Genomic DNA, 60,948 nt, shown 5'->3' on the forward strand with positions numbered 1-60,948 from the left:
AGGAAGGGAATATTAGATTCCAATTTCCCTTGAGAAAGGATATGGAACACTTCCCTAGAAAGAAAATAAAATTACCATATGAATCTATCATGAGAGCCACTTATGGATTGCCCACCAAAGATGGCAAAACCTAGATCTATCCTTGCTTTTATGCCTAGCTAGGGGCGTTAAACGATATCGCTTGTTGGGAGGCAACCAAATTTTATTTTTTGTTCTTTGTTTTTGTTCCTGTTTAGTGTTAAATTTTGTTTCTAATTTCTGTTTAGATGTGTTTTTATCTTTTAATTAGTGTTTGTTCCAAGTAGAACCTATAGCATAAGCTATGATGATAGTTGATTTGATTCTGCTGAAAAATAGAAACTTTGCGCTCACAAGAAAAAATTCAATAAATCACAGAAATGTGATTTTGAATTGATTATTTTTTCTGCTGATCAATAAACAAATTTTCCAGTACTTCCTATTTTGGTAGAATTTTTAGAGTTCCAGAAGTGTGCGTTAGTTACAGATTGCTATAGACTGTTCTATTTTTGACAGATTCTGTTTTTCGTGTGTTGTTTGCTTATTTCAATGCATCTATGGCTAATAAATTAGTTTATAAACCATAAGGAAGTTGGAATACAGTAGTTTTAACACCAATATAAATAAATAATGAGTTCATTACAGTACCTTAAAGTAGTCTTTTGTTTTCTTTCACTAACGGAGCTCACGAGATTTCTATTGAGTTTTGTGTTGTGAAGTTTTCAAGTTTTGGGTGAATTCTTTTGCTGGATTATGGAACAAAGAGTGGAAAGAGCCTAAGCTTGGGGATGCCCATTGCACCCCCAAGATAATCCAAGGACACCAAAAAGTCAAAGCTTGGGGATGCCCCGGAAGGCATCCCCTCTTTCGTCTACTTCCATCGGTAATTTACTTGGAGCTATATTTTTATTCACCACATGTTATGTGTTTTGCTTGGAGCGTCTTGTATTATTTGCATCTTTGCTTGTTAGTTTACCAAAATCATCCTTGCTGTACACACCTTTTGAGAGAGCCATACATGATTTGGAATTTGCTAGAATGCTCATAGCGCTTCACTTATATCTTTTGAGCTTGATAGTTTTGCTCATAGTGCTTCACTTATATCTTTTGAGCGTGATAATTTTTGCTAGTGCTTCACTTAGATCTTTTAGAGCACGGTGTTGGATTTGTTTTAAAGAAACTATTGATCTCTCATGCTTCACTTAGATTATTTTGAGAGTTGTTAATAGCATGGTAATTTGCTTAAAGATAATATACTTGGTATTCAAGATATGTGAAACTTTCTTTCGAGTGCGTCGAATACTAAGATAAGTTTGATGCTTGATAATTGTTTTGAGATATGGAGGTGATAATATCAAAGCAATGCTAGTTGGGGTGATTATGAATTTAAAGAATGCTTGTGTTGAAGTTTGTGATTCCCGTAGCATGCACGTATGGTGAACCGCTTTGTGATGAAGTCGGAGCACAATTTTATTTATTGATTGTCTTCCTTATGAGTGGCAGTCGGGGAGGAGCGATGGTATTTTCCTACCAATCTATCCCCCCTAGGAGTATGCGTTTAGTGCTTTGGTTTTTGATGACTTCTAAATTTTTGCAACAAGTGCAAGAGTTCTTTTGACTAATGTTGAGTCCATGGATTATACGCACTCTCACCCTTCCGCCATTGCTAGCCTCTCTAATACCGCGCACTTTTTGCCGGTATCATACACCCACCATATAACTTCCTCAAAACAGCCACCATACCTACCTATCATGGCATTTCCATAGCCATTCCGAGATATATTGCCATGCAACTTTCCACCGTTCCATTCATATGACACACATTACTTTTGTCATATTGCTTTTTGCATGAACATGTAGTTGACATTGTATTTGTGGCAAGGCCACCTTCATAATTTTCATACATGTCGCTCTTGATTCATTGCATATCCCGGTATACCGCCGGAGGCATTCATATAGAGTCATATTTTGTTCTAAGTATCGAGTTGTAATTGTTGAGTTGTAAGAAAAAATAAAAGTGTGATGATCATCATTATTAGAGCATTGTCCCAATGAGGAAAGAATGATGGAGACTATGATTCCCCCATAAGTCGGGATGAGACTCCGGACTTTATGAAAAATAAAAGAGGCCAAAGAAGCCCAAATAAAAAAAGAGGCCAAAGAAGCCCACCAAAATAAAAATAAAAAATATTAAAAAAATGAGAGAAAAAGAGAGAAGGGACAATGCTACTATCCTTTTACCACACTTGTGCTTCAAAGTAGCACCATGATCTTCATGATAGAGTCTCATATGTTGTCACTTTCATATACTAGTGGGAATTTTTCATTATAGAACTTGGCTTGTATATTCCAATGATGGGCTTCCTCAAAAAGTGCCCTAGGTCTTAGTGAGCAAGCAAGTCAGATGCACACCCACTTAGTTTCTTTTGTTGAGCTTTCATATACTTATAGCTCTAGTGCATCCGTTGCATGGCAATCCCTACTCACTCACATTGATATCTATTAATGGGCATCTCCATAGCCCGTTGATACGCCTAGTTGATGTGAGACTATCTTCTCCTTTTTTGTCTTCTCCACAACCACCATTCTATTCCACCTATAATGCTATGTCCATGGCTCACACTCATGTATTGCGTGAAAGTTGAAAAAGTTTGAGATTACTAGAGTATGAAACAATTGCTTGGCTCGTCATCGGGGTTGTGCATGATTAAATACTTTGTGTGATGAAGATAGAGCATAGCCAGACTATATGATTTTGTAGGGATAACTTTCTTTTAGCCAAGTTATTTTGAGAAGACATGATTACTTTGATTTGTATGCTTCAAGTATTATTACTTTTATGTCAATATGAACTTTTGTCTTGAATATTTCGAATCTGAATATTCATATCACAATTAAGAAGATTTACATTAAAATTATGCCAAAGTATCACTCCGCATCAAAAATTCTTTTTTATCATTTACCTACTCGCGGACGAGCAGGAATTAAGCTTGGGGATGCTTGATACGTCTCCAACGTATCTATAATTTTTGATTGCTCCATGCTACCTTATCTACTGTTTTGGACTATATTGGGCTTTATTTACCACTTCTATATTATTTTTGGGACTAACCTATTAACCGGAGGCCCAGCCCAGAATTGCTGTTGTTTTGCCTATTTCAGTGTTTCGAAGAAACGGAATATCAAACGGATCCAAATGGAATGAAACCTTCGGGAACGTGATTTTCTCACCGAACGTGATCCAGGAGACTTGGACCCTACTCCAAGAAGTGCCAGAGGCGGTCACGAGGGTGGAGGGCGCCCCCCTGGGCGCGCCCCCTGCCTCGTGGGCCCCCTGTTGCTCCACCGACGTACTCATTCCTCCTATATATACCTACGTACCCCCGTCAGATCAAATACGGAGCCAAAACCTAATTCCACCTCCGCAACTTTCTGTATCCGCGAGATCCCATCTGGGGCTTATTCCGGAGCTCCGCCGGAGGGGGCATCTACCACGGAGGCTTCTACATCAACACCATAGCCTCTCCGATGAAGTGTGAGTAGTTTACTTCAGACCTTCGGGTCCATAGCTAGTAGCTAGATGGCTTCTTCTCTCTTTTTGGATCTCAATACAATGTTCTCCCCCTCTCTTGTGGAGATCTATTCGATGTAATCTTCTTTTTGCAGTGTGTTTGTTTAGACCGATGAATTGTGGGTTTATGATCCAGCATATCTATGAATAATATTTGAATCTTCTCTGAATTCTTTTATGTATGATTGAGTTATCTTTGCAAGTCTCTTCGAATTATCCGTTTGGTTTGGCCAACTAGATTGGTAGTTCTTGCAATGGGAGAAGTGTTTAGCTTTGGGTTCAATCTTGCGGTGTCCTTACCCAGTGACAGAAAGGGTTGCAAGGCATGTATTGTATTGTTGCCATCGAGGATAACAAGATGGGGTTTTTATCATATTACATGAATTTATCGCTCTACATCATGTCATCTTGCTTAAGGTGTTACTCTGTTTTTAACTTAATACTCTAGATGCATGCTGGATAGCGGTCGATGAGTGGAGTAATAGTAGTAGATGCAGAATCGTTTCGATCTACTTGTCTCGGACATGATGCCTATACACATGATCATACCTAGATAACATCATAATTATTCGCTTTTCTATCAATTGCTCAACAGAAATTTGTTCACCCAACGTAGAATACTTATGCTCTTGAGAGAAGCCACTAGTGAAACCTATGGCCCCCGGGTCTATTCTCATCATATCAATCTCCATTACTTTATTACTTGCTTTCTTTTTACTTTGCCTTTTACTTTTTACTTTGCATCTCTATATCAAAAATACCAAAAATATTATTTATCATCTCTATCAGATCTCACCCTCGTAAGTGACCGTGAAGGGATTGACAACCCCTAATCGCATTGGTTGCGAGTAGCTATCGTTTTGTGTAGGTACGAGGGACTCGTGCATGATCTCCTACTGGATTGATACCTTGGTTCTCAAAAACTGAGGGAAATACTTACGCTACTTTACTGCATCATCCTCTCCTCTTCGGGGAAATCCAACGCAGTGCTCAAGAGGTAGCAGGTACTTGGTATGCTTGACTTGGCGTAGATCTCCCCGGCAACGACGCCAGAAATCCTTCTTGCTACCTCTTGAGCATGCGTTGGTTTTTCCTTGAAGAGGAAAGGGTGATGCAGGAAAGTAGCGTAAGTATTTCCTTTAGTTTTGAGAACCAAGGTATCAATCCAGTAGGAGACGACACACAAGTCACCTGGTACCTGCACAAACAATCAAGAACCTTGCAACCAACGCGATAAAGGGGTTGTCAATCCCATCACAGTCACTTGCAAAAGTGAGATCTAATAAAGATACTCCCTCCATTAGGAATTAGTTGTCGCGAAAATGGATGTATCTAGAACTAAAATACATCTAGATACATCCATTTTTGCGACAAGTAATTCCGAACGGAGGGAGTAGTAAAGTAAATATTTTTGGTATTTTTGTTGTATAGATTGAAAAGTAAAGATTGCAAAATAGTAAACGAGATGCGATATAATGGAAAAGATATGTAATATAATAGAAAAGAGACCCGGAGGCCATAGGTTTCACTAGTGGCTTCTCTCGAGATAGCATGTATTACGGTGGGTGAACAAATTACTGCCGAGCAATTGATATAAAAGCGCATAATTATGAAGACATCTAAGGCAATGATCATGAACATAGGCATCACGTCCGTGTCAATTAGACCGAAACGATTCTGCATCTACTACTATTACTCCATACATCAACCGCTATCCAGCATGCATCTAGAGTATTAAGTTCATAAGTACGGAGTAAGGCATCAAGCAAGATGACAAGATGTAGAGGGATAAACTCAAGCAATATGATATAAACCCCATATTTTTATCCTCGATGGCAACAATACAATATGTGCCTTACTGCCCCTACTGTCACTGGGAAAGGACACCGCAAGATTGAACCCAAAGCTAAGCACTTCTCGCATTGCAAGAAAGATCAATCTAGTAGGCCAAACTAAACCGATAATTCGAAGAGACTTGCAAAGATATCAAATCATGCATATAAGAATTCAGAGAAGAACCAAATAATATTCATAGATAATCTTGTTCATAAATTCACAATTCATCAGATCTCGGCAAACACACAGCAAAAGAGTATTACATCGAACAGATCTCCAAGAACATCGAGGAGAACTTTGTATTGAGTATCGAAGAGAGAGAAGAAGCCATTTAGCTAATAATTATGGACCCAAAGGTCTGTGGTAAACTACTCATGCTTCATCAGAGAGGCAATGGTGTTGATGTAGAAGCCCTCCGTGATCGATTCCCCCTCCGACTGATCACCGAAAAAGGCCCCAAGATGGGATCTCACGGGTACAGAAGGTTGCGGCAGTGGAAAAGTGGTTTCGAGGCTTTCCCTGATGTTTCTAGGGTATAAGAGTATATATAGGCAAAAGAAGTACGTCGGTGGAGCTACGAGGGGCCCATGAGGGTGGGGGCGCGCCTACCCCCTTGGGTGCACCCTCCTGCCTTGTGGCCTCCTTGTGGCGTTTCAGACTTCAACTCCAAGTCTTATGGTTTGCTTTCGGTCCAAGAAAGATCATCGCGAAGGTTTCATTCCATTTGGTATTCCTTTTCTGCAAAACTATAAAATAGGAAAAAAACAGAAACTGGCACTGGGCCTCTGGTTAATAGGTTAGTCCAAAAAATAATATAAAAGAGCATATTAAAGCCCATGAAACATCCATAACAGATAATATAATGACATGGAACAATCAAAAATTATAGATACGTTGGAGACGTATCATCATCACATGGTCGTCTCGCCAACTATTGCTTCTACAACTATTGCTAACGCATAGCGAGAAAGTAAATCAATTACATTGTGATTAGTAAACTAAAGACAACCCTATGGCTCCTACCGGTTGCCGAACTCATCGACATGTGAGTCGAGAACCTATTACAAAACATGATCATCTCATACATCAACATATTTCACATCATGTTTTTGGCCATACCACATCACAACATGCCCTGCAAAAACAAGTTAGACGTCCTCTGCTTTGTTGTTGCAAATTTTATGTGGCTGCTATGGGCAACTAGCAAGAACCGTTCTTACCTACGCAAAGCCACAACGGTGATAATCGAGTTGCCTTTTAACCTTCTACAAGGACCACCTTCGTCAAATTAGATTCAACTAAAGTATGAGAGATAGACACCTGCTAGCCACCTTATGCAAAACAGTTTGCATGTCAGTCGATGGAATCAGTCTCATGTGCGAGGAGATGTAAAGTTGGTCCGAGTTGCTCCATCTCACAATACCGCCGAATCCAATTAAGACAAGTGAGGTAAGTGTCGTGGTCCTAAGACTGACAGTAGAAAGGGGGTAGGTATGGAGAGGCAAGATCTCAGCTATGGTGAAGATGTACACACGAGGTTTACGAGTTCAGGCCCTTCGAAGTGGAAGTAACAGCCCTATGTCTCGGTGCCCGGAGGTGGTCGATTGGATTATGTGTGTGATATTACAGGGGGTGCAAACCCTTGTCTCAGAGGAGGGGGGTGGCTTATATAGAGTGCGCCAGGACCCCCGCCTTCCTCCATTACAAGGGGCTTAATGTACATAAAGTAAGGGGCGTTACTGGTAACGCCAACCTTAAGTACTCTTAATGCTTATAAAGACTAAGGGGTGAACGTCCGGCCGTTGCGTGCCCTTCTGACTCCTGGTCTTTGATAAGTCGAGTGACTCCCATATGGTCGAGTGACGATAGGGGGAGGACCTCCGAGTGATGTGGCCATCGAGTGGATTGCACTTGACGCACTCGACCGGTGCTCTCCTGTTGACTCCTTCTCTTTTTATCTTCCAGGGTAGTGACCTTGGATAGGACGTATAGGTCAGGCCTATGACCCTACCCCAGGTCTGTATCCTCGTCAGTAGCCCCCGAATGGATTAAGGTGCGAGTGGAAAGTACGTCGAAGTTGAACCTGCTCCGAGCTTCGTGCCTTCGCGAGTGTTTTCTGCAAGACCGAACACCCGCGTTGGTACTTCGGTGTCGACTCTGTCGCCTTGATCCATTCAGTGATTTGTCGACTGAACTGGTGACCTCATGCGTCGAGTGCTGTGTCAGAGAGCGAGATCTTGGGCGCGATTGTCTGCGGTGTATCCCGGATTTCGCGGGATACGGAATTTCGGGGAAGCGCGCGGGCCGGAGAGCACCGAAACGGGCAGTCCGGATAAGTAGCGATGCCTCAATTACCGCACCGCCTTTGTCGCCACGTACAATGCGCGCAACTGTTGCGGGATTTGACGGGATTGCCTGGTCCCACGTGTCAGTCACTCAGAAGTGACCCTTTATAAGGTGACGGGGCCGAGGCGCTTGCACTGTGCACGCCTGCTCCCCCTTCTTTCTCCTCCACTTCTCCACCGCGCCCATCGCCTCCGCTCTCGATGCCGCTGCTCCCCCACCATGGTGAAGGACAAGACGGCGGCACTAGAGCGCGCTAAGAAAGCGACGGGAGCGGCAAAATGCAAGAAGCAGAACCGCGGATCGTCGTCCCGTGCGGGGCTGCCGCCGGGCTGGATCCAGGGCAATTGGATCCGGTCTTCGGTCCGGCAGGAGGATCTGGCCGAACTGGAGGAGTCTGGGCTGATTGCCAAGGGAGCGGCGAGGCTGCCGAAGGGGGAGACGGAACCACAACCTCGACCGGGTAAGTGTGTTCTGCTTGCCACTCACGTCGACCGGGGTTTCTCGCTCCCCCGCACCCTTTCTTCTGGGGATTTTTGAACTTCTTTGGCGCTCAGCTCCACCACTTTTCTCCCAACACCATCACGTATTTAGCTGCTTTTGTATCGATGTGCGAGAACTTCTTAGGGTGTCAACCACACTGGGGTCTCTTCAAACATATCTTCACCATTCGTTCCCAGTCAGTAAAAAAGGCGAAGTCGAGTGACTCGAAAACTCACGTCATCCAGATGTGCGGGGGTTTAGGTATCCAAAAGAGGAATAGGAGTGCCTTTCCCGCTGTGACTCTCCCTGAATCTGTTAGAGGTTGGTAGTCGTCCTGGTTCTACTGCCAGGACGTCACAGCTCCATGTCAGTCGACCGGTCTTCCCCACTTCTTGTTCGATCGTGTTAAGACTCCTGCTCCACTGAAAGTAACCGCTGATGAGACCGTGGAGATGAGGATTGAGGGAGTCCTGGATTAGGGGGTGTCTGGATGGCTGGACTATGACCTTTGGCCGGACTCTCAGACTATGAAGATACAAGATTGAAGACTTCGTCCCGTGTCCGGATAGGACTTCCCTTGGCGTGGAAGGCAAGCTTGGCAATACGATATGTAGATCTCCTCTCATTGTAACCGACTCTGTGTAACCCTAGCCCTCTCCGGTGCCTATATAAACCGGAGAGTTTTAGTCCGTAGGACGAACAACAATCATACCATAGGCTAGCTTCTAGGGTTTAGCCTCTCTGATCTCGTGGTAGATCAACTCTTGTACTACCCATATCATCAATATTAATCAAGCAAGAGTAGGATTTTACCTCCATCGAGAGGGACCGAACCTAGGTAAAAACATCGTGTCCCCTGTCTCCTGTTACCATCCGCCTAGACGCACAGTTTAGGACCCCCTACCCGAGATCCGCCGGTTTTGACACCGACATTGGTGCTTTCATTGAGAGTTCCACTGTGTCGTCACCTTTAGGCCCGACGGCTTCTTCGATCATCAACCACGACGCGGTCCAGGGTGAGACTTTTCTCCCCGGACAAATCTTCGTGTTCGGCGGCTTTACACTGCGGGCCAATTCGCTTGGCCAACTGGAGCAGGTCGAAAGCTACGCCCCTGGCCATCAGGTCAGGTTTGGAAATTTGAACTACACGGATGATATCTACGGGGACTTGATCTTCGACGGATTCGAGCCATGGCCGAGCGCGTCGCACCATCACGATGGGCATGATCTAGCTCTGCCGCCGTACAATGCTCAGAGCACCGCTCGGGTGTCCGCTCCGACCCCTAGTTCGGAGCTGACCGCGCCAATCGGGACGGACGGTTGGACGCCACCTCGGGGGCTGCAATCTCTACGGCGATCGGGCCAAATACCAGCCTTGTCCTTTGTGAAGCTTGCGACTCCAAGGTGCCGGACTCCTTTCCGAACTCCGAATCTTCCGCACCCTTTCCGATCGAACCCGATTGGGCTTCGATCATGGAGTTCACCGCCGCGGCATCTTTCAGCACTCGCCCTTTGGCGACATCCTGAATTCACTAAAGTCTCTCTCTTTATCAGGAGAGCCCTGGCCGGACTATGGTCAGCGAGGTTGGGATGCGGACGACAAAGAAATTCGAAACCCACCCACCACCCACTTCGTAGCCACTGTCGACGATTTAACCGACATGCTCGACTTCGACTCTGAAGACATCGACGGTATGGACGCCGATGAAGGAGATGACCAAGAACCAGTGCCTATAGGGCACTGGACAACCACCTCACCTCATGATGTATACATGGTGGACACAACTAAAAGAAACAAAGACGAGGATCAAAAGGGCGCAACGAGGGATCATTCCCTCGAAAAGCAATCAAAGCGGCGGCGGAAACGCCGCACCAAACCCCACCTCGACAGAGATCCAGCCATAGAGCAGGATGAACCGGCGGACGACGAACATACCATCGAGCAGTTGTCCGAACAGGGCAACTTGGATGAGCAAACCAAACATCCCGTCCCCAGCGAAAATAATAGTCCGGACGACCTCACGCGGGACAAATTACTGGAGAAGAATAACCTCCACCAAAGGCTCGTCGCCACGACACGTAGCTTGAAAAAGCAGAAGCGGAAGCTCAGAACAGCGGAAGAGGCACTCAGAATCAGATGGGACAGAGTACTCAGCACCGCACACAAGTACGGCGACACTCCCCACACAAAGAGCTATCCGCAACGAAAATTACTACCAGAATTTGATGAAGAGGCCTTAGAGCCCACACGGCCAAAAAACAAGGAAGCCACCAGGTCAGATAGACGACCCCATGACCGGCATCGAGCGGCCAAGGGCGCCGCATTTAATCCAGCATGCGATCCGCACAAGGATTCGAATCAAAAAGATGGCCCACCCAGATCTATCTATGGGCCAAGAAAGCAAGCTCTCTTCAGCAATGCAAACAAATATCCGAACATTGCGGCACACCGAAATACAGGGGCGCCGCGCATCCCCTATGTTTCACCGATGAGGTGCTGGACCATGAATTTCCAGCGGGATTCAAGCCCGTAAACATAGAGGCATACAACGGAACAACAGACCCTGGGGTCTGGATTGAGGATTATATCCTCCACATACACATGGCTAGAGGAGATGACCTCCACGCCATAAAATACTTACCCCTCAAGCTCAAAGGGCCAGCCCGGCACTGGCTTAAAAGCCTTCCCGAAAACACCATTGGAAGTTGGGAGGAGCTCGAGGATGCTTTTCGGGCAAATTTCCAAGGGACCTATGTCCGACCTCCGGATGCAGACGATCTAAGTCATATAACTCAACAACCCGGAGAGTCAGCCCGGAAACTCTGGAACAGATTCCTTACTAAAAAGAATCAAATAGTCGGCTGTCCGGACGCCGAAGCCCTAGCAGCTTTCAAGCATAGCGTTCGAGACGAATGGCTCGCCAGACACCTCGGCCAAGAAAAGCCAAGATCAATGGCCGCATTAACAAGCCTCATGACCCGCTTTTGTGCAGGAGAGGATAGCTGGTTGGCAAGAAGCAGCACCAGCAACCCAAGTACATCCGAAGTTAGAGATGGAAACGGGAAACCGCACCGTAACAAAGAACGGTGCCGGATCAAGGATAACAGCCCGAAGAGCACAGCAGTCAATGCCGGATTCAAAAGCTCTTGGCAGAATCAGAAAAGGCCGCCCCCAAGGATAATAGGGATGAGCTATCTAACCTCAAAAAAATCTTGGATAAAATATGCCAAATCCATAGTACTCCCGGGAGGCCTGCAAACCATACCCACCGAGATTGTTGGGTCTTCAAACAATCCGGCAAACTCAACGCCGAACACAAGGGGCTCGACATACCAAGCGAGGACAACGACGAACCCCACAAGCAGAACACCGGAGAACAAAAGAAGTTCCCACAAGAAGTCAAAACAGTAAATTCACTTCATGTGACAAAAGGGAAAAGTAGAGTGGCGCCTACGGAGATACGTGCCATAAGGCCTGTCCCAGAGGAGTCCCGCCACTGGTTGTTACAACCAATCACCTTCGGCCATCAGGATTACTCTAGAGGTATCCGGAACACAGGCTGGACTGCCTTGGTCTTAGATCCGATAATTGACAGACTCCACTTTACACAAGTCCTAATGGACGGCGGGAGTGACCTAAACCTGCTATATCAGGACACAATCCGCAAAATGGGGATAAACCCAGCAATAATCCGCCATGGCAACACTTCCTTTCAAGGGGTCACGCCAGGCCTAGATACCCATTGCACGGGTTCCCTCTCGTTAGAAGTTATGTTCGGCTCCCCCGACAACTTCCGAAGTGAAAAGCTAACCTTCCACATCGCCCCATTCATAAGCCGCTATGAAGCACTATTGGGACGTGAAGCTTTCGCCCGCTTTAACTCAATACCTCATTATGCATCTCTTACACTCAAAATGCCCGGTCCACGAGGCATCATCTCATTAATGGGAAACATCAAGTGTCACCCGAGCACGGACGATGGTGTGGCTGCCTTGACGGTCGCGCACTAACCCAGCATTACTAGGTAGAGCACCTAAACAGGTCGTTAAAGACCCCGGACACAGCTCGATGAGTTTGGCACAAATATACAAAGGCTTAATAGCAACATAACCCTGTACAAGGGGCTCCGCGCGTTTCCACCAGGAGACAATGAAGCTCAATTCTCCCCATTTTTTGTATTATACTTTGTTTATTTTAAACATCGATTTCTCGCACGATTGTTTTCCACTAAGTTCCTCCCTTTTGCAGACGAACACCATGCTACACCCGTCCAGGATACGGCACAACGGAGACACAGGCGCAGACGTGCAGTAGGGACCCGTTTCAAGGATTCTTTTCAGATTAACACCCTGCGTAAACCTTTTTTACTGTCTCTTGTTGATAACATCCCCCGGTTTTTGCTATAATCGAGGAGGAGGCTGGCGTCTTGGCATGTGGCCACGCCAGAATTTTGCGCATACCTGGACACCAGGGGCTTTTTTACCAAGGGCTTTTGTTCGGCCCGTCTTCATAAAGACCGAATACCTTAGGGAGTGTTCGCGTCGCGAGTTTGGCCTTATATGCATCAGCTCCGAATCATGTCTTTGGTCAAATGTTGGGTTTGCCCGGCTCCTGTGTTTTGCTGCCTTACGTTCCGCTCTATCGGCTAAGGCGGCACCAGGAGAACTACTGCGATTGTGCCCCGGTTCGGCCAGGCGAGCACCTCAGTAGAGAAAGCCGAAAACTGACTGTCATGATATAGCGAGAGACTGGTCAACCACTCGATGACTTGCCGGAATCTTTAGGATTCCTCTGCATTAACGAAGGGCCGTTTCCTGGTCAGGCACACACGCGCCCCGAATTCGGGCGAGCGCGGTGCCCCTAGGGGCTATTCAGTAGCCCCACTGTCAAACTCCTATGGCTAAGTGAAAGTGATAAAGCATTATAGTCCGGTTGCCTAGTTCGCTGTGCTATCACCTCCTTTATAGGACCAATACATTGGATCAAGTGTGAAAAGGCGCCTTTTGTGAACACCCCTGCATTATATGCGTGGGGGCTGAAGCCAACGACTGCCATCTTTCAGGTTATATCGACATATACATTAACGGCCGCACAGGAGGCATTCTAATTCTTGAAAGCACAAGTATAAAAAGCTTTTACATCCTATCAAAATATTCTTTTACAATAGCACATGTTATTCGAACACAACATCCTTCGAGCACTGCGTCTCTATTAAACGAGCGCGCTGAAGAACTTTCTCAAAGTAGTGCTTGGCAGGTACTCGGCTTTCGTCCAAATCCCGGGATGCAACAACACTGTCCTTCATATCCGCCCAGTATGTCTTGACACGGGCAAGAGCCATCTGTGCACCCTCTATGCACGTTGACCTCTTCATTGCATCAACATGCGGCACCGAACCAAGGAACTGCTGCACCAAGCTAAAATAACTCTTCGGCTCTGGCTCTTCCGGCCACAGACGACTCACGACGTACCTCATAGCGAGTCCGGACAACCTGTTCAGCTCCGCCCAAGCGGCCAAACGGTCGGACACCGAAAGTGGGCGCTCTGGATTATGGAACTGCGACCAAAACAATTCTTCCAATTTATGGTCATCCAGACCCCAGAAGTGTTCGGTCGCGTCCACGGCACTAGCCGCCAAATCCAGATAAGTGTTTGCCGCACTCCACTTCCGGTCCAACGGAGCATACTTAGGATCCCCGAACTTCATCCGCAGCATATAGGGCTTTCCAGCCGCGATATCTCCGGCCTGACGTAGCTCCTCCTTCATAGCTCTCATTGCAGAGCGAGTGTCCTTGGCCTTGACAGTGACCTTTTCTAGGTCCTTCTGTGCCACCCTATCTTCTTCTTCATGAAGCTTACAACGGTCGGCAGCATCCTTCAATTTTACAGCCATCTCGGCCATTTCTTTCTTGCTCTGGCAGTGAGCAGCCTGTTCGGCTTTTAGCTCTTCATCCGCTTTAACGGCAGCCGCATCACTCTTCCTCGCTTGCTCCTTGGCTCGGGCAAGTTCCACCAGAAGGTTCTCCATGGCAGCGGCACCATCTGTATTAAGCACATATGTTATAAGGCACGAGCATCGAGCTCCTCTTATGATGTCTTTGGAGACATTACATACCTTATGTCTCGTCTAGCCACTCATTTACAAGTGCGATGTCGGCATCTGCTACGTCAAGTTGCCGCTTTAGCTCGGCAGATTCATCAGTCCGGCTAGCCACCGAACACCTACATAGGAAAGGCGACATATTACACCTGGGATTATGATCCTCTGTGCGCCGTCATTTTTGACAACAGACAGAGTTTTAGGGGCTACTTATTTATACAGGGCGCATTTTATATATGCGGCTCTGTCAAAAGGTACATCTTTTCACGTACCTCAAAACCTGTCAGTAAACTCCTGGCGGCCTCGTACAATCCGCTTTCCGTGGATGAAATCCTTCTAATCACCATGTTCATCAACACACGGTGTTCTTCTGAGATAGACGCTCGCCCGAGCAGATCCTGCAGCCCCTCCGACCGTGCACCTAAAGGTGTCGGACTAGTCCGACGACCTTTTTCAAAGTCCGGATTTGGAGAAATCCTCCAAGACGACACCTCGGGGTTGCCAGCCTCGCAAGACGGTACAGCTGGGGGAGGCGTTTCGCTCTCCATCATCTCTGGACGGAGATCCCCTGAAGATGAGCTCTGTTGAGAAGGGTTGAGATCCGAACTACAAGGTGAAATTTTGGTTATCTTCCTCAGAAAAAAACAGGGATATCACTCATTTTAAAACCCCCCTCTTTACTTACGGCTCGTTGGAGAGTTGATCCCCTTGGGGGCACAATGCGGCCGGAGCACTCTTCGGCGCCGGACCCTCTGACGAAGATTTCTTCCCCCGCTTTGAGACGACCGCCTCCGGGTTTTCAAAGGCGTTCCTCTTCTTTCCCTGGATAGAGGAGTTCTCGATTCCTCCCTTCCTGGCAGCCTCCTTCGCGGTGGCGGTAGCTTCCTTGTTCCCCTCTTCGCCTTCTTCAAAAGGCGCAATCTCCCGCATCCTGGTCAACACGGGATCCGGCGTGGTCTCAGGGAGGGGGGCCGGACACCTGATAAGCCTTGCTTCCGCTATCCACTCATGTTTAAAGGATAGCTCTTTTAAGGGCAGTTTTATGATAAATGTACGGATGGCGTGTCCGGGTACGGGGCTACTTACTTGAGTATACGGGCGATTGCAGCTCAGACATGCGTCCTCGGACAAGTCCGAACACCTTGCTTGTGATCCGAAGAACAATTTGTACATCTCCACGGGCGTCGTGCCCAAAAAGTGTTGGAGAGCTCGTGGCCCTTCCGGATTAAATTCACACAGGCAGAGGGGGCGACGTTTGCAGGGAAGCATGCGGCGAATAAGCATAACCTGCACCACTACAGCCAAATTGATATCTCTCTCTAGGAGATCTTGAACGCGGCCCTGCAGCAAGGGCACGTCCTTGGGCGGCCCCCAGTTAAGCCCTTTATTGACCCATGACGCTATCCGTGGTGGGGGACCCGAGCAAAAAGCAGGTGGCGCCACCCATGTGGTGCCCCTGGGAGCTGTGATGTAGAACCACTCTCGTTGCCATAAGTCGAACTCCTCTTGAAAAGAGCCCTCGGGCCATGGAGCGTCGACAATCTTGCTTATAATGGCCCCCCCGCACTCTACGTGCTGCCCCTCAATCATCTTCGGTTCTACCTTGAAGGTTTTAAGCCACAACCCGAAGTGAGGAGTAATATGGAGGAAGGCCTCGCACACGACAATGAACGATGAGATTTGGAGGACGGACTCCGGAGCTAAGTCGTGAAATTCCAGCCCGTAATAAAACATGAGCCCCCTCACGAAGGGATCAATCGGGAAGCCTAGCCCCCGAAGGAAGTGAGATGTGAACACCACACTCTCACCGGGCTGGGGAGTGGGAATAGCCTGCCCTTGAGCAGGCAGCCTATGCGAGATTTCGCCGGTCAGATACCTGGCATTTCTCAGCTTTCGCACGTCTTCTTCCGTAATGGAGGAAGGCATCCACCGGCCTTGGAGGTCGGAGCCGGACATCATCGAAGGTCCGAAGCGCCTGAATCTGAAGCTTTGGGTGTTGGAACTCGAGGCAAGAGGTGGATTTGATTGGATTGAAAGAAAGGAGTTGAGCCTTGGTCCCTTTATAAAGGGGTTGAATACGAAAAGCCCTCCCCGTGACCGTTTGGGACTCACTTTCAATTTTGAAGCCATACCAATGGCACGGTTGGGTTACCCACGCCCGTATTGATGAGAATCCCGGAATAAGGGGACACGATCTCTGCTTTGACAAGACGTGCCAAGGAAACCGCCTCGCTAAACGAGCTGAGGTGGGACGGTAAAACGATTCAAATGAAGGCTTGGTTGTGGCATGATATCACGCTACGGAATACGTCAGCAGATTAGATTTGTGCAGATATTATTCTCTCTGCGGTGGTATGTGGAACTTATTTTGCAGAGCCGGACACTATCCTTGTGTTCAACATCTTCTATGAAGTATTCAGAGGAGGAACCTGCCTTGCAATGCCGAAGACAAATTTGTGCGCCGGACTCTCAGACTATGAAGATACAAGATTGAAGACTTTGTCCCGTGTCCGGATAGGACTTTCCTTGGCATGGAAGGCAAGCTTGGCGATACGATATGTAGATCTCCTCTCATTGTAACTGACTCTGTGTAACCCTAGCCCTCTCCGATGCCTATATAAACCGGAGAGTTTTAGTCCGTAGGACGAACAACAATCATACTATAGGCTAGCTTCTAGGGTTTAGCCTCTCTGATCTCGTGGTAGATCAACTCTTGTACTACCCATATCATCAATATTAATCAAGCAGGAGTAGGGTTTTACCTCCATCGAGAGGGCTCGAACCTGGGTAAAAACATTGTGTCCCCTGTCTCCTGTTACCATCCGCCTAGATGCACAGTTCGGGACCCCCTACCCAAGATCCGCCGGTTTTGACACCGACAAGGATGTTGGTGGACAGAGTGGTCCAGCTCATAATTGATGGCGTTACCAGCCTGGACTTGCTGCAAGTATTCCTCGGTCGATGCATCCAGCCTCTCCAGGCTCGCGATCACCCAATGTGGTTGTATTCTGGACCGGACGACACTGCTTGGGTCCATCCAGAAGAAGTGAAGTATCAAACCGTAGCTTTGTGGCTGAGGGGTATCACAGGCAACCAGGACAACCCTAGAGGATCCAGGCGAGTCGTCCCTTTCAGCGACAGCAACCCGCCCGACAAGGTATACTCTTTGTTCCGACTGCTTTCTGCTCGCGTTCCGACTGTACTTGATGTTGGCTGACTCTTACTCGATCGATTTGCTCTGCAGGTATTCACTGAGATGCATTTGATGCCCAACAGCGAACATGCTTTGGAGCAGGACCAGGAGGAGGAGCACAGTGCGGAGGAGAGTGGCGAGTGGGAGTCTCCGAGAGAAGAGGAGGAGGAGGAAAGCGAGGAGTCAGACAAGGAGGAAGAAGTCGACTCGCTGCCGCGCTCTGAACGTCGCTCCAAACAGCAGCATGATCCGTATGGCGGGCGCGGGAAAAGCGTGGCTCCGAGTGCCAATACTTAGAAGCGCACTCGGACATCGACTCCGGAGCCGACGGAGAAGGTGGCCAAGCAGCCTAAAGTTGCTCCTCCCAAGGCTCGGAAGACATTGCCACGGATCAAGATGGACGTCCCTTTTGCTTCGGGGTGAGTATCTCGCTTGCGTTTTCGTAGGTCGACTGAAGATTTTCTTGTTCTGACCAACCAATCCATGTGTCTTTCCAGTCCCACCTCTGCTGCCACTGACATGGACATTGACAAGGCACCAGGAGACGAAGAGGCCACCTCATGAGTCGGTAAGTCTGATCGACCAAGCTTCGTTAAGTTGAGTAGATCGCCAATCGACAGAGTTTCTGACATTTCTCTCTTTCTGTAGTTCTGCAAGAAGTTGTTGTGCTCCCTGATGACGAAGAAGAGGCACCTCTACAGGACAGGAGGAAGAGGAGTGGGAGCTCTGGCAGGAGGAGGCTTGAAGTTCAGGTCCCTCAGTCGATGCCGGCGCTCGAGGCAGTGGTCGAACGTTCCGGAGAGCCTGTTTGGACCAGCATCACATTCGCTAGCCCGCTGACGACTGATCGTCCGGCGGGCTCGACTGCTCCGACTCCTGCTGCTCCAGTGCAACTTCACGCCTCTGACTCAGCGACTGCTCAAGCTGCTCTACAACCATCACTTTTTGCTGCGTATCAGACTCTGGATGACTCACCGAGTGCAGCTAGGGAAGCTCTTCGCCAGGTGAACCTTGTCATGGAGCAGGTGAAGGTGGTGCACGAGGCTAGCCAGGTGGCCTACAACGCCAATACTGCCCTTCAGGCCAATGTTCAGGTCAGCAAGACTCCGACTGACTTTTCGAATGTTGTCTTATATCGGATCACCCACTGGGGTGTTTTGTTGCTTAGAGCCTGGAAAATTTTCCATGCCACTCGACTTGAGTTGAATCTTTGTAGACTTTCTGAACTAGTGGGGGCACGCGGAGTGCACCCACTGGGTGTAGTCCCGGAGACCACGGTCGACTGCTGGCAGTCGACTGAGGTCTTAGAATGTATCTTTTTTTTTTTGAACTCACGCTGGGCAGACCCTGCTGAGAATTGATCTAAACCAGTGGGGGCACGCTAAGTACACCCACTGGGTGTAGTCCCCGAGACTACTTGTTGAATATTTGATTCGGCAGTAGTCTTATAGTAACTTTTCTCCATCGATGCCCTTTATTTCTATCGACTGACATATCACTCTTGCTGACTGCAGAGGTCTTGTGATCTTGGAGCTCGTCTTTCCGAGTTAAAGAAGAAGCATATCAGCGTTGAACTTGACCTTGAACTCGCCAAGAAGAATCTCAAGACTACTCAACAAGAGACAGCCATCATGGGAGGTAACTACTCGACCGTTTTGTCTGCTTAGTAGTTCGTACTTTCCACTACTTCTCATTCAGTCTCTTTGAATCGAGTGACTTCACATAAGCAGATGTGCGTAGTGAAAACCGCCAACTTCAGGCTCGTCTGAAGAGTGTTGTTTCTTTAGAGAGAATGAAGGACGCGTTGGAGAAGAAGGACCTGGACCTTGCTTCTGCTCAAAAAGAAGCTCGTGAGAAGACGACGCTTGCGGACCAGAAGCTGGCTTCAGTCGGCAAGTTGGAGGATGAGAACGCAAAGTTGAAGACGGTCGTCTCGGACGCCAATCGGGAAGTCGAGCAACTGAGGAAGGACAAGGAGAACCTGACCATTGAAGTAGAGGGCCTCAGAGCCAAGACGGGCAAGCTAGAGTCCTATTTGGAACAACTTGCGACGAAGCTTGTCTTGAAGCTTGAAGGTATGGCTGTTCAGTTAGATAACTGTCGTCGACTGAAATTTGCAATACTGTCGACTCATTGTTTTTTGCGATGGAACAGGACTTTGCCAGGACTTTGAAGCTGAAACTGGATGGGTCGAGACAGGTCTCGACCCCATCAACTGTCCCATGAAAGATGAAGTTGCGATGAACTTGCTTTGATTGGAATCACGCTTGGACGGCGCAGTCGACTATCTGGCTCGGCTGAAGGCTGGGATGACCCGAGTGGACGCCGAACTCTGGCCTTAGGCAAAACTTTCTCAAAGTCTCAAGTCGCTGATGACTCGACTAACCAAATCCCTGACCGAGTGCAAGAGTATAAGAAGTCCTCTGCCCGCTGTGGCGCTGATGTCACCTTGTCATTGGTTCGCGTGCACTACAAGGAGGCTAAAGAAGAGAAGCTGGCGGCCCTCAAGGTAGCGAATACTAAGAAGCACTCTTTCCAGGACTTCATGGACACCTTCCTTGAGGTAGCTACCCACATTGCCGACAGCATCGATCTTGACAGCTTCTGGGATCCGTCTAGCCCTTCTCCCGTCGAGTGACGGAAAAAAAACATTATGCCTCACTTTTATTTGCCTCGGAATGCCGAGTGATTTTGTAATCGTTAAAACTCCTTCGGGCCTGACGCCCGAGCACTTTTAATCCGCGGTTAGGAACCTTTGGATTTATCTTTGAATATGTTGGTTTATCTTCGAGTGAAATCCGTTCTTCTCTTGGATCGTGCTCTCTTTGTTTGGCGCAGGTGCTGAAGAAGGATCAGTAGTCGAACAGTTGGACGAGCCTTGGGCAGCATTGATCAGCTCATCAGCAAGGCACTAAACAATGGTCTTGATGTTCCTGTCATCAGCAAGGGGCCAACCGTTGGATGGTGCACACAATCTCGTCCTTCTTCTTGACGGTGCAGTCTCCGGGGGGGTGGTGGTATCGTGGTCGACCTGCAACCCCGCTCACCACTCGGTAAGGTTTTTCAGACTTAGGTGAGTATCGGACTGCAGCTAAGTCTCCGAGTGGGAGGACTGCTCATCACTCGGTAGGAAATTTCAAACTTAGGCGAGTACTGGACTGCGGCTAAGCCTCCGAGTGGGGGGGGGGCTGCTCACCACTCGGTAGGATTTCTCAAACTTACGCGAGTATCGGACTGCAGCTAAGTCTCCGAGTGAGAGGACTGCTCATCACTTGGTAGGAAATTTCAAACTTACACGAGTACTGGACTGCGGCTAAGCCTCCGAGTGGGAGGGCTGCTCACCACTCGGTAGGATTTCTCAAACTTAGGCGAGTACTGGACTGCAGCTAAGCCCCCGAGTGGGAGGGCTGCTCACCACTCGGTAGGATTTCTCAAACTTAGGCGAGTACTGGACTGCAGCTAAGCCCCCGAGTGGGAGGCCTTCTCACCACTCGGTAGGATTTCTCAAACTTAGGCGAGTACTGGACTACAGCTAAGCCCCCGAGTGGGAGGGTTGCTCACCACTCGGTAGGATTTCTCAAACTTAGGCGAGTACTGGACTGTAGCTAAGCCCCTGAGTGAGTGGGTTGCTCACCACTCGGTAGGATTTCTCAAACTTAGGCGAGTACTAGACTGCAGCTAAGCCCCCGAGTGGGAGGGCCGCTCACCACTTGGTAGGATTTCTCAAACTTAGGCGAGTACTAGACTGCAACTAAGCCCCCCGAGTGGGAGGGCTGCTCACCACTCGGTAGGATTTCTCAAACTTAGGCGAGTGCTGCTCACCACAATCTCGTCCTTCTTCTTGACAGTGCAACCCCCCCCCGGGGGGGGGGGGGGGGGTGGGGGAAGGGTCGAGACCGACCCATATCGTTTGGTAGGACTTTTTATCACTTAGGCGAGTACTGGACTGCAGCTAAGCCTCCGAGTGAGAGGCAGACTCACCACTCGGTATGATTTTTATCACTTAGGCGAGTACTGGACTGCAGCTAAGCCCCCAAGTGAGAGGCAGACTCACCACTCGGTAGGATTTTTATCACTTAGGCGAGTACTGGACTGCAGCTAAGCCTCCGAGTGAGAGGCAGACTCACCACTTGGTAGGATTTTTATCACTTAGGCGAGTACTGGACTACAGCTAAGCCTCTGAGTGAGAGGAAGACTCACCACTCAGTAGGATTTTTATCACTTAGGCATGTACTGGACTGCGGCTAAGCCCCCGAGTGAGAGGCAGACTCACCACTCGGTAGGATTTTTATCACTTAGGCGAGTATTGGACTGCTGCTAAGCCCCCGAGTGAGAGGCAGACTCACCACTCGGTAGGATTTTTATCACTTAGGCGAGTACTGGACTGCAGCTAAGCCCCCGAGTGAGAGGCAGACTCACCACTCGGTAGGATTTTTATCACTTAGGCGAGTACTGGACTGCAGCTAAGCCTTCGAGTGAGAGGCAAACTCACCACTCGGTAGGATTTTTATCACTTCATCTTGGGCGAAACAGATTCGTAGCTAAGGCGACACGTATGAAAGAAACAAACAACAATCATTCGGAAGACTGTAAAATTATGTCTTTTGATAACCAAACTAAGAGGTGCTTCTTATTACATCTCATCAGTCTAAATACTTAAGAGTAAAAAGGGCGGAGCAGTTTCGCATTCCAGGAGCGCGGTTCATCTTTGTTGTGCTCGACGTTGAAGAGATGATATGCTCCATTGTGGAGCACCTTGGTGACGACGAAAGGGCCTTCCCAAGCAGGGGCGTTCTTGTGTGGCTTCTGCTGGTCCACTCGGAGAACCAAGTCCCCTTCTTGGAACGCTCGACCCCTTACGTTCCTGGCATGGAATTGACGCAAGTCTTGTTCATAAATGGTCGACCGGATCAAGGCCATCTCTCTTTCTTCCTCCAAGAGGTCAACTGCATCTTGTCGAGCTTGCTTTGCTTCCTCTTCTGAGAAGAGTTTGACTCGGGGAGCGTTGTGGAGCAAATCACTCGGCAATACGGCTTCGGCCCCGTAGACTAAGAAGAATGGAGTCCGCCCAATCGATCGATTGGGAGTTGTCCTCAGCCCCCAAAGCACTGATGGGAGTTCATCGACCCAAGCTCCTGCTGCGTGCTTGAGGTCACGCATCAACCGGGGCTTCAGTCCTTTGAGAATCAATCCATTTGCTCGCTCAGCCTCCCCATTCAACTGAGGATGGGCGACCGAATCGTAATTGACCCTCGTGCCTTGGGAAGCGCAAAAGGCTCTGAATTCATCAGAGTCGAAGTTCGATCCGTTGTTAGTGATGATGTTGTGTGGTACGCCATATCTGAATATCAATTCTCTGATGAAACTCACAGCAGTACTTGCTTCAAGGTTTTTAATGGGCTTGGCTTTGATCCACTTGGTAAACTTGTCGACTGCTACTAGCACATGGGTAAATCCGCTCCTGCCGGTCCTCAGAGGTCCAACCATGTCCAATCCCCAAATAGCAAAAGGCCAGACGAGTGGAATAGTCTTCAGAGCTGATGCAGGTTTATGGGACATGTTGGAGTAAAACTGACAACCCTCACGCTTGTCCACTATTTCTTTTGCCATCTCGTTGGCATGTGGCCAGTAAAACCCGGCTCGGTATGCTTTGGCCACGATGGTCCGAGAGGACGCATGGTGACCACAGGTCGCCGAGTGAATATCATTGAGGATCATTCAGCCTTCTTCTGGCATGATGCACTTCTAGCAGACCCCAGTTACACTTTCTCTGAACAACTGACTTTTTATCACGGTAAAGGCTTTAGACCGTCGAACGATTTGTCGAGCCTCTTCTTCATCTTCTGGAAGTTCCTTCCTAAGAATGTATGCAATGTACGGCACTGTCCAGTCGGGAGTGATGACCAAAACCTCCATGACTAAGTCGACCATGGCTGGGATTTCGACTTCAGTCGGATCTGTGGCACTCTCGGGCTGTGGTGATTCTTCGGTGAAAGGATCTTCCTGAACTGAAGGTGAATGAATATGTTCCAAAAACACATTTCGGGGAATGGCCTCTCTCTTTGAGCCTATCTTTGCCAACTCATCTGCAGCTTGATTTTTCAGTCGGGGTATATGGTGAAGCTCCAAACCTTCAAACTTCATTTCCAGCTTTCTTACTGCATTGCAATAACCAGTCATGGCTGGGCTCCTGACATCCCATTCCTTCATCATTTGATTAACCACCAAATCTGAGTCGCCGTAGACCATAAGGCGACGGACGCCGAGTGAAATGGCCATATGCAACCCATATAAAAGTGCTTCATATTCGGCTTCATTATTGGAGGAATCAAAATGAATCTGGAGAACATAACTAAGCTTGTCTCCACGGGGGGATACCAATACTACCCCAGCACCTAAACCATTCAACATCTTGGAGCCATCAAAGAACATAGTCCAATGCTCTAACTGAACTTGAGTCGGCAATTGCTGCTCAATCCACTCGGCAAGGAAATCTGCGATTGCTTGGGACTTGATAGCCTTCTTTGCCTCAAACTTGATATCCAATGGAAGGAGTTCAATCGCCCATTTTGCCACTCGACCAGTTGCATCTCTGTTATTCAAAATTTCAGATAGTGATGCGTCGCTGACGACTGTAATGGAGTGGTCAGAGAAATAATGCGCAACCTTCTTCATGGTCATGTATATTCCATAGACAAGCTTCTGATAATGTGGATATCGTTGCTTGGATGGAGTCAAAACTTCAGAGAGATAATAAACTGGGCGTTGAACCTTGTAAGCTTTTCCTTCCTCTTCTCGCTCGACCGTGAGTACTGTACTGACAACTTGTCCAGTGGCTGGAATGTAAAGCAGTAAAGGCTCTTTGCTGATTGGCGCAGCGAGCACCGGCTGGGTGGAAAGCAGGGCTTTGAGCTCTGCAAACGCTGCATCAGCTTCTTCAGTCCACTCAAACTTATCAGATTTCTTCATCAGTCGGTAAAGAGGCAGGGCCTTTTCACCGAGACGAGAAATGAATCGACTCAAGGCGGCCAAACAACCAGTCAACTTCTGAACGTCATGCACTCGCACGGGGCGTTTCATTCGGAGGATGGTATCAACTTTTTCTGGATTGGCGTCGATCCCTCGTTCGGAAACGAGAAAACCGAGTAACTTTTCTCCTGGAACTCCGAATGTGCACTTTGACGGATTAAGCTTGATATCGTACCTTCTTAGGTTGGCAAAGGTTTCTGCGAGGTCAGTCAATAAGTCGGAACCTTTGCGAGACTTGACCACAATGTCATCCATGTATGCTTCCACATTCCGACTGATTTGAGTGAGCAGGAACTTCTGAATCATTCTCATGAATGTGGCTCCAGTATTTTTAAGACCAAATGGCATGGTGACATAACAAAAGCACCCGAACGGGGTGATGAAGGCTGTTTTTATTTCATCGGGACCATACAGTCGGATCTGATGATACCCGAAATATGCATCTAAGAAAGACAAGCACTCACACCCTACAGTCGAGTCAACAGTCTGATCGATGCGAGGGAGAGGGAAGTGATCTTTGGGCAGGCCCGATTGATATGCTTGAAATCAATGCACATACGAAGTGAATCATCCTTCTTAGGGACCATGACTACATTGGCTAGCCACTCGGAGTGGTAGGTTTCACGGATGAACTCTGCTGCCAACAACCGAGCCACTTCTTCGCCGATTGCTTTTCTCTTCTGCGCGGCGGACCGCCGAAGGTGCTCTTTGACAGGTTTTACCTTGGGGTCGACACGCAAATGGTGCTCAGCCAGTCCCCTGGGTACACCTAGCATGTCAGAGGGTTTCCATGCAAAGATGTCCCAGTTCTCACGGAGGAACTGGATGAGCGCTTCTTCCTATTTGCTGTCGAGTGTTGTTGATATATGAGTCGGTGCAGCATTGGGATCGGTCGGGTGAATATGAATCGTCTTCGTTTCACCAGTCGACTGAAATGCAGAGTCTGTAGCAGGCTTCTTGGCTTGGAGCAAATCACTCGGATCTGCACTCTTCTGATACTCTTGGAATTCAACTGCTGCCATCTGTGCATCGGTGATTTTTGAACCTTTCTGGAAACATTCCTCTGCCTTCTGCCGATTGCCTGTAACTGTGATCACACCTTTGGGGCCAAACATCTTCAGCTTGAGATACACATAACATGGTCGAGCCATAAAACGTGCATAGGCTGGCCTACCCAGAATGGCATGATAGGCACTCTGGAAATCCACAACTTCAAATGTCAACTTCTCCTTACGGTAATGCTTGGAATCACTGAAAACCACGTCGAGGGCGATCTTGCCGAGTGATTCGGCTTTCTTTCCAGGGATAACATCATGAAAACTCATGTTGCTCTCGCTAAGTTTGGACATCGGAATGCCCATCCCCTTCAAGGTTTCAGCGTAAAGGATGTTCAAACCACTGCCACCGTCCATCAGTACTTTGGTCAGTCGAGTGCCCCCAACCACGGGGTCGACCACCAGTGCTTGCCTCCCAGGGGTGGCTACACGAGCAGGATGGTTAGACTGATCGAACGTGATGGCTGTCTGAGACCATCTCAGGTATGTGGTCGTCGCCGCCGGAGCGACCATATTCACTTCTCTGTTGATGACCTTCAATCGACTCTTGCTCTCAACATCAGCAAAAATCATCAGAGTGGAATTGACTTTGGGATAACCATCGTCTTCCTCTTCGTCCTCATCTTTGTCCGACTCTTTCTCCTTCTCATTGGGTTGTTTCTCTCAGAACTGCTGGATCAGGAGTCGACATTGTCGAGTAGTATGCTTCGGGTAAATTAGATTACCTTCATCATCTTTCTTCGTGTGGATGTGACATGGCAAATCCAGCACATCATTCCCTCCTTGATCCTTTACCTTCTTAGGGGGCCATGGCCCCTTAGGTTTTCCCTTAAACTTTCCTTGAGTCACTGCTGCAATCTCTCCAGGTGCCGCTGGCTCGGCCTTACACTTCTGTTTCCGACTGGAGTTACCCCCATCGGCCTCTTGGCCGATTGGTTTGCTCTTCCCGCTACTGAGTTGATCCTCTTCTTCTCCGTTAGCGTACCGGGTTGCTATCTCCATCATCCGAGTCAGAGTCATATCCCCAGTCTGACCGAATTTCAAGACCAACTCTCTGTATTTGACGCCTTCCTTGAAAGCGCACATCGCTTGATGCTCTGAAACATTCTCGGCGGTGTGATGCAAAGTGGACAACCTCTAGATAAAATCTCTCAAGGTCTCACTCGGCTTCTGCACACAATGCTGCAACTCGGTCAATCCCGCTGGTCATTTGCATGTGCCTTCGAAAGTTCTGACGAACACTCGAGCCAGTTCTTCCCAACTGTATATACTGCTCGGAGCTAGCTGAGTCAACCACGCTCGGGCTGACCCTTCCAACATCAAAGGGAGATGTTTCATCGCAACTTCATCGTTTCCACCGTTAATCTGCACAGCCACTCGGTAATCTTCAAGCCAAGTTTCAGGCTTGGATTCACCGGAGAACTTACTGACCCCGGACGCCAACCTAAAGTTGGGAGGAATCACCACTGCCTTGATGGCCCTGCTAAAACACTCGGGACCGGAAACATGCACTCTGCTGCCACTTGGACGATCTCTGCCAGGGTCTTCTCTGTGTGCTCTGTTCCGGTTGACCAGGCCTTGAACGAGGATAGACCTCGCGTCAAAGCCCGGTTCCCTTGGGTCGACTGAGGCTCTGCGCTCACCACTGTGACGGCGTGTGTCATCGTTCCGCCGAGGCATATACGACACACTCCTCGGAGGAGGCGTGGGTCCTCGACAATGATTGTCACGGTCGAATGGATGATCATACTGCCCACGGCCTTCACGCCGCGAAGGCGATCTTGGGGTGTGAGCCGACTGAACCATGTCCGCTGCAACGGATCTGCTGTGAATCCTATTCCGCGACTGAGATACTGCTATATTTTGCTCTCCTGCTGCCCGGAGCAAGGCCCGGATCTGCATCAACCCTCTCCCAGCTTCTGACTGGGAAGGTTGGATCGACTCTGCTATTCGGGCCGCAGCTGTGAGATTCTGAATCGGAGTGCGGTATACCTTAGGTGGAGGTGGAAAAAGCTGTCATCGACTGGACTCATGGATCCGCTCCTGAGCGCGCTCGTCGAGAGCACGTTGAAGGTTATCCAGTCGAGTGCGCTCAGCCAAATTAGCTAGGCGCACCTCCTCCAAGGCCCGAGCCTCGGGGGTTTCTCCAACGATGGGCGTGTGGAGCGCATCCATGTTGCGGCGACGAAGTTCTTCCCTCTGCTGCGAAGAGAGGGGTTCGGGTCGGTATTCCTCATGGACGCGTGATGGATCGCCGCCTCCGTCTCCGCCGCCTTCACGGCGGAAATCGGGCGGGCTGTGAGGTCCGTCGACCATCAAGACTTCAGCCGCAGGGTCGCTGCTATCGCACTCGGATGCGGTCTCCGCGGAGCCAGTCGATAGGTCGAACAGGCCGTGGAGAGTTTCGTCGGGCTCGATTACCGCGACTTGATGGGTGGTCGAACGTCGAGCCACCACGTGTTTCATCCATTGCTGAAGCCGCGACCGACCGGATCGCTTGCGGCGACGAACGGCGGGGAGTGAAAACACCGTCGGGGTCGACTGATACTGAGTCGACGGCTGTGGAAGGAGAACGCCGCGAACGCACGCTCGGAAGTGCGTTTCCCCTCGGACGAGGAGTGCCCCAACGTCCAGGGGAGCTTCTTGAAGCCACGCGGAGTCGTCGGCGACGAAAACAAGCGCACCGAGACGGATCTCGCGGCCCTCGGCCAATCCGCCACCGGAAACCATGACGATGGCGATCGGTAAAACTTGCAACTTCACCAGCAAGTCGCTAAGATACATGCCCCACGGTGGGCGCCAACTGTCGTGGTCCTAAGACTGATAGTAGAAAGGTGGGTAGGTATGGAGAGGCAAGATCTCAGCTATGGTGAAGATGTACACACGAGGTTTACGAGTTCAGGCCCTTCGCAGTGGAAGTAACAGCCCTACGTCTCAGTGCCCGGAGGCGGTTGACTGGATTATGTGTGTGATATTACAGGGGGTGCGAACCCTTGTCTCAGAGGAGGGGGGTGGCTTATATAGAGTGCGCCAGGACCCCCGCCCGCCTCCATTACAAGGGGCTTAATGTACATAAAGTAAGGGGCGTTACTAGTAACGCCAGCCTTAAGTACTCTTAATGCTTATAAAGACTAAGGGGTGAACGTCCGGCCGTTGCGTGCCCTTCCGACTCCTGGTCTTCGATAAGTCGAGTGACTCTCCATATGGTCGAGTGTCGGTAGGGGGAGGACCTCCGAGTGATGTGGCCGTCGAGTGGATTGCACTCGACGCACTCGACCGGTGCTCTCCTGTTGACTCTTGGTCTTTTTTATCTTCCAGGGTAGTGACCTTGGGTAGGACGTATAGGTCAGGCCTATGACCCTACCCCAGGTCTGTATCCTCGTCGGTAAGCAATTTGAACATCAAAGCCCAAAACTCTTTGTGTTCTACTCGTGCATATACATCTACGCATAGACCTAGCTCATAATGCCACTGTTGGGGAACGTTGCATGAAAAATCAAAAAATTCCTACGAACAGCCAAGATCTATCTAGGAGAAGCATAACAACGAGAGGGAAGAGTGTGTCTACGTACCCTCGTAGACCGTTAAGCGGAAGCGTATATCACACGGTTCAAGTAGTCATACTCGTCACGATCCAATCGCGATCCAAACCAATGAAGTACCGAACGGACAACACCTCCGCATTTTGCACACGTACGTCTCGATGACGTATTCCCCTCTTTGATCCAACAAGCGAGGGAGGATAAGTATATGGGATCGCCGGCAGCACGACGGCGTGACGGTGATGGTGGTGGAGTGATTCCGGCAGGGCTACGCCAAGCGCTACCAAAACAATGAATACGGAGGAGTTACAAAGTAACGAGAGAGAGGGGGGCAAGGGCTTGTGTGTCCTCTTGGGGGTGCCCCCTCCCGTCTATATATAGGTGGAGGGGCATGGTGGCCAGCCCTCCAAGCCCAAGGGGCGCAACAAGGGGAGGAGTTGGACTCCTAGTCTAATTCCCTCCTTTTCCGTACACAGGTGGACTTTCCACCTCTCCCAAGCCACATGGGCCTTGAGGGACTTTTGCGCCTGGACCAATAAGGCCAGGGCGGCTCCCCTTGGCCCATGCTAACCCTTGGAACGTGGTGGAACCTTCTTGAAGCTTCTCGGTACAATACCGAAATAACTAAAACTTATTTCGGAACCCTGAAAACGACTTTCATATAAATCTTTACCTCTGTACCATTCCGAAGCTGCTCGTGATGTCTCGGATCACATTCAGGACTCTGAACAACATTCGGTCACCAACATGGATATCCCAATATTACTCTAGCGTCACCGAACGTTAAGCGTGTGGACCCTACAGGTTCGAGAATCATGTAGACATGACCGAAACACCTCTCCAGTCAATAACCAACAGCGAAACCTGGATGCCCATATTGGTTCCTACATATTCCACAAAGATATTTTATCGGTTGAACCACAGTGTCAAGGATTCGTTTAATCCCGTATGCAATTCCCTTTGTCCGGCGATATGTTACTTGCACGAGATTCGGTTGTCTGTATCTTCATACCTAGTTCAATCTCGATACCGACAAGTCTATTTACTCATTGTATAATACAAGATCTCGTGACTAACTCATTAGCCACATTGCTCGGAAGCTCTTTACAATGTTGTATTACCGAGATGGCCCAAAGATATCTCTCCGTCATACGGAGTGACAAATCCCAGTCCTGTTCCATGCCAACTCAACAGACACCTTCGGAGACACCTGTAGAGCATCTTTATGATCACCCAGTAAGAAGTGACGTTTGATAGCATGCAAGTTACTCCTCTGGTATCCGGGAGTTGCATGATCTCATGGTCTTAGGAATGGATACATGACATGAAGAAAGCTATAGCAATAAACTCAAGTGAACGATCGAATGCTAAGCTTACGGTTGGGTCTTGTCCATCACATTATTCACCTAATAATGTGATCCTGTTATCAAATAACAACTCATGTCTATGGTTAGGAAACCTTAACCATCTTTGGCCAACGAGTTAGTCTAGTAGAGGCTCACTAGCGACATAGTATTTGTTTATGTATTCACACATGTATTTAAGTTTCCGGTCAATACAATTGTAGCATGAATAATAAACCTTTATCATGAACAAGGAAAGATAATAACCAATTTATTATTGCCTCCAGGGCATATTTCCAACATAGAGATCTTATGTCTCAAAAGGCAAGAATCCATTTTCTAAAATCGTAGGGGTTAACTTGTTCTCTATTTCTTTCCATAGCAGGACTAAAATAGGTTATGCACATCATTAACCCTTGTTTAGAGACTATGACACTAAGCCGACATATCTTGTGATTCACGAATTGACCTTAGAAATCTCATAGTAGACGGACACGCCTTGAAAGAATAGCACTGGAAAGTTTGAAATAAATGTAGGAAAATGCCGCCACCCGTGCCAAATTAAGGATTTGAACCTGGATGGAAAGATTCCACCATAAGGAACCTAGTCATCCGAGCTATGCTCAGTTCGCTGCAAGACATTATGTGTCATTTGGTTCACAGAATTCTAAAAACGCAAGAAAACAAAAAACACAAGAATTGGATATTGATGTTTATGTAAAGCGGAGGATTGGAAAATATAGAAATTTTTCAGGCTTGGGCGTTTGGTTCACAGAAATCCTAATAAACAGTCAAATCAAGCCACACGAAAAGGTATAATCAGCATGTCATTGTGCCACTAAGGATCTCAGCCTTATTCTTCATGTGTAGAATTTCAAAAGAGAGGTCCTAGTGGATTATAACATTCCTGCTTTTTTCCTCTAAATCTGAGACCACATAATCTTTTTCTTCACTTTTACTCCCTTCGTCCGAAAATACTTGTCATCACTGTAGATACATCTTTTTTTATTCATTTTGATGACAAGTATTTTCGGGCGGAGGAAGTACTTTGCTACATTTCTTTGAACCAAAGGCTTGAATAGTCCCACCGTATTTTTTTCCCTATTCTTATGCGTTTCTTTTACTTTTCCTTTGAACCAACCAAAAGAGGCCTTAAAATGCTTTCTGAACAATTTGTTTTCTTGACATGTTTCTGAACAATATTTTATCCAACGGCCTTGGTGGCGCCACATGCTATCCGATTGCTCTTACTATTCCCCACGTTTCTCTCCCGTGCCCGTGCCCGTGCCCACCGCACCAGCCAGTAGAGCGTTTATTACTCGCGGAGTCGTCAGGTAGGATCACGTCAACATCTCCTGTTTCGTACTCCATCCTATCTGGGGCTAGTGTTGCACAAAACACCTACTATACAAGTTTGTTGCAGAAAGCACCACATATTGGTGTAATACATTGCAGATAGGTCTAATCTAGTGTTTAGCTATATTAACATAATTTCAGACAAATGGATCCCGCTTGTAAGTCAATTCTAACCGGCTGATGCAAAGGAATGTGATTTTTATCCGTTTGGGTTGGCCGAGCAGACATGCATGTCCGGGTTTTCTGGGTCGGCTGATGCACCCACCGTGGCTGACGCATTTGTCCGCGTGGTCTTAGAAAAACTAAATAGGCACAAAAAATATTTAAATTTAAAACATGAATATTAATAATACATGATTAAACATTAAAACCGCTGGCCAAAGTCCCCTTCAAACATAACTAAATATAATAAAACATAATAAAAACAAAAAGCCTCACAGCAGTTCTCGCCCACAGCCGTAAGCGTCATCCTCATCGTTGGAGCAGGTAAAGTCAAAGAACTTTGGCGGCTGTGCCCAGGGGAACGCTGTCTGGTAGGCCGTGAGCGCGGCCTCCTCCGACGTCTGCTGCTACGCCATGGCTGCCTGGTGCCGCTTGCCTCCTCCTGCTTCCGCCGCTCCTTCTCCTCCTCGCGCGGCTAGTGCTATCGGTGCTCCTCCTCTCCGCGCTCGTGTCGCATGCGGTGCTTCGACCAGTCCACTTCTCCTCTAGCGTGCGGCAGCGCCGCTGCTCAAGGTAGGCCGCCTCCTCCTCCGATGCACCGAGCCACACCAGTGGTGTGCCGCCCCTCCCGCACGATGCCCTGCCACTGCGTATGTCTCGGTGACTGTGGGCGGTGCCGGCGTGGGTGTATGTGGTGCTGGTAGCGATGGCGGCGGCAGTGGCGGGTAGATGCAATTGCCGGCCACAGAGAGCTGGAGCGCCTCCTCCAGACCAAGTATGCAAGACTAGTCATATTATTTTGTGATGGTTGTATTGGCCACATGACAACTAGTTTGCTGTAGTGGCCATATAGCAAATACTTGGATGCTAAAATCTAATGGCAACAATATCTACCATGTTTTTGGTGCTAATGATCATGCCGAACTTGTTTCATTTAAATTTTGGTTCAAATTTTAACAATTTTAGAAAATATGAAAAATTCCAGTGAATTTCACATGTCTACAGTACCATTCTGGGAAAGTTTTACCCCATTTGGATCAATAGGTTGAAGATAATGAAAGTTTTGGTTAGCCCGTACATTTTTTTGGTTTAATTTTTGACATTTTTCAGAAAAATGAGAAACAATTCCAGTAAATACTACATGTATTCAATACTAATTTGAGAAAGTTTCGGCTCAATTGGACCACAAGTTTGGGAGATAATGGCGATCTAATATGTTGGCTGATGTGACCGGTTTTTATTGCCACATGTGCACTTACAAATGGGACACATCTGTATAAAATTATGTCAATGTATCCAAACACTAGATTAGATCTAGTTGCAATGTATTACACCAATATGTGGTGTTTTCTGCAACAAACCCATATAATAGGTGTTCTGTGCAACACTAGCCCCAATAAGTGATGGATTATGCAATTCCCCAATATGTGGAGTCCAGGGGCAGAACGGTCACTCGCACGGGCACCCCCCCTACAAAGCTGGTCTCCTTTTAAAGTCTGCGGTGGCAGAGCACCCTACCCCTGTGACAGAGGAGAGAAAACAGCGGCACCCGGCCCCGCCCCGACACAGCGCGACCGAAGCCGCCAGAATACAAACCACCGCCCCGCCTGCCTCCTCTCCCCTCGGCGCCCGCGGCAGAGAGCCGCCGCCTCCGTCGTCGTCGTCGTCTCCTCCTACCCCCGAAAAGGTAGGTCTCATCGTCTCCGCCGCACTCGTTCATTGGAGAGGGCGGTTCTTGGTCGGATACGCCCGGGAGCAACATGCGGCGAGGCTGTCGGTCCGGCGCGGCCTCTTTTCTGGGCGCTGCTTGGCTGAACCCGGCAGCTGCGGATTCGCGGGGGTTTAGGATCTTTGCTGCCCTCGCCGGATCTCGAGCTTAGGAGGGGTTTGGTGTTCCGTTTGGCGCCTCTTTTTTCCTGGCCTGAATTTTCTTCTCTTTTGCTCTGGTTGCCGTTACTGCGCGGTTCGCCTCGACCCTCGGCTCCTGCCCGTATGCTGCTGTTGTTGCCAGTAGTTAGCTTCCATGGCGCCTCTGCACTGTGCTTATGCTATTTCCGAGCTGTGTTGTTTGTTTTTACCGTTGCTGATGTTTTTCTCGTTTGAAATTCAGGCTGAGATCGCCGATTCGCGGGCCATTTGATTTGGCGCGCGGTTTCTAGCCGTGCTTCCCATGGCCGGGTCCATCGCGGCCTCGGCCTTCTTCCCGGGGTCGCCGGCGACGCCGCCGCCCAAGAGCGCCCTGGGCGAGCGTCCGGACAGCCTGGACGTCCGCGGCATGGCCGCGAAGCAGGCCTCGTCGTCCTCCGCCGTGAGGGCCAGCAGGACGCGCGCCCACGCGGCCGTCCCCAAGGTGAACGGCGGCGGCGGCAAGTCCGCGCTGGCGGACGCGGAGCACGACACCATGTCCTCGGCTGCGCAGCCGAGGACGTTCTACAACCAGCTGCCCGACTGGAGCATGCTCCTTGCGGCCATCACCACCATCTTCCTGGCCGCCGAGAAGCAGTGGACGCTGCTCGACTGGAAGCCCAAGCGGCCCGACATGCTCGTCGACACGCTTGGTTTCGGCACGATTGTACACGACGGCGTCATGTTCAGGCAGAACTTCTCCATTAGGTCCTACGAGATTGGGGCTGACAGGACGGCGTCCATCGAGACGCTCATGAACCATCTGCAGGTGAGTTAGCTGCCGCGGTTTCGGAGGCGTAATAAGACTGCTCTTCCTGGTTATTGGGCACTGACATATTTCTTGGTTTGTTGATGCAGGAAACTGCACTCAATCATGTGAAGGTCGTTGGGCTGCTAGGAGATGGTTTTGGTTCGACACCGGAGATGAGTAAACGGAACTTGTTCTGGGTTGTCAGCCAAATGCAGGCCATCATCGAGCGTTATCCATGCTGGTATATCTCACACGCTAGCATTTCCTTTTCCCTTTTGTTCTCTTATATAATTTGAGCTTGGATAGGTTTTACAATAATCTTTGGAACAATCAGTGCGGTTAAGGGGAGTTTTCGAGTTGTTTAACAAATGAATGTGAAAGTGACGCTCCATAATAGTCTGCTTTATGTCATAATTATTAGGTCAGCAATTCCCACCTGTCATGGTGTGTGCAGGCAGAGCAGACTTTCAGTATTTGATACAGAGAGGCATTCTTTGAATCTCTTAATGTCATGTGTTACATTTATTGGCAGATGTTAAAAAAGTTTAATTTTGTTAGCTGAAAGTTGTATGTCGCCATAAGGAGTTGCTTTTCTATTGTTTTCATTAATTTGGTTTTCGTTGCTCTGCAGGGGCGACACTGTTGAGGTGAACACTTGGGTTGGCGCTCATGGTAAAAACGGAATGCGTCGAGACTGGCATATACGCGATTCTGTGACGGGCCATACAGTACTGAAGGCTACAAGGTTCAAATTTTGGTCGCTCAGAGATAGCATCAATCACATATCCTTTCAGTATTAGCTAATGCTGTGTGGATTGGATTTGTTTTTCTTCTGCCCCACATATTCAGAGTCTGTCATCTATGCATTCTAATTCTCGTTAAATTTGCAGTAAATGGGTTATGATGAACAAGCTTACTAGAAAGCTTGCAAGAATTCCAGATGAAGTACGGACTGAAATAGTGCCGTTCTTTTCTGAGTATGCTGCTATTGAAGACCAAGACCACCGAAAATTTCCAAAACTGCCAGAGCATGACCGTGCTACCTCAGCCAAATATGTCCGGACAGGCCTGACTGTAAGTTTTGCACACACATACAGTACAAGGTTGCAAGTATATTCTTATCTTTTTATGCTGTTTACTTATTATCATATATATGATGCAGCCACGTTGGGCTGATCTTGATATCAATCAGCATGTCAATAATGTTAAATACATTGGCTGGATCCTTGAGGTAAAAGACAAAGTTTCCCTTTCATGTGCATCTTTATTTATCGCTGAGACATAAAAAATTGCTTCTTGATTTGTAGTTAAGCATATGCTACTTTCAGAAGCTGTTTTGATTTAATCTTATATATGTATACACTCCATGGAGGTTGCCTATTTCTTTCTGCTGTCAAGCATTCTTTCACGTGGCATTTCCATCACAATTAAGTTGTCATGTTGTGGACCATATCCTTGTGCAGACAGTTGTGTGGGTGCACATAAAATGCTGTTAATGCACGACACTTTCCAAATAAATGATTTATCACGTTTTATTTCCTATGTGTCTGTTGCTAGAACTTGAGGAGCCAACTGTTTCAAGAAGTTAAACAGTCAGTCTATCTATAATTAGACCAAATATCCCAGAACTAATGCGCCTATGCTACTACTTAGCGTGTGCACCTACCTATTCCCAACCTCAGCAAATATTATTCGTTAGTTGTCTCTCTAGCCTTTCAAAATATAAGTTGGAGAAGAAATGTATCTTCTGATCTGATAGATTTAACTATGTTAGGTTGGTCACCTAGGTACCTAACCATGTTGCTCACTTGTGTTGCTTTCGTAAAAGATCTTGACTGGAATCCTTTAATACAACTTGTCTGCTTGTCATTCGTTCGTTTTTTTCTGTCAAAGAACTTGTGCATGAAGACAATGGCCATGTGTCTGATTGATAATATGGCATGTGTCACGTGATAACCGTATCGTCCGTTGGAGGATTACACATTCAGAAACAAAGAACAATCATTTGGTAATTGGCTTGCAAACCGCGAACATGTGAAACAGACCTAGAGCAGCATAAAAGAAATGAGGAAAATTCACATTTAATCAGTGCATGTTATGCCGAAATATATCGGTACATCTGCAGCACCGCAACTAGCTTGACCCTGTTTTCCTTTTTCCTCTCAGAGCGCGCCAATCTCCATCCTGGAGAACCATGAACTGGCGAGCATAGTCCTAGACTACAAAAGGGAGTGTGGCCGGAACAGTGTCCTGCAGTCGCACACCACGGTGCACACCGACTGCGCCGACGAGCCCGGAGAAACGACTCTGCACTGCGAGCATCTGCTGAGCCTGGAATCGGGACCCACCATCGTGAAGGCCCGGACCATGTGGCGGCCAAAGGGAGCCAAGTCCCAGGAAACGGTGGCTCTATCCTGGTGATTTTCGGCAGGAACGGTTTGGTAAAAGCCCGGAGCAGCCACCCCCGTACGCGTTCTCTACCGGAAAGGTAATCACACGTTGCACATACGTACATGGATGTGTATAATATAATCCCATCATGGCATCACAAACGGGATACCCAAATTATATACAGTACGTACACAGAGAGTGTGTGAAGGTGGAGGGGATAAGAAGGGTATAGGAGAGCGATGAGAAGCAGAGGAGACAAATTGGTGTTGTAATTATCGAGTTTGTAGCTATATTACGGTGTGATGGGAAGTGAACTCTTCCCACACACACCTGGGGTCTGTCTGTCTGTCTGTCTGGGGCTGTGTCTATATTACGAGCCCTTGAGAGCGGCCTGTTCTATACTTACTGAACTTTAAGATCGTATATTGTATTGATTTTATTATATATGCGAGAATCGCTTCTTCTTGTCCTGGTTGGTTGTTTGCCGAAACGTGCTGAAACTTGAGATCTGGGGCTCGAGCTGTCCGACCTTGTTTTTGCTGAGCTTCTGAGCTGTCCAGCGTTGAGATGGCGCGGCTGCTAAATGCTTTCAAGAGTTGCCTTGACCTGCCTGCGTAGTTGGAGCAGGCAAGGCAGGCAGCTTGACGTGAGCAATGACGGGTTCAGCTTATTTTATTGGGTTTGACACATCAAATCTCCAAAGCAATTTTCTGTGCAAGAACATGCAGACTCCTAACTTCCTAAGGGCTCCTTTGGTTCAAAGGAATAGGAAATTTTCCTATCATGTCTTTGGTTCAAAGAAAATGGGGCAGATGAAAAATGGAGGAATTTTTTCCTTCGCTCCCAGTTTCAAAGGAAAAAACACGGAAATTTCCCTTTGACCATGTTTATTAGGATTTCCTGTGTTTTCCAATTCCAAGGAAACAAACAGCAGAGTTGACAGAATCCCTATGTTTTCCAACTGACGTGTGTTTCTGGCTACTTGAGATGCAGTTTCTCTGAGACTGTATTGACACGACCAACTTTTTGGCAGTCCATGAATGGACCTGCAGATAGGATAGCAATTACTAAGAAACTTTTGCTTTTCTTGCTTGTCAAGCTTTTGGAGTGGAAGCTTCTTGTGCAACATTCAGGGAAGCTTTTGGAGTGGAAGCCTCCATTGACCTGCAGCACGAGCGTGGTCTGAGGCGTGCAGGGATCGAGTCAAACGGAGCTCAAGACGTGTAGGTTATTGTGCCGGGATGCCAAACAGGTCTTGTCAAGGCGTTGTTGGTGGTGGTTGGAGTTTGGTTACCTAAAGTTAATGAGGCCAAACGAGGATTGGTTGCGTGGAGTTCATGGTGGTGGATAAGTAAGGGTCAATGCTCTTTCATTGGCCCGTTGATGTAGATGTGCCGTTTGCCTCTTTTCCGACGATTGATATGCCGTTTGCTCAAGTAATCTAGCTAGTAGGAGGTGTGCTTAATGATCAGGTGGCTGCTGCTATGGCTCAGGCAGGCACTAGTTTTCCTCTGAAAACCTTGGGAGTATACCTGCGTTCTTTAGAAACGACTCCTTGAAACACTGAAAGACACTAGTAGCACAGGCAAAAATAATAAAAAAAATTGAATACTAATCCGCATCCGCTTTTAACCGACTCACGACCTGTAGGAGAGGGGTGTACTTGTTGTAAAAAATGCGTGCATTCCGCTCCTTCCAAATGGTTCAAACAATCGTGTTCAAAAAAGAAAAGAAAAAGGCTCAAACAGTCATCACACATCACACATATGCAGTTCAGCTTCTTTCTATCTTTTTTTTTTGAGAACCAGCTTCTTTCTATCTTTGTCCTGAAGATCATCTCTCGTGGACATCCACCAGGGGACGAGGTCCTGATCAACCGATGGCAAGAGCTATGTGATTAAGTATTTAAGTTCTCTGCTTGAGCTACACAGGAGCTATAGGTAATCAGCAGGCCCATTACTCATGGAACACCCTGTGCCAACAAGGTAGTGAGAAAACACGATGGGCTTTCTAATCTCTATCTTATGGACTTTTACAGGATGAGGTGATATCATGCATGATGGACAGATTTGCAGATTCTACTCTGTGTATTGGTTGTAATAACATCTTACATTATGGGACGGAGTGAGTAATCAACATTACTTTGGAGTTCTAGCATTTTTGCACTTTGTAAACTGAACCGTTCTGCTCTCACCCATTTCATCAGTGCGTTGATGCATGCAATATTACTGTGTTGGTACCAAAACAATGAATCACACCTTACTTGCAGAAAATAACAACTCAACCTGGCAAGAGTATCCAAACCTCCTGACAAAAAGTTATATAGGCTTGGCAAAGGGAATGAGTTACTGATCTCCCTCTTCCTAACACTCACCTGCCAAAAAGGACACCGAACAACTACGTATATATACTAAGCTGTCATCTTAAGCCTGGTGTTGCTATCAGCTTAACCAATCAAGCTCAACATGTCTGCTAGCTACAAGACCATTTTCATGAGGATACTTCTCATCTCTTGCATTCTACTCCCCCTTGGGTTTCTTTCTCTTGCACCACCTCTACCCGCAGCTAGCTCGAGAAGCGCACGAACGTCTGGGTACATTGTTATCAGTGGTAATCTGCTAAAACTCTCTCTCTCTCTTATCATGTTGCTTTTCCGCAGCTTATGTAAGCTTTAACACGCTTTTGGCTATTAGGAGATTGTGCCGCCATGTATTGCTTTGCATCATCAGTCTTCGAACATTCGTAGAATACATACATTTGTTACAAAACATACGGAATTACTGATTTTCCTGAAATAGATGCGCGGAGATGACAGCTATGAACTGATGCTGTTTACAGGTTGCAACAATTACTGCAGCGTGGCCTGCTGCTACTGCAACATCCACAGGTTTCCACCTGTTTGTGAAAAGTGCTGCGAGTAATATGAAGTCTTCACTTCCTCCATCTTGGGAACAAGGCAGGAGATACTTCCGGCGTGCTGTCTCGGCATAATTTTGTAATACATCTGAAAGTCTGAGTTTCAACTACATGGAAACGCCTGAAAACCCTTAAGTTTCAGTCGTGCTGTATATTACTTTTCCGATAACACATTGTGTTTGTTACTTTGAAGCAACATGATCTGATTCTGGCAATATCAAACCTACCCATGGCAATTCTTGTTAAATAACAAACGATTTTAGATTCGGTATACGCCAGAGTATCAGCAGCTCACAAAGCATGGAAGATAACATGACACAAGTAAAACAGTCATCGCTAGTTAGCTTACTTCACCACCAAATGATTTGAAGACTACTTACCCACGGATAATACATGCATTAACTGATTTAAGAACGAGTCCAGTAAGAACTAAACATTCTACGCTAGTGCTACAAGTAGAAGTTGCAAATGAAAACTTCTGTTCAAGGGGAAGTACTGTCCCTGAAGCTGCCAGAGTATCAGTAGTGTGTCCAAACTACATTTCTCTTTCTGAGCTGTCCCTGAAGCGCCAAAGTAAGCCTCCAATAATATTGTTTATGGAGTGAGAAGCCATTGGGACTATGATGCTTGAGGAAGCTATGGTTGCTAAACCATAGGCAAGGCCAACAAATGTTGCCCTGGAAACACAAAAGATATTTACATATAAGAGCACACACTAGTAAATTTCCATGTCTCCTATGTTGTTTAATATAATGGCCGATATGTTGGCCATTATTATTGGCAGAGCCAAGCAGCATGGTCAAGTGGAGGGGTTAGTTCCTCATCTAGTTGATGGAGGAGTATCCATCTTACAATACGCTGACGACACTGTCCTATTCATGGAACATGACATTGCTAAAGCGCGTAATATGAAACTTATTTTATGTCTCTTCGAACAATTGTCTGGTTTAAAGATAAACTTTCACAAGAGTGAGCTGTTCTGCTTTGGGAAGGCCAAAGACGAGCAAGATACTTATAGATAATTGTTCGGGTGTGAATTAGGTTCTTTACCATTTAGTTATTTGGGCATACCGATTCATCACCGTAAGTTATCTAATAAAGAATGGAAGTGTATCGAAGATCGAATTGAGAAAAAACTGAGCTGCTGGAAGGGTAAGCTTATGCCTTATGGAGGTCGGCTAGTGCTGATTAATTCGGTATTGACTAGTATGCCGATGTTCCTATTATCGTTCTTCGAAATTCCGAAAGGGGTTCGGAAGCGACTTGATTTCTTTAGATCGCAGTTCTTCTGGCGGTCAGATGAGGCCAAGAGGAAGTACCGACTCGCGCGATGGGATATCCTTTGCCGACCAAAAGACCAGGGTGGTCTTGGTATTGAGAACTTAGAAATCAAGAACAAATGTCTTATGAGTAAATGGCTCTACAGGTTAGAGACAGAGCCGGAGGGCATGTGCGCACAGATTTTGCGCAATAAATATTTGCAGTCCAAAACAATCGCTCAGGTTACCATGAGACCAACTGACTCGCCATTCTGGAAAGGGCTTATGAGGACGAAGGATTTATTCTTTCATAGGGTCAAATTCTTGGTTGGCAATGGGATGTCAACAAGATTGTGGGAGGATACGTGGTTAGGAGAGGCGCCCTTAGCTCTCCAATATCCAACCCTTTATAACATTGTGCAACGTAAGGAGGAGTACGTAGGCACAATTTTCCAAACGATCCCCTTGAATATTCAGTTCAGACGTGCGCTAATTGGTGAGCGATGGACAGCTTGGATGCACTTGGTTCGGAGATTGATAGATGTTCAACTCTCTGACCAACCAGATTCGCCGCAATGGAAACTAGCTAAAAATGGAGTTTTTACGGTCAAATCATTTTATTTGGATTTGATTAATTTTGGCCCAATCTCAAGATCGTTGCATATCTGGAGGATTAAGGTTCCCTTGTGTATAATTTTTTTATGTGGTTTGTCCGCAAGCAAGTAATACTCATCAAGGACAATCTAATTAAGAGGTGATGGGTAGGTAGCTCACATTGTTGTTTTGTGATCATGATGAAACAATACAACATTTATTCATTGAATGCCCACTCGCCAAATTGCTTTGGAGAACGATTCATATAGCTTTCAACATTAACCCTCCAGTTGACATTGAGCCGTTGTTTCGAATGTGGTTAGCTGGGGTTGAACATACTATTGCGGCTCGTATTCGGATTGAAATATGTGCGCTTCTGTGGGATGGAACTGTCGGAATTACTTTATTTTTAACAGACAATACAATTTAATTTCTTGCAGGTTATCTTCAGAGCTACCGCTTGGATCCGTATGTGGTCCTTACTCACTCCTATGGACTCCAGGGAGCCTTTGGTTACTGGGTGCAACCAGTGGGAGATGGTAGCACGGGCTATATTCAACCGGTTCGGATGGCGGTCGCATAACAGGATAGGACTCTAGGAACCTTATCCTACATATTACCGTACCGTTTGTGATTGTCAGCATGTACTTTTCCGTTTTTCTTTTGCTTCGCTCCGCTTGTGAGCTGTAATACTTTTGAGACTTTGTGCTACTTTGCATACTTTTAATAAGATGGCTGCATGCATCATTGTGATGCAGAGGCCGGGGGTAAACTTCCATTTCCAAAAAAAAAAGTAAATTTGGGTGGTAACTCCCTCAAGATAAAAGGTGGTAGTTGGCATGTTTTAAGAACTGCGAACAAATAGCCCTTACTCTTTTTTTCAATTCTATTAGACATTTTCGAAAGTACAGTTGGAGAACTGTTACCAGACTGCAAATGAATATCTCCTGCCATTTCCCAAGTGAAGAACACCGAAAAAGACACCAGTTGCTAGAGCACTTATCCAATTCAATCCAAAAATTGGCATCAATGCCCCTCGAAACAGGAACTCCTGATATCGAAAGTAGACATGAAGGTTAGTTCTCAAGAAAATAAATATTCTTGAATGAAGTTTTAAAGAAGGATATATGCTCACTTCACTTATCCCAGGGAGACAAGCAACTACAATGTAATCCAGAGACTCCAGGGAAGTAAGGATCTAACGGTAAAAGTAAAATAATTAGAAGTTAGTGTAGAAATAAGGGGACTTTCACTAGCTAATGCCGTTGGGTAAGTTTGCCAAGGCCCAGTTAAGTTGAAAGTGACATCACAAAAAGAGCGCAAGTAAAAATAATAAAATAGGGCAGTTTACACAAAGTAACGTAGATTGTGACAAGTAATTGTGTGCGTGCCTTGCATGTATCGAATAATATAATTAAAATTTAATAAAACATAAGCCTTGTTGTCCATTGTATAGTTCATCCAAATTCACAAGATCCTTTATGAAATGTTCAGAAAAATATGCGAAAAAAGCACAATTATTTACCTGAACAAATACTGCATCTTAACCTAAAGTATTGCATGTTTGCAAAAGACACTTGTAAGTAAATGAGACTTAATTCAGAGGTTGGACATACCTGTGTATTTGCGGCTTCACTGGAATCTCTGAAATCGGGCCATATCTGTAGCAGAATGTATCTGGTAGACGATATCAATATTACTAGTCCGGCGACCAACTCGAGATGCCAGGTTTCAAAATTGACTGCAGAAAAGCACAGGATTAGTTTGGTTGGGGACATTTAGCTGACTGAATACCGTTACATGACATCTCTTTCATTTCGTAACAGAGCAGGGAGCAAACTGACATGATACGGCCGTAGGGTCAGCAAACGGCAGTCCATTTGAAGATGCAACGTGTGATGCCTGTAGAAGAGATGGTATGACATTTTGATCACTAGGATGTTCTGCCATACTAGAGAGTACGTACTACTGAATTTTGCATGCTTCAGAATGGCTTGTGCTTCCAGTAGCTGAGATTTGTTCAGAGAAAACTAGATATGGAACCACTGCAAACACAATGTTTACCTCACGAAGAAGGAGACCTAATGCAAGCAGCAAGCCGGATGTGAGGGTGCAAGACTGAAGAACAGCACTCCTTGGGGCACCCGCAGCTTTCTCATCGCTAGTAGCATCATCATCGACATTGAGATCAAGGATGGTGGTGGGGTTTTCGCCGTTGCTCGGGGAAGCTTCTTCGGCGATTAATGCTGGGCCTTTGGACAGATTCCGGGAGCGTCTCCGTTTCCTCTCATTATTCTTTGTTGCAGATACTCTGAACACCTTCAATATTTATGTAAGGTTTGGTTGGTCACTGATACATGGGGACCTAACTGAATTTTTCGACGGTTCAGTGTGAAAGACGTACAGTGCGTGGGAGTGGGACTGAATGTGGATGCTGGCAGGTAACAGCTGAGATCTGGCGTTTCCAACCTGATCAAATATGATCTGCCAGTGTAAGGACATCAACATGATGATTGAATTCGCATTTACATGACATAATTAAGTGCCAAAAAAGTGACGGGAAAAAAGGAAGATAAATGCCAAGAAGACGGACGGAAGATTCCAGGGTAATCAGAAAATAATAACTGCCGACTGTGGATTTCATCCAAACCTTGTGATTCTGGTTTCCAGTGTCCAATCAGGGCAAGAAGAAGAGGGACAGGGATGAGAAATTATGCACACCTTGGAGGGACGGTGCGCTCGCTGCGGCTGCGAGCACCATCATCCGCAACGGATGGCCACAATTGAAGCTGTAGGATTCAGGGACAGTGAGAGAGGACACCGAGATTGGAGCCGGCTCCTCGAAGCTAAGTCACGAGCATCACTTAGGCCAGATTGTGACGAGCGCAACCAATCTCTCTCGTCTGGCTTTTTACTCCACACGTATGAGTGTCCAGATTGGTAGAATCAGGTCCAGGGTTCATATCTGCTGCTAAGCGTTCTAGGCTGGGCGGTGGTGTTCTGTGGTCTAGAGTTGTGCCGCCTATCTTTTTTTTTAAATAACCGTGCCTTCATTAAACACACTAGTTAGGGCATCTCCAACGCTGACCTCTAAACCGGACACTTCATCCGTCCATGGATCCCGCATGGGGTCCAGTCAGTGAAAAAAAGGAGGACCAGTTAGCGAACACCAGTGCGGGAGCCGGCCTAGCCGCATACATTTCAAACCGGACAAAACTCGTGCAAATCGGTTGGTTTTCATATAAACCGGGCGAAAACATTTACATTTAAGACATTTCCAACTAAAGTATAGCGGACTAGGCTATGTTATTCTATCGTAGTCTATCCCCGGCCGAGGCGGATCCCATTTCTCAGATCTTCCCCATGTCCGGCAGCAAGCTCATCTGACCGCCTTGAGCACTGAGGGATATGCTTCAACGGGAGGGAAAGAGTAGTCTCCGCTTCCATGAAGCACGAATCAGGGTCATCTTTTGGGGCGGGGGAAGACGGTCACCATGGCCTACGCCCCAGCGAAGCGGGCAAGTCACCGACTATGTAGCCCGCCGAGGTGATGGTGGTGGCCTTCCTAGGATCCAAGCAGCGGTGGCCTCTCATGGTTTACTTTTCCTCGGTATTGGTGGCGGCGACGGGGATGGCCGACGTGAAGTTGGCGACGTCATCGGTGCCCAGTTAAATCCCTCCACCGCCACGTCGACCTCTGGGAACACGGCTTCTGTCTCCGGCTCTCCGCCTACGCGTTGCGGCCATCGCTCACAATGGATTTGCCGAGAGACGACATTGGCCAACCTGGATGGGCGGGGATGACCTGGAGATGGTGGTGGCGCCGGCTCCGGAGAGCTTGTCCGCAAGCCAGCCTGTATCCGGCTGGCTCGTCTGGCCACTCAACCGACTGCAATGTCGGAGAGCTCCTTCTTCTGCTCGCCAGAGAGGCTGTCCCACAGGGCTTTGGAGAGGCCATGACGGGTGTGGTGCAAGGAGGAGATGGAGAGCAGAGGTGTGGGGTTCTTGCCCGGTGCCTAGCCACGTTCAAATAGTGGGCGGATGCAAGTCGTCAATCAGAGAGGTGTTTAATGCCGACCGGCATAGGGACGGACGCAGGGAGCTCGAGACCCCAGAGTAGGTTCCTTAGCACACGCGCTGGTTTAGTGGAGGTAGGCGGGCATATGGATGCCGTTTCAATGTGGAGAGAAGGCGTGCACAACGGGCATGCAGCGGACGACGCTCTAGGCCGGCGCGCCGCTTTAATGTCGGCTCCTTCAACTGGTCGCATCCGCTCTAGGCCGACATGAACGCGGTGCTGATGCTCCGGCGGAAGAGGGCACTGGCGAGGGAAGGGGTTTTGGGTGGGCCAGAGTTGTCGGACGCTTGTGTGGCTGTGGTCCGGACTTCCACAAAGCCCCCATGGTTTGCCGGAAAATGAACGCATGGACCACCCGCGAACAGATATAGGCCCGTGTTGGATGAAAAACACGTTCATACCATGCAGTCCACACGGATGAGGGTGATTTGAAGGTCCGTGTTGGAGATGCCCTTACAACCTACAAGAACATATGTAGACAGAAACTAGTACAAGGACCAGAGAAAAACAAATGTCTTAGAAACACTGTTGAAAAGACTCCAATAACAAGGAAATTACAACAAGGCCTATAGGGATATATCAACTGCCACCAAGTTTCAATGTCATCGAGACACCCATCATAATAGAAACCCAACCTCGCCAAAAAAGGTTGCACCATAGCCTATAAGGCTTTTAGAGCAGAAGAATAGGCCCACTACAAGTAGCAAGGCCCATATCGATGTGGTGCATTGGCCAGGGATTGTCCCCATGCTAGCCTGGCCCTGAATCCGTCAAGCCAGGTCAGGGAAGAGAACCGGATCCGCCAACTATGAGCTATCTTTCACTAAAAATAAGTCTATGAGCCATCATCCCCCACTAGTAGAAAACATGGCATACGTTCGGGCCAGATAAGCCCATTAGTTCCGGTTCTGTCACAAACCGGGACCCATGGGCCCATTGGTCCCGATTCATGAGGTCAGGGGCCCGCCGGGCCTCGTGAGGGTATTGGTCCCGGTTCGTCTGGCCCCCTTTGGTCCCGGTTGGTGGGACGAACCGGGACCAATGGACCTCGCTCCTGGCCCACCACCATTGGTATCGGTTGGTGGCTCGAATCGGGACCAAAGGGTGGCCTTTAGTCCCGGTTCATGCCACGAGCCGGGACCAATGAGGTGCCTATATATACCCCTCGCCCGCGAGTAGAGCACTCCACTGCTCTATTTTTCTGGCCGGCCGTTGGAGAGCTTTGTGGTGCTCTAGCTCACCTCCTATGCACACGAGGTGTTCGATGGAATGCCCGATCCACACTACTTAAGCTTTCTCCTCTCCAAGCTCGACCTCCAAGCTCCATTTTCCTCAATATTTGTCAAGGTTTAGCGGTCCGTCATGTCCCGTTCCGGTCTTCACCGCCGTCGATCGCCCGCGCCGATCTCGTCGCCGGCACCACCGTGGCGAGCCTCTTGTTCTTATCTTCTTTCTGAAAGGAAAAAAAATCTTACTTGTATGTTTATATAGATACTTGTATAATTTTATTATTTTTATTATTGCTTCTTATTATTTAGTGCGGTGGTTTTGGTATCCACCCCCATCGGCCCTCGTCCTGTCTATGATTCGGATGTGGTATATACTAGCTTTATAACTATTTGGTTCATTTATTATTTATGACAATTATGCCGACCAACGTGACATAGATTTTATTTATCTAGGAGGTATGTGAACCGGAAATTCCAACCGACCCTATTGTCGAGAGGTTAAATTTAGTTGAAGAAGAAAACAATTTCTTGAAGGAAAAAATAAAAAAAATTGAGGAGGAGAAGATGATATTGGAGTTTCATGTTGCGGATGTCGTCGATGATCACAAGATCAAGATGGATGCAATGCGCTTGAAGATTAGAAAGATTAGAAAGATTAGAAAATATGCCATTCATACCGAGGCTTGGTATCATTATGCCGTTGGATCAATTGTTACCTTGGTTGCGATTATGATCGCATTTGTTTTCGCATTGAAATGTTTTACATAGTTTCAATGTATGGTTAAATTAATTAGATGCTCTAGAGAGTTATATGTTGTTCAACGAGAACTATGTATGTGCTTTGGTTTTAATGCGATGATGAACTTCTATTAATTTGGTCACTTAATTATCTATTCATGATGTTCTGTAATGGTTTTGACACACTTAATTATATATAATGCACGCAGATGAACTGGCAATGGATGTACGGTGACAGACACACCTCCGAGTACATTAAGGGCGTGCATGATTTTCTCGAAGTGGTTGAGGCAAACAAGTAGAATGGTTTTATGTGTTGTCTAGGCCCTATCTGTGAGAATGCGAAGTCTTACTCTAACAGGAAAGTCCTTCACATCCACCTTCTTGAGAAGGGTTTCATGCCACACTATAATGTTTGGACCAAGCACGGAGAAATAGGGGTTATGATGGAAGACAACGAAGAAGAAGAGTACGATGACAACTATGTGCCCCCCCCTGAATACGGTGATGCTTCAACGAGGGAAGCTGTTGAAGATCAAGGGGAACCAGACGATGTGCCCGATGATGATCTCCGTTGGGTCATTGTTGATGCAAGGAGTCAGTGCGAAAGTGAAAAGGAGAATGTGAAGTTCGATCGCATGCTAGAGGATCACAAAAAAGGTTTGTACCCCAATTGCGAAGATGGCAACACAAAGCTCGGTACCGTACTGGAATTGCTGCAGTGGAAGGCAGAGAATGGTGTGTCTGACAAATGATTTGAGAAGCTACTGAAAATATTGAAGAAGAAGCTTCCAAAGGATAACGAATTGCCCGATAGTACGTATGCATCAAAGAAGGTTGTTTGCCCTCTAGGATTGGAGGTGCAGAAGATACATGCATGCCCTAATGACTGCATCCTGTACCCTGGTGCGTACGAGGATTTGAACGCATGACTGGTATGCGGTGATTGCAGTATAAGATCAGATGAGATGACCCTGGTGATGTTGACGGCGAGCGCCCCCGGAAGAGGGTTCCTACCAAGGTGATGTGGTATGCTCCTATAATACCACGGTTGAAACGCCTGTTCGGAAACAATGAGCATGCCAAGTTGATGCGATGGCACATAGATGACCGTAAGAAGACGGGAGGTTGAGAGCACCCACTGACGGGTCGCAGTGGAGAAAAATCGAGAGAAAGTACTGGGAGGAGTTTGCAGGTGACGCAAGGAACGTATGGTTTGGTTTAAACACAGATGGCATTAATCCTTTCAGGGAGCAGAGCGGCAATCACAACACCTGGCCCGTGACTCTATGTATCTATAACCTTCCTCCTTGGTTGTGCATGAAGCGGAAGTTTATTATGATGCCAGGTCTCATCCAAGGCCCTAAGTAACCCGGCAACGACATTGATGTGTACCTAAGGCCATTAGTTGACGAACTTTTACAGCTGTGGATTGGAAACGGTGTACGTGCGTGGGATGAGCACAAACAGGAGGAATTTGACCTGCATGCGTTGCTGTTTGTCACCATCAATGATTGGCCTGCTCTCAATAACCTTTCAGGACAGACAAACAAGGGATACCACACATGCACGCACTATTTAGATGACATTGAAAGTATATACCTGGACAAAAGCAGGAAGAATGTTTACCTGGGGCATCGTCGATTCCTTCCAACCAACCATCAATGTCGAAATAAAGGCAAGCACTTCAAAGGCGAGGCAGATCACCGGAAGAAGACCGCCATGCGTACCGGTGATCACGTACTTGCTATGGTCAATGATTTAAAAGTAATCTTCAGAAAGGGTCCCGGCGGACTATCTGTTCCGAAAAACGCTGAGGGACACGCACCCATGTGGAAGAAGAAATCTATATTTTGGGACCTACCCTACTGGAAAGACCTAGAGGTCCGCTCTTCAATCAACGTGATGCATGTGATGAAGAACCTTTGCGTGAACCTGCTAGGCTTCTTGGGCGTGTATGGGAAGACAAAAGATACAGCGGAGGCACGGGAGGACCTGCAACGTTTGCACAAAAAAGACGGCATGCCTCCAAAGCAGTATGAAGGTCCTACCAGCTACGCTCTTACCAAAGAATAGAAGGAAATCTTCTTTGAATTCATGCGTGATTATGAAGGTCCCGTCTGGCTACTCATCGAATATAAAGGGAATAATAAATATGGCAGAGAAAAAGTTCCAAAACCTAAAGTCTCATGACTGCCACATGATTATGACGCAACTGCTTATTTTTTGAAGCTATGTTCATTCCTCAATGCAATCTCTCAGAAGGTGATCGATCCAGAAATCCTATCAAAATTAAGGAGTGGTGTGGCGCAATGTCTTGTCAGTTTCGAGCTGGTGTTCCCACCATTCTTCTTCAATATCATGACGCACGTCCTAGTTCATCTAGTCGACGAGATTGTCGTTCTGGGCCCTGTATTTCTACACAATATGTTCCCCTTTGAGAGGTTCATGGGAGTCCTAAAGAAATATGTCCATAACCGCGCTAGGACAGAAGGAAGCATCTCCATGGGACATCAAACAGAGGATGTCATTGGGTTTTGTGTTGACTTCATTCCTGACCTTAAGAAGATAGGTCTCCCTCAATCGTGGTATGAGGGGAGACTAGGTGGAAAAGGCACGCTAGGAGGGGACTCAATAGTATGTAGGGACGGGCATTCTTGGTCTCAAGCACATTACACGGTTCTACAGAAATCTACCTTGGTGACCCCGTATATCGATGAACATAAGAACATTCTGCGCTCCAAACACCCGGACCAGTGTGAGGACTGGATTACATGTGAACACATCAGGAGTTTCGGCAGTTGGTTCCAAACACGTCTCAGGTGTGACAAAACTGTTTCTAATGACCTGTACTCATTGGCAAGGGAACCCTCTTCAACTGTAATGACCTACAAAGGGTACGAGATAAATGGGAATACATTTTACACGATCGCCCAAGATCAAAAGAGCACCAACCAAAACAGTGTTGTCCGCTTTGATGCAGCAACCAAGAGGGGAAAGGACACATATTATGGTTACATAGTGGACATATGGGAACTTGACTATGGAAATGATATTAAGGTCCCTTTGTTTAAGTGCAAATGGGTCAATCTGTCAGGAGGCGGGGTACAGGTAGACCCATAATACGGAATGCCATATGTGGATCTGAACAATCTGGGGTACACAGACGAGCCATTCGTCCTAGCCAATGATGTGGCGCGGGTTTTCTATGTGAAGAACATGTCTACCAAACCGAGAAAAAGAAAAGATAAGGAAGCAGATACATCATACGATGAGCCAAAGCGCCACATAATTCTTTCAGGAAAAGAGACATCGTGGAATTGGAGGGCAAGACAGACGTGTCTGAATATTATGAAAAGTTTCACGAAATTCCTCCCTTCAAAGTCAAGGCTGACCCAAGCATCATGTTAAACGATGAAGATTATCCATGGTTGCGGCGCAATAAGCAAAGAACACAAGCGAAGAAAAAGTGAAAAGTTTCTATCAACAACTATTATGATGATGCCTTTGATATAGAATATCACTACAGTTACATTTGAACAAATGAAATCCTTTTGTAACATATGAGTTTTCGTTCGAAACCCTGATACTTCCAAAGAGATTGTCTGTTTTTTACACGAAGTGCATCCAGTTTTTCTCGTAACCATCTCAACTTTTTAGCACATGCTATGTGAGTGAAATGATGATACCATGCAAACTTTCAACCTTTTCAGAGTTCATTTGTAGTGCTTTTCAATTTAAGGGTCATTTATCTCAAATAATGAACTAATAGCAAAAAGAATGAACTAATAGCAAAAAGAATGAACTAAAAGCAAACAGAATGAACTAATAGCAAAAAGAATGAACTAAAAATAATCAATTAAAACATTCCGTTATGATCAACTAAAACAAAACTATAATATCCTTCAATAGCAAAAAGAATCAACTAAAAAGCTTTTAAAAACTCCAATAGCAAAAGGAATCAACTCAAAAAACTTTTATAAACCTCTAGTATTATTGAAACTAAAATTATATAAAATTTATGCAACCAAAATTATCAAATTATTTTCTGTTCAAAATATTAAAAGCAAAAAGAATTTTCATAAAGAATTTCTTTTGTTAGAAACTTTAATAGCAAAAAGAATTTCATAAAGAAATTTTGTGTTAGAAACTAAAATAAGAAAATCTGTTTTCGAATATAAGGATAAAACACAATAATATTAAATAGCAGGAAAAAGAATCACTCAAAAATATATGTTTATAGTAAAGTTATTCAAAAACTAGTGATTCACACAAATTTCAAAAAATTCAAATTTAAACTATTTAAATTGGAAAACAAATGGCACTAACAAAAAGTTTATATTTTTATTACCTAAAAAGGAACTAAAAAATAAAGCAAAAAACAAAAGAAAATAAATAATGCAAAAAACAGAAGAAAAAAACCTGGGAAAAATAAATAAATGCCACCTACTGGGCCAATACGGCCTGAATACGACTAGAAACCCTACCATGGGCCAGGATTCAGGCCCGCAGAAGGCCCAGTAGGCCCATCAGTCATAGCAGCGACAATTAGGCCCGTAAGCCTGCAATCGAGAGGAGTTCGAGAGGGGTGCGGCAGTGGAGCTTATAAACCACTGTGCGCCCCTCTCAACTAGCGAGGTGGGACTAAAGTTTTGGCCACGGGCAACACGAGGCCTTTGGTCCCGCTTGGTGCCGCCAACTGGTACCAAAGGGGGGCATTGGTCCCGGTTCGTGGCACCAACCGGGACCAATGCCACCCTTTAGTCCCGGTTGGTGCCACCAACCGGGACCGAAGGCCTCTGCTTCCCGCCCTTTGGGCTGCTAAAAAGAGGCCTTTGGTCTCGGTTGGTGGTACCAACCGAGACTAAAGGGTGGCATTGGTCCCGGTTGGTGCCACCAACCGGGACCAAAGCTCTAGCTATATAACCAGGACATGTAAATTTTTAATTCACTTCCTCATTCTCCCGCCGCCGACGCCGCCCTCTGTCCCATCGCCCGCGCCCGTCGCCGTCGCCCGCGCCCGTCATCGCCACCCGCGCCCGCGCCGCCCCGACGCCAACGCTGGGCGCCACCCCGCGCCGTCGCCGTCACCTCACCGCGCCGCCGCGACGCCGTCGCCGCCTCGCATCGCCCCGCGCCTCCGCTGCCTCGACCTCGCCGCCTCGACACCACCGCTGCCCTGCGTCGTCCCCTGCCCCGCACGCTGCCGCCTCTGCCTCAGGCCGGCCATGACCTCGCCGTCGCCGCCCACAGTGAGCCTCCGCATCCCTGCCCTGCCCCCTGCCGCCGCCACCGATGCCACCGCCGTATGATTTTTTTTTTCATGGATGTGATGCTTTTTTTATATATGTTCATGTATATATGTTGATGTATGGATATATGTATGATGTTTTTTTGCATATATGTTGATGTAATGTTTTATTTCTGCATATATATATATATGATGTTTTTTTCATAGATGATCATATGAACTTTTTTGTTCATAGATGATCATATATATGATGTATGCATGGATGTGGATGGAATATGATGTTTTTTTGTTCATAGAATATGATGTTTTTTTTCATAGATTTTTTTGTTCATAAGAGAGGCGGCCGGGGACATCGAGGAAGTTGTACTGTTAGGGTTAGGGTCGTCGAGGAAGAAGGAAAATAAGAAAAAAGAATAAAAGAGGAAGAAGGAAGAATGAGAAGAAGAAGGAGAAGAAGAGGATAAAAAAATAAGAAGAGGAAGTAGAAGAAAAAAATGGAGAAGAAGAAAAAATAGAATTTTTTTCTTATTCTCCTCTTTTCCTTCTTCTTCTCCTCTTTGTTTCTTCTATTTTTTCTTCTTCTTCTTCTCTTTTTTTCTTCTCCTCTTTTATTCTTCTTCTTCTTCTTCTTCTTTTTATGGGGAACGAGGGTGTTGAGGATCGCCGAGGGGTCGAGGGTCGGAAACTAGGCTAGAGGGTCGCAAGGGTCATAGAGGGGTTGAGGGTCGTCGAGGCCGGTCGAGGGTCAAGGGTTTGAGGGTCGAGGGTTCTAGGGTTCTAGGGTTCTAGGGTTAGATGGTTCTAGGGTTCGAGGGTCATCGAGGGGCCGAGGGTTCGAGGGTCGTGGAGGGGTCGAGGGTCGAGGGTCGTCGAGGGGTCGAGGGTTCAAGGGTTCTAGGGTCGAGGGTCGAGGGTTCTAGGTTCAAGGGTTCGAGGGTCGTCGAGGGGCCGAGGGTTCTAGGGTCGAGGGTCGAGGGTTCGAGGGTCGAGGGTTCGAGGGTTCGAGGGTCGTCGAAGGGCCGAGGGGTCGAGGGGTCGAGGATCGCCAAGGGGTCGAGAGGTTGCCTAGTGTCAAAGTATTGAAGAAATCCCTGCCTTCATCATTAGCCAGAAGTAACCGGGGCATGATGGTACGAAGTTCTCCAAAGTTATTCTGGAACAGAGTCCCGGATAGGATAATCCGCCTTTTGGTACAAATTTCAGCAAAGGCCTTCCAAATAGCGATATTCGGAAGGCTCTTGTTGTACTTTGTACCAGAAAGAGAATTACCCTATCTGGGATTCCGTTCCAGAATAACTTTGGAGAACTTTGTACCATCATGCGCCTGTTACTTGCGCCTAATGATGAAGACATGGTTTTGTTGGATCCTTTGACACTAGACAAACGTGACATGAGGGGGTCGAGGGTCGGGAAGTAGGGTAGAGGGTCGTGGTATGTACATATATTAACTCTTCTTTCTTCTTTCATATAGCCCTCCGGATCAAGCAATACTTTAGTAAAGAAACGAGGCCCGAAGAAAAAGTTGCGCCCGGATGAAAGGTTCACGATCACAGAAATCGCGCGCGATGGCCAACCGATTAAACCCCTCCGGACCAAGGAAGCATTTTCTACTCAGTGCGGGGTTCTTAGGGACATGATCCCGATCAGCATCGAGCTATCGAATGAGCCTAAGAAGGAAGAGCTCCTTCAAGTTTCTTTTGTCGAAGATAGACAGAAAGAAGATCTTTGGAAAGCGCTGAAGGTAAATTTCACCCTACCGGAAGAGGAGGATCCAGAGAATCCAATTATAGAGCCATTGATCAAGTCCTCTGCTCTCAAGAAGATGGTAGATCTATTCAGGAGGTGGAAGAATGAGTTGAAAACAATGTATGTCGACCAAGACAAGACTCCAGAATTCACAGGACGATTTGAGAAGATAAGAGATCGCTGGCCCACATTTGTGGCCAACAAGACATCGAAGAGGAGTAAGAAGATGTCAGCGACTAACAAGATAAATGCTGCAAAGGAGGAGCATTACCATCGCATGGGGTCAGGTGGATACCTCAAAGCCCGGCTGTTGTGGGACAAGGCTGAGCAGGACCTAATTGCTAAAGGGGTAGAACCAGAGGCATTGCACTGGCCAGACCATTGTAGGACTTGGTTCTTTGGGGCTGGTGGAACATTGGACCCTGAAATAGGGAAGTGCTGCTGGACAGATGAGCAACATGTAACACCCGTCACGAAGCTTCGGAAAGCAATCAATGAAGTGCGGGAAGGGAAGTTCGTTCCAGACAGAGAGAACGACAAGCTCACAAGGGCCCTCGGGAATCCTGAGCACCATGGACGAACACGAGGGATGCCAGGCTCTGTTGTGTGGAAGGTTGGGTTTCCCGAAGCAGGCGGTTACAAAACCCAAGAAAGGAGGAGGAAAGTGGAGCAGAGCGAACTACAGGAGCTTAAGGCAAGGGTAAGAAAGCTAGAGGAATGAGATGTTGAGAACTAGCAGCTGCGAGATCCTGCCCAAGATGCTACCCCAGAAGCTACCCCGCCATCTTAGCGGAGAAGCAGTGTGGCTTCCACCAAGCTCGTTCATCAGCTTGACTTTACGGGTCCTAGCTACCCCGTGGATTCTATCATGGATTCACACTAGTGCCACCTTATGACGCAATGGGATCAGCTCAAAGTCAAGGCGGCTGTCGGCTCTGTATTCCCTCCTTCACCCGGAGCAACTTTTCACTATCGTCCGATTCCACAATGCTATGTTGTTGTGATGGTGGACGAAATAACGGAGGGATTTGAGGAGCTCCAGCTTGACCACCCTACAGGTGATGGGGAGACTCGGCTGGGTCTTGCTATGCATACTCCGTGTCTATGGCGGAAGGAGCACATCAAGCTTCTGAACTTCATGGCTCCTCCTAGTCAGCTGGGCACTCCGCCTCCTCCTCCTCCTCCGCGAGTCATCAAGGCACTCCGCCTCCTTCTCCGCCTGCTTCGGCGTGTGCGAGCAGCCCGCCTCCTCCTTCGCCGCCTCGTAAGCGACGGCGGAACACAGACGCCGCCGCTCCGGCTGCTCAGGCGCGTTCTAGCAGTTTGCCTCTGGCTGCTCCGCCTCTTCAGCAACGAAAGAAGACAGCCGCAGCCGCTCTGGCTGCTCCGGCGTCTAGCAGTACAACCAGAGGTGGGAGGCTAGCAGAACGAAGAAAAGGGAAACAAATTCCCCAGCTCGGCGAACAAGCGAAGCAATCGTGCCCCCCACTCAATGAGTCTAGCGATATCGTCGCTAATCTTCCGGCGATGCTGCCCGGTACCAATCCTGCAGATTACATGACCGACGAGGATGCAATAATTTTTGGAACAATGGAGGTGGACACATTAAGATTCGAGCACGGGAATCCTCTCGTCAGACCTGGTACTTCCCTAACAACGATGATGCGAAGATTCCATGATTGGTACATGGACATCTGCAGGAAGTCTGGGAAAAATACTTTGTCGCTATCGGTTAAAGAGGAGCATGACCTCGTTGGAATTGATGTGCTGTTAGTTACATATGAGGAGTTCTTCCAGTTTTTCAATCAAAAGGCCCTCGATAAAACAATCATCACTTGCTACTGTCTGTAAGTACTACTTCTCTGTAATTAGTTAAGTCTCTATATATAGCTCAGCTCTTTCATTGCATGTATATATAGTTTTCCTCACTATATTATGCAGATTGAAGATCGCCGAATTGAAGAAAAGACAAGTAGGTGATATTGGGTTCATTAACAAAAATCTCATGGACGAATGGAGTGTTAAACATGATGCCAGAGAAACCGAGGCCAAGTTGCTCGCATCATTACTTCGAAATCAAAACAAAGCTACAATACTCTTTCCTTACGAATACAAGTGAGTGTTACTGTCTTGTGCATATTCGGTTTCCCTTATTACTCGAGGTTATAGTAACGTAATTGATGAGTTATGCATGCATGCATGCGCAGATTCCACTTTATTCTGCTAGAGATTAAGCTTGAGCAAGAACTAGTAACCGTCATAGACTCCAGACAAAAAAATTTGGAGGAGTATGCGACCATGACTAAAATGCTCAAGAAGTAAGTTCAATCGATCATTATCACACCATATCGACAACTTTGTTCATTTCCTGATATCAAGTAATTGTTTTCTTTGTCTCGCAGGGTTTGGAAAAAGTTCACCGCACAAGCTCTGGGACTGCGGCGCAACTGCGATTTGACCACCCGAAAGTAAGTACTAGCTACTATCTAGTTCCGCGCATCTCCCATTGATTCTAGCTAGTTTCATCAATACCATTTAGCATGCTTGCTTATCAGTTTGATTGACCTCTATTTCTTGTAAAGTGGTTGTGGCATGAACGCGGGAATAATTTGGGCGGATGCTACATTTGCGAGTTCATCCACCACACCACCTGTGAGCGGGGCTACTCTAAACAACAATATGAAGTGTGTAAGCAATAATATTCACAATTTTATTTGCTACCATCATTTGTGTTCAGTTTCATTCATATATATGTATTGACCCCCTTCTTGAAATTAGATGTGGCAGATGCGGGATGAACTCCTACCACAAGATCGCGTACGAGCAATTCAACAGGAATTGGCGGGATTCTTTCTTGACCACGTCATTGACAAACACGAAGAATACCATGTGGAAGTTGAGTTCAAATGTTAGGGGACGTAAGAGATCTTATATTGTAGCGTCGGATAGATATACGAAAACTTGTTGTTCGACCAATCTATCAGAGAAGGAGAGGTCGATCACTTCTCTCTGTGTATATGTTCATGACGATCTTCTGTACTTAATGGTTTCCTTCATTTGCTTACTAGCTAGCTAGCGTGTCGAGTCTATAGATAGCGTCGACCAAGCACAGAGATAAGAGAGGACACTCATCTCTATTAGCGAGCTAACACAATATATGAAACCCCTAAATTAACCCTACAACTCCCCCCCTTTCAGAAAAAAACCCAGCCCCTGAACTGCTGACGCGTGGATGCCTTTTGGTCCCGGTTGGTGGCACCAACCGAGTCAAAAGGCCCCCCTGCCTGCGCAAGCCGCTCCGGCCACGTGAAGCCCCATCTCTCCCGGTTCCCGATCGAACCGGGACTAAAGGTAGAGGGCTTTAGTTACGACCCTTTAGTCCCGGTTCGGGAACCGGGACAAATGGCCCTCACGAACCGGTTTGAATGGCCCTTTTTCTACTAGTGGCCCACTCCATGAACACCAAATCACTCCAACTGCCAGCGTCACCACAACATGCAGTAACATCCAACAATGAACATAAAAACTTAATCTGTCTTCCTGAAAGAACGACAATCACAAAGTTGTCGGCTCTACGTCGAGGCCATGAAGAGCATTGTCATGGCGAGGAAGAAACCGAGGCAAAATTATTAGACACGATGTCATCCTCACTGCCTCGGTACCACCAAACAAAACAACACAACACTAAAGAGAAACATAAGGCACCCCTCCACCTGCCACTGGTGCAGCAGATGGAGGGTGAGTGGGTGTGGAACCCATAAGGCATTCACCTGAGGAAACTGTAGTTACGTCCAGTGCACACAATCTGGCACAAAGACACATGGTCATGTGTGATGGCTCCCTTTTTTGTATGGTTCTCCTAGGTGATGGAGTCCTGGACTAGGGGACACTCACCACGTCGTCTCCCGACCAGGTTGGTCGAGCTGAGGACCCCCATGGCGGTTCGCAATGGTCCACTACGGGCAGCCCATGACGTATACAAGGAGGTTTATACAAGACTTGGTGCACAAGACGATGACTCAAGTTATCCTAAGCCTCCGATACATTATATAAACTGAGGCCAGGCTAGTTAATAGGGCATTACATTACAACTTAGATCAATAATCTCGTCATAGATACTTGTACTCTGTACTATACCCCATATCAATACAATCAAAAGCAGGGCATAGGGTATTATCTCTTTGAGAGAGCCCGAACCTAGGTAAAATCCTATGTCCATGTTAGCATCGCTCCAAGATGCCTAGCTTATGGCCCCTACCTTGAGATATGCCGGAACTAGTACTGACACTAGGGTATTTTGCTTGTTTCTCCCAGGGTTTTGTTGGTTTCCCCGTTTCACTAATGATTATTCATTTAAAATAGAGAAACCTTGTTTCCTCACTTGTCTTCTAATGAAAAAAAACTTTTGGAAGGATTTAGAGCCATATTTGGATGATTGAGGAGGAATTTGACCACTTTGTATGGTATGAGCGCGCCCGCTCTTATCAGTGCTCGAACTAGATGCCACCGCTTCCCTTCATCTATAGAAGCAACTTCCATATTTGGGCGAAGGCTAACATGACATCAGGGAACACACCAACATCTACTAGAGCAGAGGAGGAGATATTTAGAGGAGAATTGCTTCACTTAGGATGGTTCCTACTGCCTCCGCATCACGACCCTTCATTCCCCCATCAACAACACCGCAATTAGAGAGATATTCCAACTTGTAAGGCTAGGGTTTGCAAACTCTATTTGTACTTTGATTCAGAGATTGAGATCTATATAATCATTCATCTTATTATGCCAAACTACAATAATTTTCATATGGTATCCTTTTGTATGATCTCTGTGTTGGTTGTTATCTATTTCTAATAGGCGAGTAATTCTCGTATGTGTGCGAAATTTAGAGATTGGTGAGATTGGTTTGTGCCTAATCCTAATGATGATATATTTCCTGAGATTACTTTTATGATTGATTACCAGGTTGATTATTCATGGTAAGTGTAATGTGTGTTGTCCAAATTAAGGGCCTAGACAACATGATCCATAAACCTACATGGGTAAGCATTTATTGTCCAACAAATCTGTGACCTTGATACGTCTCCGTCGTATCTATAATTTTTCATTGTTCCATGCCAATATTCTTCAACTTTCATATACTTTTGGCAACTTTTTATACTATTTTGGGGACTAACATATTGATCCAATGCCCAGTGCCTGTTCCTGTTTTTTTTTGCATGTTTTATGTTTCGCAGAAACCCAATATCAAACGGAATCCAAATGGGATAAAAACGGACTGAGAATTATTTTGGAATATTTGGTATTTTACGGAGGAAGAATCAACGCGAAACGGTGCCCGAGGTGGCCAGGAGATAGCCCCCCCCCCCCCCCCGGCGCGCCTGGCACTCTCCTGGGCCATCCGTAAGGCGGTTGATGCCATTCTTTGCCGCAAGAAAGCTAACTTTATGAGAAAAATATGGGCGAAAGATTCACCCCAATCGGAGTTACAGATCTCCGGATATAAAAGAAACGGTGAAGGGGCAGAATCTGAGAACACAGAAACAGAGAGATAGATCCAATCTTGGAGGGGCTCTCGCCCCTCCCACGCCATGGGAGCCAAGGACCAGAGGGGAAACCCTTCTCCCATCTAGGGAGGAGGTCAAGGAAGAATAAGAAGAAGAAGGGGGGCCCTCTCCCCCTTGCTTCCGGTGGCGCCGGAACGCTGCCGGGGGCCATCATCATCACCGCGATCTTCACCAACACCTCCGCCATCTTTACCAAAATCTCCATCACCTTCCCCCATCTATATCCAGCGGCCCACTCTCCCGCAACCCGCTGTACCCTCTACTTGAACATGGTGCTTTATGCTTCATATTATTATCCAATGATGTGTTGCCATCCTATGATGTCTGAGTAGATTTTCGTTGTCCTATCAGTGATTGATGAATTTCTATGATTGGTTTGAGTTGCATGTTTTATTGTTGGTGCTGTCCTATGGTGCTCTCCGTGTCGCGCAAGCGTGAGGGATTACCGCTGTAGGGTTTGCAATATGTTCATGATTTGCTTATGGTGGGTG

The 60,948-nt window shown here is 47.2% G+C and overlaps 2 protein-coding genes across 2 annotated transcripts; one reads left to right on the top strand and one right to left on the bottom strand.

The window, feature by feature from the left end:
* The first annotated feature begins 33,528 nt into the window (after positions 1-33,528).
* On the top strand, positions 33,529-37,544 carry LOC123156838 (palmitoyl-acyl carrier protein thioesterase, chloroplastic). Its single transcript, XM_044575024.1, has 7 exons — positions 33,529-33,719; positions 34,143-34,706; positions 34,796-34,929; positions 35,320-35,433; positions 35,579-35,762; positions 35,851-35,919; positions 36,855-37,544. Exons 2-7 carry the CDS (start codon positions 34,203-34,205, stop codon positions 37,107-37,109), a joined length of 1,260 nt encoding a protein of 419 aa, XP_044430959.1. The 5' UTR covers positions 33,529-33,719; positions 34,143-34,202; the 3' UTR covers positions 37,110-37,544.
* A 2,780-nt stretch (positions 37,545-40,324) lies between these two features.
* On the bottom strand, positions 40,325-44,852 carry LOC123156839 (uncharacterized). The gene is made up of 8 exons (XM_044575025.1): positions 44,570-44,852; positions 44,253-44,317; positions 43,913-44,167; positions 43,693-43,750; positions 43,465-43,589; positions 42,984-43,046; positions 42,775-42,899; positions 40,325-40,672 (listed from the first exon to the last, which is right to left on the bottom strand). Exons 1-8 carry the CDS (start codon positions 44,610-44,612, stop codon positions 40,531-40,533), a joined length of 876 nt encoding a protein of 291 aa, XP_044430960.1. The 5' UTR covers positions 44,613-44,852; the 3' UTR covers positions 40,325-40,530.
* Between the last annotated feature and the right edge of the window lie 16,096 nt (positions 44,853-60,948).

The sequence above is a fragment of the Triticum aestivum genome, chromosome 7B (assembly GCF_018294505.1).
Source record: "Triticum aestivum cultivar Chinese Spring chromosome 7B, IWGSC CS RefSeq v2.1, whole genome shotgun sequence".
In the NCBI taxonomy this organism is placed as follows: Eukaryota; Viridiplantae; Streptophyta; class Magnoliopsida; order Poales; family Poaceae; genus Triticum; species Triticum aestivum.

Bases quoted from the DNA above. Each gene is read 5' to 3' on its own strand.
- LOC123156838 (XM_044575024.1), top strand. From the start codon at position 34,203: ATGGCCGGGTCCATCGCGGCCTCGGCCTTCTTCCCGGGGTCGCCGGCG. The intron at 35,434-35,578 runs GTTCAAATTTTG...TTAAATTTGCAG, and splicing joins ACAGTACTGAAGGCTACAAG to TAAATGGGTTATGATGAACA. The intron at 35,763-35,850 runs GTAAGTTTTGCA...TATATGATGCAG, and splicing joins ATGTCCGGACAGGCCTGACT to CCACGTTGGGCTGATCTTGA.
- LOC123156839 (XM_044575025.1), bottom strand. From the start codon at position 44,612: ATGATGGTGCTCGCAGCCGCAGCGAGCGCACCGTCCCTCCAAG. The intron at 43,751-43,912 runs GTAAACATTGTG...TCTCTTCTACAG, and splicing joins TAGGTCTCCTTCTTCGTGAG to GCATCACACGTTGCATCTTC. The intron at 40,673-42,774 runs GTAACAGTTCTC...TTGTGTTTCCAG, and splicing joins AGATATTCATTTGCAGTCTG to GGCAACATTTGTTGGCCTTG.